This window comes from Lotus japonicus, chromosome 2, assembly GCF_012489685.1.
Source record: "Lotus japonicus ecotype B-129 chromosome 2, LjGifu_v1.2".
NCBI lineage: Eukaryota > Viridiplantae > Streptophyta > Magnoliopsida > Fabales > Fabaceae > Lotus > Lotus japonicus.
The window spans coordinates 68,078,226-68,139,278 of record NC_080042.1 but is presented as its reverse complement, the minus strand read 5'-3'; the positions used below and the strand labels follow the sequence as shown (position 1 = coordinate 68,139,278).

Below are 61,053 nucleotides of genomic sequence, written 5' to 3'. Positions count from 1 at the left end.
ACAAGTTAGCCTCTGCTCAAGAGAAAAAATATATAACAACAAGATTGGAACAAAGGAGGATAGTTTGTCAGTCACAAATAAAACACTTGAAGCTTGACTTTTCTCTTTAAGCCAGTTCCAGAACCTAAATAGTATCAGATCATGAACACTGAATACTTACATATAACAAAAGAAGTTGAAACCCTGAAATCATTTTACTCTTAATGATACAAATTCTATCCCAAAAAAACTTTCACATAAAAAGTACTTAAATAACATAAACTCCAAAGTCAATAAAAACCCAAACACAATACAGCAAAACTATATAACATGTATATGACAAAATAATAACTCGATATTCAAAGAACTATACAAGATCATCAACTTATATATAAACATGGATACATACATTCATTACATAAACAATTTTAGTCATCAAGTAGTTAACAAAACAAGACTACAAATTGCTTAGAGTAAGCCAAAATAAACATTAACCTACAAACAGTACCTAATATTCCAACTGATTAACCTACCAACTTCTTAGTTTCCTTGGATATCAAATAGTGCAACTATGGTCTACAAAAAAACTACCCATAGTTATTAACTTGTTTTCAAAACCAAGGAATAAACACCCCCACTTTCACACAAGTACTAATCTGTTCCATACTTGCACTCCTTAAAACTTCACATTCTGAAATTCTTCCTCCACAACAAATTCATCCTCTAGCTTTCTCTTGAATGATTTTGAGCAACCACCATATTCTGTAGTGCTCCTTTCAATAGCTGGCTTCACAATCACAGGGACCACTAAATCAGGAGGGCTTCCCAATAACTTCATATCTATCTCATAATCATCAAGGTTCAACTCAGAAAATGAACTGGGGAACTTTGCCTACAAGATATCAAATAAACAATTAACTATTTTTACCAAATTGTTGTTTCCAATACTAACCCAGTAGAACAAAATTAAGCACCAAAATAACATAAACAAACCATAATGGGAGTCTCAACAGATGAATTTGCCATAAACACTTCCATAAGATCAAAATCATCACAAACACGTTTCACAGTATATGGATCCTCAAAGTTGTACACATTAACCAAATTCTTCTCAACCTTAAATAGCAAATCCCTTCCAACCAACCCTTCCTGCATAACAGTGGTAGCACGAGTGCAGTTCGGATCCTAAACAATTTAACAATTGATGAATACATATTTAGAGATATTTAAACTCATCAACTAAGGCTAAATTAGACAACAAAATCGAAAATAATCAAATCAAAATCATAAATTCCCCCCCACACACACACACACACACATATATATATATATATATACCTCAACTTCATTTTAGCATCTGACTACATGTTTTCTTTAGCAGATTTTCAGCAATTGGAATCGGGCATCACAAAATCAGCAGAATCTACCCCATCAGAGACTTGTAGCTTAATCCTAAACCTAACAACATCAAGAACACAAGTCATTTAGGTTTTTATAAAAACAACACAACAACTAAGTACAACTTCAAACTCCTGAAAAATAAATATCCCTTGCAGATTTTAAATGTCAAGATTTATAACATATACCTAAGAGCAACATAATTAACAAGTCTAAAGCAGCCAGAACAGTAATAATGCCCATTCTCATTCATAACTGCACGAGAGCACTTGCAAGCTAGGTACCACCAGCTATCATCTTCCAAAAGTGTAACTATCTTCGCTCGAACAACAAAATCTCCATCCTGCATTTATACATCTTAATTCATTCTTTCCACAAACACAAGGTACTAAAGAAATAAAACATCTCTTAATGAAAGAAATTACAAAAACCTCAATCGTTTCATTCAATGATTTCACAGTTTTTCTTGGATGATTCTTAATAAAATCATCATACACTGAAACAACAGAATTTTCAATCATATTAAACCCAGCTTCATCAGCAAACTGAGTATCAGTCACCATAATCCTGAAAAAGAAGAAATAAAAGCACAAGTAGATTATATCCACCTAACTCAAAAAAAAAACCTTACTCTACAAAGAGGTTTCAATTTTGAACAAAAACATACTCATTCCAGAATGATAAAACCTCCGGGATTTGAGCGTTAAAACTTAGCCTCGTTGCACCCACTACACCTTGAAGCACACTTTTCCCTAAAAATACATGTTACATAAATCAAGAAATTACCTACTTATTAAAAAAATACAAACAAAACACATCACCATTTATAGTCAAACAATATATCAAGTTTTATACAAGCTTTATACCTCTGAATTTTTTTATTTTGGCTAACTGGAAAAACCCAAGATTGCTTCTTCAGTAGAATGAATAGACAGATAGTCCGTGACAAATTTGGCATGCTCTTCAAACAAAACACATTGAACTCTCCCCCTAAATATAAAATTAACACAACAAGAATGAAATTATAAAATACAGAGTAGACCAACAACACATGCACTAAATAATAGTTTAGTTCTTAACTAAACAGGATATGAAAAATTACTTGTCATCAGCAAGCTCTATGATCATCATCTTAGACATCTTCCCTTTTTTAACACAAGTCCTTTCTTCAACAATACATGTGAGCAACCCAATAAAATCTGCACAATAACAAATAAATTATAAACTAACATCTATGCATACCATACATTAGTTAATATAACAAGTTAATAACCCTACACAGCTACTGAAATCAACCACAAATTTATGCAAGTTTTCAGAACTGCAATAGCTTAAGGAAACCTATAAAATCCATAAGTGATTCTACATACCACTATGAAGCATAAAACTTATCACACATTTTAATATTCTTACCAACTAAACAATCTGACCGTCCACAAGCCATATTTACTTGTTCTGAATTCTTTAGAGAAAGACCCCACATCGGAATCAAAGTGTTCTCACATGGGACAACAATAGAATCATGATTAAGAAGAATCTTGAAGGGATGTTCAGTTGCACGAAAAGGTCCCAAATTAGGCACCAACCGACCAAAAGTTATCTTATATACATTCCCTTCCATGAATGTTTGTCCCCATTTAACATACATTTCTCTCCTTAGAGAGCATTGAATCTTGCCTCCCTTCAAATGAAACCATATAGCATTTATTATTCACAACAAACAATCATAATCACACTTAATAACTATCCAATAATAACCAAATTAAACTTTGAATGACTTCTGAAATAAAACAATTCTCAGATCATACTACATACATATTGATCCATAAGAATTATCTCCACTGATTTTAGTACTCCATTTCCATTACATGTGTACACAGTCCAAAGCCTGACTACCCTCACTATCACACTCCAAATTTGAGAGGGTGGACACAAGGCATTAACAATACCCAGAGAGAAAGAGTTAGCCATCACAAATTACTCCAAGTTTTGAAACTTTATCTTAAGCAAAGACTGAATACTACTAACACGTTTAGCTTGGACCACAACACATTACTATCTTATATAGGCAATATAGGCGGGCTCTTACAATTTTGTAATTCAAAATTTTTTATTAAACAATTATAAATGATAAAGTTTATCCCTAACTTTTACTGCTTATTACGAAGTTTTATCTAAAACTTGAGTACCTGTCAGTAAAAGCAGCCTATTGCACCCAAGCTTAATAAAATGATATTTTAATCCATCTAACTAAACCTAACTATACATCACAACTGATTACCATCATTTTGACTCATATAAGAGACACCCCTTTAGGACTGTTTCCAAAAAGAACAACTAAGAGAAACTAATTTGTTATTTACTTCAGACACACAGCTCATGTATAATATAATAATTAATTATAAAAGATATCCCTTAGTTTACCAATCGGTTAGACATAATAAAAATCTACAATAGTAACTGAAAAAAATTGGAAACATGCAAGTACCAATCACCTGACACGTACTGAAGAGTCTGATAGATGACATATAAATCACCTTCAACAAGTAGATAATGGACAAAGCGGCAAAAAGACTTTTCGAATTCACCATATCCCTTTTCACGCCCACTTCATGAAAACAACACTTCAAAAGGCAGACACCTTGCCCCTAACCTGTCAATTTACCAAAAAATCAGCAGCACCTTTACAACCTGAAACTTACCCAAAATAGGAAACAGAGGAACACCACATATGCCAGATCCTTCTAAACCTAACAAAATCTTCCCTCATTGACATTCCGAATGCAAACCACACGTGTATATAACAGAAGCCAATGTCAAATCCTTTTCAAAGTTTTTCCACACAAAAAGCCCAATCACTATTATATAAAATAAAAGAAAATAAAACAAGATCACAATTTATTTATATATCAATTAAAAAAAGTTGTCTTAAAATTGGAAAATATCTTTTTATGTAAATACCATTAATTACTAACTAATAAATAATAAACATAAACTTGCACCAGTGGTTTTTACTCCTGCTGCTTCTGCTTCCACTACAGCTCATCAAGCAGCTCAGAATGTTCCTTCCAGCTCCACACCGTCAAGCTCCTCCAGACTCGACCTCATGGAACAACGTCTTGATACTCATGAATCTATGCTACAGGACATGAAGCAAATGATGATGGAACTTCTGCGTCGCACTGATAAACCCTAGTTTTAGGATCTCTCTGTTTTCCCTCTTAACTTACTTTATTTTAACTTCCTTTTATTATCTTCTTTAAGTTACTTTAGCTATTCTGCTTTGTTGGTTACTGTTTCTCTTTGCATATATTTCTCTTTGCATATATATATATATATTTGTCAACTTGTGTTTGCAAAATTTTTTTTATTCATAATCATTTTATTTACATCATACATTTTATTTTTCCTAAAGTCTAGAATGGAGGATCCTTCCTCATTCTTCTGCACTCTTGACGCTGCTCTGACCTCTCCCTCTCCAGACGATCCAGTGAATACTGGATGTTGTTGAGACTGACGTTCAGATCTTCCCTCTCCAAAACCTCTTCTGTTGTCTTGAGCTTCTCCTCTATGGTCTTCCTTTCTTCCAGTAGCCTCAGCTCAAGCTGGCTGAGTTCTTGAACTTCTTCCACGAAGGCAAGAAATTCCTTCAAGTCGTTCTTCAGCTCTGGACGAAGGTCCTCCTCAAGCAGTGTCCTCGTTAGCTCTGATATGGTCGTTGTACCCTCTGGATGCCTTATGTTCAGGAACAAGTCCTCCTCACAGGCCTTCCTTCTGAGCTCTTCAAGTGCTTCCATGTATGATGCCATTTTTTTTAATTGTTCCAGTTGTGAAGCTTACCCTCTTTCTCCATCGCTTTATATAAGCTTCACTTTCTCTCTGAAAGTTAATGCTTCTACAGTTTCTCGAGGTTAAGTTCTTGGTAACTGACACCTTTCATTACTTCCTTGGCCGGTGGTAAACGTTCTTCTTTTGCATTAACTCTTCTATTTATTTCGCCTAACTCTGATTCTTGCATCATTTTATTTTTTCTTCAAACTTAGAAATTCTCTAAGGGGGAGTACCTTGTACTTCAAGCTAAGTTTTTCACACCCCAAGCTTTTTGCTTATGACAAAAAGGGGGAGTACAACCCTTTTTGATGTGTAAGATGTGTTAGTGTGATTTATTTTTCTTTTGGAGAATTTAAGAGTTCCACTTTTATGACCATAGATGTGTCACTGGGCAAATACAAGGAATACATTTCACTTCTTCTGAAGTGATATTAGTTTGACTCCGACCCAAAACTCTGATACCTTGTCCGTTGACTCTGAATACTTATGTGCTCTGATTATTCTATTTCATCTATATCATAAGTTTTTCACTCTGAACTCTTATATTATTTAGCTCAGAATCTAGATTCAGAGGGAGCTAAGCTCAGAATCAAGTGGTGGCTTGAATTCAGAATGAACAAGATAAACTATTCACATCAGGATAAGTCTTATTCTATATCCCTAAACTCTGAGTGAATTCAGTTTATTGTTTAAGAATTGTTCATCAAAAATCTTAGTTTTGTCATCATCAAAAAGGGGAAGATTGTAAGATCAAGTTTTGATCTAGTAGTACAACTCTATGTTTTGATGATTACAAGTTAACCTTTTGATATGAACAATTATGGTACTCTAACGTGTTTTTCTGAGTGTGCTATTTACAGGCTCTGACCTTGATTCTGTCTCACACAAATCACAAGCACTGTGCATAAAGAGTGACCCAAGCAACGCTTTCGCATTCTCCATGTTCACTCTGAACAGTGGAAAAGCTTCAGAAGATCTGAAGTCTTACAAACTCTGATATGGACTCAGTCACCAGAAGTTCTGGAGATCCAGAAGATCTGGCAACCAAAAGACTCTGAAGACTCAGAAGCTCTGATGGTGTAGAAGACTCTGACAATCCAGACTCTGAAGAGTGAAGACTCTGAAATTATAATTTCAATGCGCAAACCATACACAACTTATATAACTTAATTTACTTTATTCCTACTCACCCTCTTTTATTATTTGGACAACAAAATTCCCACAACCATTCCCATAATTCTATAACAGAAAACAGCTGTTTCAACATAACGAAATTATATAATTTTAGAAAACAGAAACATTCATAAATGAACATAGGTCAAGAGAACAAACTCTCCCTTGTGACTAAATAAAAGAACAAGACAACAAAGCAACAATAGGAAATAGACCAAGCAAGACCAAATACCTGACACGTACAGGAGAGTGTGATAGATGACATATAAATCACCTTCAACAAGTAGATAATGGACAAAGCGGCAAAAAGACTTTTCGAATTCACCATATCCCTTTTCACACCCACTTCATGAAAACAACACTTCAAAAGACAGACACCTTGCCCCTAACCTGTCAATTTACCCAAAAATCAGCAGCACCTTTACAACCTGAAACTTACCCAAAATACGAAACAGGGGAACACCACATATGCCAGATCCTTCTAAACCTAACAAAATCTTCCCTTATTGACATTCCGAATGCAAACCACACATGTATATAACAGAAGCCAATGTCAAATCCTTTTCAAAGTTTTTCCACACAAAAAGCCCAATCACTATTATATAAAATAAAAGAAAATAAAACAAGATCACAATTTATTTATATATCAATTAAAAAAAGTTGTCTTAAAATTGGAAAATATCTTTTTATGTAAATACCATTAATTACTAACTAATAAATAATAAACATAAACTTCACTACAAAATAATTTATCAAATATAGTAAAAAATAAAAAAATCTCAAAAAAGGTATTTGATGTTCACTATATCACATGTTTTATTTTAAATATTCTTTAAATATATTGTTTGATCTATAAATATCATATTGAAAATAACTTCAAGAATTATAATAACAAATAATTATAACCAAGGAAAATAAATTTAAATTCTAGTAAATAAAATTTTACAATATACAAGTTCTAACATATTATAATTTTAAAAGTTAAATCGTTTCATTGTTGATAAAAAAATAAATAATGCTATTATAACTTATACTACCAATTTTTTAATTAATATAAAATATTTAAATTTCACTTAATTGTTTCCAAATTATAAAAAAAAGTTAATCACTAATCTTTTAATGCTATTCTAATAATAGTTATTCAAATAACTAAACTAAACTATTAGTATTATTTTTATTAAATATTTTTATATTAACAAATAAATAATTATTAAAAATAATTTCAATATCCTGGATACTTAGATTGCAACAACCATATTTAAAAAAAAAATTGCCTAACTAACAACCCTGGCCAGATGATATATTAATTACACACGATATAACTGAAAAAAACACATATAAATTAAATAAATAAATATATCAAATCTAAATAAAATATCCTTATAACAATTATACACATTCGATCGTTTTTAATCAAATCCCAAACAAAATAAAAAACCATAAAATATATTTTAACCTTATTTGCTTTATCGAACAAATCAAAATATGAACTACTTATAAAACAAAGATATAAATAAAAATTACAAAGGTTAAATAAAAGATAATGGTCCATGACTCAACATATTATCTCCCTTTATTATCTTTATCAGATGACATCTACAAATCCAGATACAATAGTCTTATAATTCTTAAAATGTAGAAAACTAAAAACTTCCAGTCCACATAGAAGGAAAATTACGGCATACAACTTTGATAACAAAATAAATTAGACAACTACAATATACAATAAACACCATACTCCATCTTTCTAAGAAATTTAAATACTAAATAGCTTACATTAGATACTTCCAACATCAACCCCAAAAAAATACAAATCTATAGTACTGAATATTACTCCAACCTAACACTCCAAGTAATTTGATATCACCTAAATCTTCCTTGCCTTCACATCAGCACAATTGTTCTCACAACCTTCATCATCATCCTTAGAAGATCCCTCAACAGACAACCTTTTGCATGGTAACAAAGATTTTCCAATAATAGAATTAGAGGCCTCACTTCCACCTTCTGTGCTTACAAAATGTTGAACAACATCTTCGGTTTTATCAAATTCAAAAGCTAAACCCCCACAAGAAATATTTGCCTGCATTCACCAAAGAATATAAAAACTTAAACTAACATACAGATAATTAAAAACACCAACTGCACTTTAGATTTCATACTAATCAATCAGCATACCACTGCCTTTTTTTCACAAAAAGAAGAAGCTTCATATGCTTCCCATATGTCATAGTAATTAAACACTATGGACCTGCCGAAATCACACACTTCATAAACATTGCAATAGTTTTCATCGACATTAAGACAGAGTCCATTATGTCCCATTGGTTCATAGAAAGAACACACATAATCCAAATCCTTCAAGTCCTAAACATCCAAACACCTCAATCAATTAGTGCATCAAACAAACAAACTTCAAATGACAAGACTATACCCAAATCTAGATTTAACAATCCATTTTCCACCAGCAAAATACCTGAATTGGATATATCACTCTAATTTCATCAATCTTTGGATACGAAGAATTCAGAAAAGATAGATCACCCACAGGTCCACCAACATTTATACCACTTGCAAGAATCCTATAAAAATATGGTTGAATACATTAATCAGTATTTTCAAATAAAATAAAATAAAATTATTTACATTTGATTAATAAAATCAAAAACTTGTTTGCATACCTGTTCTTAAACGATATAACTTCGTCAATATCAACATTTAAGCTAATTTTAGCAGCAGGTATCAATGTCTGAAGCAAATTTGCACCTACAGCGAGTAAAAAATTTATGCACCAATTGACCAACCATCTATATCTCAAAATAAGCATAAATTAAATACAAAGCCATGAAAGAAACTGGTGTTCAAACAATCAACAAACCAGTTAAACTTACGTCTGCATTTCTTAATCTTGGCATATTGGACAACAACCACAGGCTTCTCATTGGTATGAATCAATAAATATTCAGTCACAATCCTCACACAGTCCCCAAGCACAAGAAATACAACTTTACCCCTATTAGAAATGTTATAAATTAGATGATATCAACACTTAACTAAACTAATTTTTAACATACAATTAGAAAGACTCTCTCAATAATCCCAAATATTAGAGAAATTACTTCTCATCAGATAACTCCATCATAATCATCTTCATTTCTTCCAATCCACCTAATTGAATTCTCTGACTAGAAATAGCAGTTAACAACCCCACCATATCTGACATCAATAATCATAAAAATAAAATTACAACCAAAATAAAACAATTCTGCAAGTTATAAACATGAAAATCATGCAAATCAAGTAGTTAACTTACCAACTAAAAAATCAGTTTGAATTTCAGGACAATTAAGATCTTCAGAAGATCTAAGTGACAATCTTGACATTGGAATTAAATTGCAGTCCGACTCAATAACCTTCGTTTTCCCACTAAATAATAACCTATACGCATGCTTAGTAGCACGGAATGATCCTTTAGCAGGCAAAACAATCAAAAAGGATATCTCATACACACTGCCTTCAACAAATTGGTGAGCCCACTTACGGAACATGGCCTTCCCTAAAGATGCTTGTATTTTATCTCCCTAATTAAAATAGAGGTTAGGCAATATTATTCAACTCTAATAGCTGAATAGTAAAATATGAAAAAGCTAAATTATACATACATTTTGGTCCATAAAAACCATCTCCAAAGTAGATGGTGCTTCATTTATAAGAACAGCAGGTAAAAACCACCTACGAATAACTCTCACTTTTATTTTCCATTTGGAGCTCGGTGGGCAGAGGTCAACCACTCTATCAAATGCATTCATAATTCCCAGAAAATTAGACAAAATAGGATTTCAAATGGTAATATGATAAAATGAGGATCTCACTTGTCTGCCATTGACACCAGCTTATAAACGACTTTCTTAAACTCTTTCCATTAAAGTTAAATTGCTAGAAAAAGTAATTTTAAATAGAAAAACAACTTTTTCTGACTAAAAGGAGATACACAATTTCAAATGATCCAATATAGAAAGACCAAAAATAAATTTTGCACTGAGTGTCACTTGACTACTCACCTTTAGCAGTACCAACCTATAAAACAGTTTTCCATACAAGAAAAAGGTAACCCATGGCAGAAATGTCACAGTTAAGTACAATATGATGTGAACAATTATGGTACTCTAACGTGTTTTTCTGAGTGTGCTATTTACAGGCTCTGACCTTGATTCTGTCTCACACAAATCAGAAGGACTGTGCATAAAGAGTGACCCAAGCAACGCTTTTGCATTCGCCATGTTCACTCTGAATAGTGGAAAAGCTTCAGAAAATCTGAAGTCTTACAAACTCTGATATGGACTCAGTCACCAGAAGTTCTGGAGATCCATAAGATCTGGCAACCAAAAGACTCTGAAGACTCAGAAGCTCTGATGGTGTAGAAGACTCTAACAATCCAAACTCTGAAGAGTTCTCTGATGTCCAGAAGCAAGAAACTCTGAAGACCATGTACTTCCCTCTGAGCTCAGAATCAGAAGCTACAACGGTCAGAGGATCTGTGCTTTCCCTCTGACTCTGATCAATCAGCTTCACAACTTCCTATACGAAGCGCTCCCCTGATCAGAAGTCTACAAAATGGGTGTTCAGAAACAAGTTGAATGAGAAAGGAGATGTAGTCAGAAACAAGGCAATGCTAGTTGCTCAAGGCTACAGCCAGCAGGAAGGAATAGACTACACAGAAACATTTGCTCCAGTAGCAAGACTAGAAGCAATCAGACTGTTGATCTCTTTCTCAGTGAATCATAACATAGTTCTTCATCAGATGGATGTGAAGAGTGCCTTCCTATATGGTTATATTTCAGAGGAAGTCTATGTTCATCAACCCCCAGGTTTTGAAGATGAGAAGAAGCCAGACCATGTGTTCAAATTGAAGAAGTCAATCTATGGTCTGAAGCAAGCTCCCAGGGCATGGTATGAGAGACTCAGCTCATTCCTTCTGGACAACGAGTTTGTAAGGGGTAAAGTAGATACAACTCTCTTTTGCAAAACTTATAAAGATGATATCTTAATTGTGCAAATCTATGTTGATGATATTATATTCGGTTTTGCTAATCAATCTCTATGCAAAGAATTTTCTAAGATGATGCAGGCTGAATTTGAGATGAGTACGATGGGAGAACTCAAGTACTTTCTGGGAATACAAGTTGATCAAACACCAGAAGGAACATATATCCATCAGAGCAAGTACACTAAAGAACTTCTGAAGAAGTTCAATATGCTGGAATCTACAATGGCTAAGACTCCAATGCATCCTACATGCATTCTGGAGAAAGAAGATGAAAGTGGTGGTAAAGTATGTCAGAAGCTCTATCGTGGTATGATAGGTTCACTTCTATACTTAACTGCATCTAGGCCAGATATATTATTTAGTGTTCACTTATGTGCTCGTTTCAGGTTATTGTGATGCTGATTATGCAGGAGATAGAACAGAGAGAAAAAGCACTTCTGGAAATTGTCAATTTCTGGGAAGCAATTTAGTCTCATGGGCAAGCAAGAGGCAATCAACAATTGCTCTATCAACTGCAGAGGCAGAATATATCTCAGCAGCAATATGCAGCACCCAGATGCTCTGGATGAAACATCAGCTGGAAGACTATCAGATCCTTGAGAGCAATATCCTAATCTATTGTGATAACACTGCTGCAATATCATTGAGTAAGAATCCTATCTTACATTCAAGGGAAAAGCACATTGAGGTAAAGTATCACTTTATTAGAGATTATGTACAGAAGGGCGTACTTCTTCTGAAGTTTATTGATACTCACCATCAATGGGCATATATCTTTACAAAGCCCTTAGCAGAGGATAGATTTAATTTTATTCTGAAAAATCTGAATATGGACTTTTGTCCAGAGTGAAGATCGATCAGAACCTCTGACTATGATACTTCTTGATCAGAAGATGTCTAGTCCAGAAGGTAACTCCATCAGAGTGTATGTACCCATTGGTGCTGACTCTGAAGCTGAGACAGTAACACGTGTGTCAGTATCTCTGATGCATAGTTCCTTGTGCCCGTGTGACAGTCTGTCATGATGTGTGTACATGTGCTTCTCTCCTGTGTGTGATACTTGTATTTACTGTTACTATCATGTCTTTAATTTTTAACCGTTGATCTTAAAATGCTTTTTCAATCAACAACTGTTATTTGACAAAACCCACTATACACACACGATCTCGTACACTTTCGGTTTTTACTCTCTCTCTTCTGTTTTTTCAAAAACCGCTTACCCACGATCTCTCTCTCGCTCTCTATTCATCTTTAACCTTCATCTTCTACCCAAAACCTTCAACCGCTCCAACAATGGTGAGACAAACCAAAAATGAAGCCGCTGAAGCAACAAGTTTCCCTCACCTGGTTGTGGGTCAAGCTACAGGCCAAATGGGTCCTGAAGCTCTTGATCAAGGTCAAGAGCAAGTAATTCCGATTGCAGAACGGGGCTGTGCCGTTCATTGTGTGTATGCTCCTGAAGAACTTCAAGTACTGGCAGAATGGAGATTCGACCTAGACAATCTTGCTGCAAATGGGTATGACATTCGTCCTGAAGTCCGTGTTCAAGGCTGGGAAAATTACTTCAACAGGCTTCGAGGACCGGTGTATGACAAATTGGTCAAGGAATTCTGGAAACACGCTGACTGCGATGACACTCAGGTGGTATCCCACATTCTTGGAAGGAGGATCATAGTTACAGAGAAATCATTCGTGAACCTACTGGGTGCAGAGTCTGCACATGGGTATCGATTTCAACTCACTGAATCGAAGCTGAAACCCAAAACGAAGGATATGACCAACAAGGCCCTGTACACCACATACAAACCGGGCAAGACTGATTACAAGGTGCTGGACCTTCATCCCAAGCTCAGAATCTGGCACAAGATTCTGCTCAACTGTATCAACCAGAGACCAAAGGGCAGTTCCCCAGATTACATCAACTTCAGCCAGAAGGCGATGTTATTTTTCATTCAAGACAAGCAGAAGATCTGCCTTCCCTTCTTCCTGTTCTCTTACTTGAAGGAGTGTATCAAGAAGTCCAGAACTACTGCCTCCATCAAATCAGCAATCAAGTATATCCCTTTTGGGAGATTGCTATCAGATCTCTTCATTGAGAGCAAGCTTGTGCAAGATCTGGTCAACGCTGGATGCATAGAGGATCTGACCACCATTGTCAGTGATGTCTTCACTGCCAATTTTCTAAGGAAGATGGGTCTGGTCAAGAAGAAAATCGCCCCAGCTCATGAAGACACATCTTCTGAAATCAGAAAGAGAAGGGTGCCTCTGAATGACTACCCTCTGTGGACACAGGCAGACAACCCAGAAGCTATTAGGTGCTATGTTGAAGACCTAAGGGCTCAAGGCTTTGAAATTGATCTAGATGAATTCTTCCGAAGACTGCCGCCAGCTCCAGAGTTTGACTCTTCTCCCAAGAGGAAAGTTCAGAGGAAGATGGTCTTAGAAGAATCCGCTGAGGAATCTGATGGCCCTCAGAAGAAGAAGAATAAGGCTGACCAGCCAAAGAGGAAACATGATGAAACCATCAAGCCTGATGCTGGTGGTGATGATAACGTTGGTCCTAAGAAAAAGAAGAAACAAGTCAGACTTGTGGTGAAGCCTACAAATGTGGAACCTGCTGCTCAAGTCATCAGAAGGATTGAGACTCCTGTCAGAGTGACTCGGTCTTCAGCACGATCATCAAGTAAGTCTGCTATTGCTTCTGATGATGATTTAGATACATTTGATGCACTCCCCATCTCTGCTATGCTGAAACATTCCTCCAACCCACTCACTCCTATCCCAGAGTCCCAACCAGCCACACAAACCACTTCACCACCCAATTCACCAAGGTCTTCATTTTTCCAACCTTCTCCAAATGAAGCACCTCTCTGGAATATGCTTCAGAACCAACCTACTGGACCCTCTGATCCAACCTCACCTATTACCATCCAATACAACCCATTAACTTATGAACCCATCATCCTTGACCAACCAGAACTTAACCAACCAGAACCTGGACCCAGAACTTCTGATCACTCTGTCCCCAGAGCATCAGAACGTCTGGTTGCCAGAACCACTGATACAGATTCATATACTGCCTATACACCTGTATCATTCCCAATCAATGTTGCTGACTCCTCCCCTTCCAACAACTCTGAATCCAATCGTAAATTCATGGAGGTCAGAAAAGAAAAGGTGTCTAGCCTAGAAGAATACTACCTCACCTGTCCAAGCCCTAGGAGATATCCTGGCCCTAGACCTGAACGTCTAGTTGACCCAGATGAACCTATCTTGGCCAATCCTTTACATGAGGCAGACCCTTTAGCTCAACAGGCTCAACCTGACCCTATCCAACAAGAGCCAGTTCAACCAGACCCAGAACAATCTGTGTCTAACCACTCTTCGGTTAGATCACCCAATCCTCTGGTTGAAACCTCTGAACCTCACCTTGATGCCTCTAAACAACATGTTCAAAACTTTAACATTGGCTCTCCTCAAGGTGTTTCTGAGGCACACAGCAGCAATCACCCAACCTCTCCAGACCAATACCTCTCCATAGTTCCCTACACGCACCTCAGACCCACCTCTCTCTCCGAGTGCATCAATGTGTTTAATCAAGAAGCTTCTTTGATGCTACGCAACGTGCAAGGTCACACTGACCTGAGTGAGAATCCTGACTCTGTTGCTGAGGAATGGGATAATCTGAGTACTTGGTTAGTTGCTCAGGTCCCTGCTATGATGAGTCATCTCATTGCTGAAAGGGATCAGAGGATAGCAGCTGCTAAGCAGAGGTTTGCCAGAAGAGTGGCTCTTCATGAACAACAACTGAGACATAAGCTTCTTGAAGCTATTGAAGAGGCCAGAAGAAAGAAAGAACAAGCAGAAGAAGCTGCACGTCAAGCAGCAGCTCAAGCTGAACAAGCTAGGTTAGAGGCAGAAAGACTTGAAGCTGAAGCACTTAGATGCCAAGCACTTGCACCAGTGGTTTTTACTCCTGTTGCTTCTGCTTCAAATCCAGCTCCTCAAGCTGCTCAGAATGTTCCTTCCAGTTCTACACAATCAAGCTCGTCCAGACTCGACATCATGGAACAACGTCTTGATATTCATGAGTCCAAGCTGATTGACATGAAGCAAATGATGATGGAACTTCTACGTCGCACTGATAAACCTTAGCTTTAGGATCTCTTCGTTTTTCCCTCTTAACTTTGTTTGATTTTAACTTCTGTTTAATTTTTAGTTCTTTTTTTATTTTGCTTTGTTCGTTTGTGATTATATATGCATATATATATTTGTCACTCTGTGCTTGCAAAATATTTTCTTTATTCATAATCATCATATGTTTACATCATACATTTTCTTTTTCTAAAGTCTAGAATGGAGGATCCCTCCTCATTCTTCTGCACTCCTGGCGCTGCTCTAACCTCTTCTTCTCCAGACGATCCATTGAATACTAGATGTTGTTGAGACTGTCTTTTAGCTCATCCCTCTCCAGAGTTTCTTATGAAGTCTTGAGCTTCTTTTCTATGATTTCTTTCTCTTCCAGCAGCTTCAGTTCAAACTGGCTGAGCTCTTGTACTTCCTCCACAAAGGCAAGGAATTCCTCTAACGACTCTGACGACTCAGAAGCTCTGATGGTGTAGAAGACTCTGACAATCCAGACTCTGAAGAGTGAAGGCTCTGATGTTCAGAAGCAAGAAACTCGGAAGACCATGTACTTCCCTCTGAGTTCAGAATCAGAAGATACAACGGTCAGAGGATCTGTGCTTTCCCTCTGACTCTGATCAATCAGCTTCACAATGTAAATATATTGTATTTTAACCAATTAAACATTAAACATTATTTCTAATTATAATGTTCTTCTATTGTACACTAACCAAATATAGAAAATATAAAAAGTCACAAAGAATACACAACAACATATTTCATTAATTAACAACTGCAACATAGTTGCAAACCAGTGCAAGTTACATAACCATAGTACTTAGTAACATACTTAGTAACATACTTAACCACAACACCAAACTCCTATTTTACAATAGGCCATAACTCCCAAAATATACCCATGCCATTATCATCACACATACCACAAAAGAGAAACCACCAAACTGCTAGATGACCCATAGATCAAAAGAAGCACACTACGTTGGTTATTATTTCATACTAATATAACTACTTCTTCTCCACTTTGACATTCTTCATCTTCAGTTTAGGAACAGTTGGAGGTTTCTTACAATCTTCATCAGCCTTCCTCTTGAAAATGTTAGCAGAGCTTCCCACATATGAAGGATCACTACCAAGAGAAGGGGTTAGAACCTCAGGGGATAAAACCACACAGGACTCAGAGGGGTCCTCAACTGCTACCTTATCTCCAGCAGAATTAACAACAGTCAAAGGAGTGGGGCATCTAGCCTAAACATCATCAAAATATATCATCAGTCAGAAATCAATTCCAAATTCCAAATAAACACAAGAAAACCCATTGAAAACAAAATTAATCTATTCAATGGTTTACCAAATTTGAAGTCTGGGCAGCAGAAATTGCCTTAAAGGCTTCTATAATAGAAGGATCATCACAAATACGCTTCATACAATAAGAGTCATCAAACTGGAAAAAAGTATTAGATTTCTTCTCCACCTTAAACAACAATTCTTTCCCTACCAATTGTTCTTCCATCAAGGGAGTAATCTCAGCAGATTTAGGATCCTACAATAATAAAATGAAATTCATTCATTATACACAAGAACAAAATATATTAAAATAAGCATTCACATCTGCCACAAATTGTGTTCCATGTTATTATTTACTTGCGGGTTATCTAATCTGACAAAAATAAAATGGATACTGATGACCCGGGTTTATATGATGTTTTTAGGGTTTTTCTTTGTTAGTTTTGAGTCTTTTTCTTATGTCTCATGTAGTGTTTCATGCATTCTCATGCATTTTAACTTTTATTTGTGCATTAGCATTAGTTTAGTAATTTTGTAGTTTTATAAAGGCTTTAGTTGCATTTTAGTATAGTTTGAGTCTTTTGTTAATTGTCATTAGTTTTGAGTCCCTTGTGCAATTAAATGGTTGGAATTCTTGATATTTTTCCTTGAGCTTTGATGAGAGTAATCAGGTCTGAAACTGAAGAAGAAGGAAGGTCAAGAAGCTTGGTGAATTGAAGGGAGGCTTAAAGAGGCATAAAGAAGAGTTAAAATGAAGATCAAGGGACTTTCCAGCGAGTCTGAGCGCCTAGGCATGCTCCATTGGCGCCTAGGCGCCAATTGCCCTGTTCCAGAAATTGGAATTGGCGCCTAGGCGCTCTGAATTGGCGCTCAGGCGCTCTGGAATTGGCGCTCAGGCGCTCTGAATTGGCGCCTAGGCGCCAATTACCTTCCAGAGGCACTTTTTCAGCATGGAATTGGCGCTCAGGCGCTCTGAATTGGCGCCTGAGCGCCCGGAACAACCCAAACTCGTGATTTTTGCCTATAAATAGGATTTTAGTCATTTTCTTTTGTAATCTTGGATACTACTTTCATTTTTACATAAGTTTAGAAGGAGAGGAACATCTAGGAGAGTGAGAGAAGGCTTCCAAGCTTGTAATTCAGGTTTTTAGCCAAGCATGGCTCTTGCCATGCTTGGCTAATCTCTCTTCTTTTGCTTTGGATTTCTTGTAAGACTTTTTATATTTGAGTTATAATCTTAAGTTCTTTCCCACATGTTCTTCTTCTTCCCTTGAATCCCATATTCTGAATTTCAATCTAAGCTTGTATGCATGCTTGCTTTTTGCTATTCTATAATCAGAACGGAAGTTTGTTATAGATTAGGGAACCGATTTGGGATTACCCCTTCTATACTTGCTACTAGGAATAGAGGAAGGGTTGGGGTTTGATGGCCTGAAATTGCATGATCTAAAACCTCATATAAATGACTAAGTACACAAGGAATTGGGCTTAGCTTTTAGTATGAGAGAATTACTTTTGTGAGGAATCAACTAGTAAGTACATAGGCTATATCATCAAGGAGAGATCCATGAGAACATGTGCATAGGATGATGTGCTTAAATTGACTAGTTGAACAAGAACCCAAAGCATGTTCTTTTCTGAGTTTTTGTTTATTTAATCTTTACTACATCGACATATCTCTATTTCAATAAAACAAACCTTCATACTCAAGACTTAAACTGAATATAGTCACTCACAATCCCTGTGGTTCGATATTTAAAACCGGGTGGATTCTGTACACTTGCGGATTTACCAACAGATACCTTCAAATTTCCCAACATATCCTTGCAAGACTTCTTAATGAGATGATGAGCATCAGAGTCAAACAACAGAAAATTTCCAGAATCAGTGCCATCAAACACCTCAAGCTTAATCTTGTATCTACAAAGCAAAAAATTGGTTACTAAAAATATCAAAAATTCAATTAAAGTTAACACTATTCATATTTCAGGTCACAAGAACAGCACCTTGCAGAAACATCCATAACATGCTTACAGCAACCGGGGCAGAAATATAATCCATCATCAAAAGTCACAGCTTTGTGACACTTGCATGCAAAATACCACCATGGATCATCTTGCAACAAACCAACCACAGTTCCATAAACAATAAACAATCCATCCTGCAAACAAACCAGAGAAATAACCCTATTAACTTTGCACAACCAATAACCTTAAATCTGGAAAACAAAAATAGCAAAATACCTCAGTAGTTTCATTCAAAGCACATATAGTTTTCTTAGGATAGTTGTTCATAAAATCTTCAAAAATTGGAACAGAAGGATTAGGATAAATAATATGCCCCACAGGTTGATTGGCCTGCATATTAAGGCCAGATATGCTACAATAAAACAAAAGACAAATCAGAAAATTCAGAAACAAGTCAACCTAAAAATTACAAATAACAAACATCTCAAAACTAACCGGTCCATCAAAGATTCAGCTTCAGCAACCTCAGGATTAAAGATAATCCTCGATGCTTTCATTACATTCTGAAGAACATTCTTACCTATAATAAAAACAACATAAATTAAGTGGAAATCCAATATGATTATCATTCCTTGTATAAATAAAAAAGTACCTCTAAATGACTTAAGCTTTGCAAGCTGGAGAACCACAACAGGCTTTTCCAAAGGATTAGAACTAAGGTAGTCCAATACAATCTGAACATACTCTCCAAAAAGGGCACACTCCAGTTTTCCTCTGTTAAAAAATAAAATATACACACATATAAATACAAAATAGTAACAGGAAATAACTTACAACAGAAGGCTGAAGAAAATATTCAAATCCTTCTTAAATAAAGATAGGCCATACTTGTCATCACTAATTTCAAGCAACATCATCTTTGTAACAATGTCATCCTTGACATAAGTCCTTTCCTCAGAGGTAGCTGTCAACAAACCAATCATATCTACATCGAAATATTTGGATGAGAAAATTTCAAACAAAATCTATAGCCTAGGCTCATTGTTAAAAAACACCCACCAACTAAGTATTCCGTCTGGAAGCCATCATCATTAAGTTGAGCAGAATCCTTCAGAGAAAATCCCCACCTTGGGATAATGCTACTCTCAGCTGGAATGATCTTAGTTTTAGGATTAAAAAGAATCCTAAAAGCATGATCAGTAGGTCGATAGGCACCCAAATTGGGGATTAAGTGAAAAAATGTAATGATATAAACATTTCCTTCCACGAACTGTTCACCCCACTTCCTAAACATGAGCTTCCTCACAGTTGCTTGGATTTTTCCACCCTAAAATGACACATAATATTACATTATTATCTGAAGTACAATCAAATAACAAAATCAATCTAAGGGACATGAAGAAAAATTAACATACATATTCAGCAAAAAAATCACAATATCACAATACTAAAAATAAAAAAAAAACAAAGCGTAAAAGAACATCACACATACATGTTGATCCGGTAAAATCAACTCCATTGAAGCAGGTTTGTTTTCCCCAGCAAACCCATCAGCAATCCATAGTCGAACAACTCTCACTTTGATCCTCCAATTGTGATTTGGAGGGCACAGGGTCACAACGGGATCAATTGCAACAGACGATGCCATCAAAAACCAAAAACGAATTACCAATTTAAAGACACAAATTTTTGTTCTCAGAATAATGTTGAACGTTTATGCCTGATATCCATTCAACATCAGTCCCTTTTATACCCATGATCAAAAGCAAATGAACCCCATAAAAGTTTTTTTCTCACAAAACATTAAAAAAGTTTTCCAAAAAGTTAACACCAACAAAAAGGTAAATGACAAAGATTTCCTCTAAAAGGTTCAGCAAAAAATCACTGATCACTTTTCAACCTTTTGGTTAACACCAACAAAAAGGTAAATGACAAAAATTTCCTCTAAAAGGTTCAGCAAAAAATCACTGATCACTTTTCAACCTTTTGGCCGATTTAAAAGAAAGTCTACAAACACCTAACGAACAAAACAAGTTCAGCCATTTTACGACGTTGTACTGTGAAAGCGACCTGTCCTTTCACCGGTTGACTTGAGATCAAGGAGCTTCAGATGAACGTTGGTGAAGCTTCTGATCATCGTCAGATTGAAGCTTGGATTCTTCTGACCTTGCAACTTCTGCTTCTGAACAAGTTCCTCAGAACTTCTGATCGTCAGAGCTAGAAAAGCTTGGGTCTTCAGAACTTGAGTCTTCTGCTTCTGGACCGTTCCACTGGAACATCTGGTCTTCAGAACTTCTGACTTGAGTTCTTCAGAACTTCTTGAGAGCTTCCATCTTCAGAGCTTCTGAAGTATTTGCCACTGTTCAGAACGAACATGGTGGCTTGAAGAGCTCTCTTTTTAGTAACCCTTGGTTCTTCTTCTTCTGAACGAATAGGCTTGGGTCAGATTCAGAACCTGTTTGTCACAACTTAAAAAGACAAACGTTAGGGTACCACTTTTTTATTTCTAGTATTTAGACACACAATTATTAATTTCGTATCATATATAAAATTAATATTAATCTCAATATTTAATTTCATAATTTTTTATTTCTATAATTTAAGCCCACAATTATCTATACTATCAATATTTTTTTTAAATACTCTACACTATCAATATTAATATCCACATTATAAATATTATATACCAAAAGAATTATTACAAAGAGCTATAAATTAACAATATGAAATTTTTCCATCATACTCAACCAAAGTAAATACAAACAAAAAATAACTTTTGAAGCATAACCTAATAAATTTTAAAACTTCAATTTAAACCAAATAAAAAAACAAAAAGTAACAAAAAGGATCCTTATGGTGCACCTGCGAAGCATTTCTGAAAAACCCTAATGTGAATAGTGGTCAAAAGTTATCCCTTTGTAGTAGTTATAGATTAATATTTTTTTTATAAATTTAAATGATAATATTATTTGAGTTTAATTTATATGCACTAACGGTCTAAAATTTTTTTTACACCGTCAACCAATCAGAGTTCAAGGATGTGAGAAAATTATTTTTTTATTTTAACTTCATTAATTGACATGTCAAACCCTTACAATCTGATTGGTTGACGGTGTAAAAAAACTTTACACCGTTAGTGCATCATTCTTTTTCTCATATTGTTATCATTATTTGCTAAGTAATTCTTCATACAGTTCATGGCCCTTCATCTCCTCTACATCACAAAAAATTTGCTCCAAAGTAACGACGTCGAAATTGCATCATTGTTCTCTTCTTTTGCCGACCACGTTTTGCTCTCCCTGTCGTCAATGAACTTTGACAACGAGAACCCTATCGCTCTTCGTTCAACAACCATAAAATTCTCTATCGCTCTTCGTTCATCAACCATAAAATTCACCGAGTCACTCAATGTAGGTATTACATCCAAAGTAATTTATGGGTCCTACAGAATTCACCTAACTAAAACATTAATATTAAATATTACTTTTAAGATTTATATTTATTCAAATTTAAATATTTTCGCATTACTTTGGGTTAAAAATCATTTTCCAAATACTAATTCTCTTTAAGAAAAACTCTACCAAACTCTAAACTACCCAAACACTGAGCTTCGATGTGGAATAAGAATGCGTGGAAAATTATACAAATTAAAAATTAACTAAAATGAATAATTTTTTGGTGGTGTAAAATTACATCACTTTAAAAGTGGTGCATATTAGGGAGAACCTTTTTTAAATTAAAGAAAATGAGAAAAAGAAATGTCTACGTTGAATTGCTTCGGAAATAACATGATTGACTTAATTGCACTTTTGGTCCCCCACGAATAACAAATGTGCATTTTTGGTCCTAAACGTTTGAGAATAGCAGAATCAGTCTCACACGTTTGTCTCTGTTAGCGTTTTTGGTCCCTCCGTTAAAATTCTAACAGAAGTTACTTATTGCACCCCCATTTTACTATTCTCACCCCTCACTAGGACCAAAAATGCACATTTATCATTCGTGGGGGACCAAAAATGCAATTAAGTTTAAAAAATAAAAAAACCAAGAAACTCGTCAACCACTTCTTCTTATTCTTCTTCTCTCAATTCCCATCTCTCCTTATGCTATATATGTTATCTGTCCATACCCAGGTGTAGGTTCATCATTAACTTCCAATGAGAACCTGTAAGAAAAAATAAGTATAAGTTTGAAAACTAACACTGCGTATCTCACATGTTTGTGCATAATGAGTACTTGCAGGCCCTGGCAATAAAGACTTGCAACCATGTGTGTGAATGGATAAAAGATGTGGAAAATGAAATATTTTTGCTAGGAGCTAGCCCCTTTTCATGGTGATTCCCGTGCAAATACTGTAAACATGTACAATAATTTTAATTTAATACAGTGATGCCAACAAGAAGTGGAAGCCATTGTGGATCATTAAAAGGAAATATTTCTCTAATCATTTAAGAACTTGATGGAGAAGAAGAAGTGGTTGGTGGGTTTCTTGGTTTTTTTATTTTTTAGGCTTAATTGCATTTTTGGTCCCCCACGAATGATAAATGTGCATTTATAGTCCCAGTGAGGTGTGAGAATAGTAAAATGGGGTGCAATAAGTAACTTCTGTTAGAATTTTAACGGAGGGGACCAAAAATACTAACGGAGACAAACGTGTGGGACTGATTCTGCTATTGTCAAACATTTAGGACAAAAAATGCACATTTATCATTCGTGGGGACAAAAAATGCAAAGCCAACATGATTTTAACAACCACAGGACCCACGTTATGGTTTACTTGTCCATCTTCATTCATTTGTGATCCATGTATGAATTATGAAAGCAAACTTTCCTAATCGTTTTCCATTCGGATGACTTCTATCAGTCTACGTTCACACTCAACAATTGAATTGTAATCGAAACTTCTATTGAATTTTTCTAAACATCTGATCTGACCAAGCTCAAAGCGTAAATTAGCTTGAGCAAAGTCAAGTGAGTGGTGTATGGTGCAGGTTCGAATATGTATTAGTTCTCTCAAAATGAGATTCCATAAAACCAATGAAATAAATAATCAAAGGAAAAAATAATTTTTCACAAGCCAATCAAATTCAAAGAAAAGAATGAGTGCTTACGGGCCAATGAAAACATAATTTCAAGTAAACGTACGTATAATATTTCACAAATCTTCGAAAAGAATATAATGATTTTTGAAAAACCAATGCAAAAGAAAAAAAATTCAAGTAAAATAATAAGTTATAGAAAACTAATGAAAAAATATATTTAATGAGAATTCACAAATTAATGCAAAAAAAAAAATTCATGAAAAAATAATGAGTTGTCACAAACCAATGTAAATTCAATAAAAATAAAGACTTTTCAAAAATCTATGTAAAAATATTGTCAAGGTGCCGAAAGTGTTTTAAAAAACCAATGCAAAAATATTTTCAAGAAAAATTAATGAGTTTCACGAACCAATATCAAAACATTTTCAATGATTTTTTTTTGATACATCGGAAAGATAAATAGCTCCTACCACTTAAGCTATCCTACGAGAACATTTTCAATGAAATGAATGAATGTGTTTTCGCAAACCAGTGCAAATTCAATGATAATGCATCACTGTTATCAATCAAACATTAAATAAAATATTTCTAAAAGATAATTCAAATTCTTTGAGTAATTAACTTAGCTATTGTGTGTTTACATACATTTTATTATACTTTTTGAACTATAATAGTTATATTCAATCTCCTATAAAATGCATACGAAAAATATAGAAGATAAATTTGTTGATATAAGAAGTGATAAGTGTGTAGGCAAGGGTACTTATAAGGCTCGAGATTAATTCGAAGCACCTCAAAACACACTTCAAAGTTGTTTTGTACTTTTCAAAAAATAAAGTTGCTTTGTAATATGACTTGTAGTTGGCCATCCAATTGCTCGAAACTGCCTTATCGCTTCTTTTTTAGCTTTTGATTCTTCTATAGATCACGTTCATTCGATTTGAAGACTTGCTTCTTTCAGACGACTGCTTACCATAAATCTTCATTAACCTTCCACTCCAACTTCTCAATTTTAGACATTGATAACGGGGGGATACGATGGCTCCTAAATCATGTAATGTCGGTCATCCTAGTACTATGATGCACGCCTAAATGTCATGATATTTGCCTTGTTTTTACAAGAACTAACGTGACCGGCATTTTACAACATTGAAGACTAAATTCGATATTTTCTTCTTTCATTGACGAACTTGTCAATGCCCTACACTTTTATGGACCAATTTGACCATTCTCTCTAGTAAACCAAAAAATCTTGAAATAAAATAATCTCCTTTTCGCACTTTCAATATAAATTCAAATAATTATGGAATCGTATAACTTTAATTCAAATAATTATGGGATCATATATTTGATTTGCTTCAAATTAAAGAACTTGACAACACAGTTTATTTTATCCATATTTAATTTTTAAAACGATACTAAGCTGGTACAGAACTAGTTTACTTGCTGTTTTTGTAACACAAAAAATAAACTAATGTACAGCATTAGACAAAACTGAAATTTATCATTAAATATCTCATTTCCATACCTTATATAACTATACATTTTGTCCAGGTGCTCGGAAGAGAATGATGTGACAAAATTGCAGACATATACAGCATGCACACCATTTTTGTATATACAACATGTTGGATTCCATTTTCTTCCCTCTACAAACCATGTTTGGCTTGTTCTACATGTTCAATGAGGATGGCGCACCATGGTGGTGGTGCCTTCTATGGAAGAGTTCCACGAATTTGGATTCCCTTTTGTCATGGTCAAGTAATTGAGTCGTTCGATCAAAGAACTAACACCGCAAATTTTGAAGTTATCTAAATCCTTTGATCTTACAAAGACATATGAGTCGTTCGAACGACTCAGATTACTTGAATGTGTGAATTGAAGATTGCAGGGAATCCAAATCCGGAGTTCCACTAGTTCCTTAGTCACTATCACTATCAACAACATGCAACCTACTCTCCCGTTTTGAATTCTTAAGCAATGGAACAGCATCATACCCAAGTCCAAGATTCCTCTCCCCAGAACTAAATCCTTCTTCGCAGCGAAGCAATATGTTTACGACCTCCTTCATGGAAGGCCTGCTTGCAGGAAGTATTGCAGTGCACATGATCCCAAGTTTAAAAACGCAGCACATTTCATCCAAGCAACTAGGTTCCACGAAATCATGGTCTAGCAACTCTTCTATATTGCTTCCTACATGAACATGGCGCCACGCCCATTCTGCAAGAGATGAGTGCTCATCACCATAATTAGCCTCTTTACCAGTTGCAAGTTCCAACAGGACAACCCCAAAGCTATAGACATCAACCTTTACACTGACTCGAGTTGTCTGAACATATTCTGCAATTCAAGTATGAAAAAATGTCAAAAACACATTCAGTTTAAACTTTACCCAATAGAAAAAATACTGAAAATATTAACTAAGGTAGTGCTTTTTACTCATAGTCTCATATTAGAACAGAACACAACGTTAAATCCTGCGTACTAAAAACAGGACAAAAGATGAATGAAGTGTTATATTTTGGTTCTATATAAAAGGGTGGGACCAAAGAGAATAAAATATGGCATGTTGTTCTATTCTGTTCAGTTTGTGTACCATAAGCTACCTAAGAAACACATTTGTGAGTAAGAAAAACAAAAGGATTGGCATGTGATTCAGTATTTGAGTTCACCTGGTGCCATGTAGCCAAATGAGCCAATAACAGCTGACATGGTGTTAAATTGCCCCGACTTCATTAACATCCTAGCCAGACCAAAATCAGCAACTTTTGCATTGAATCCAGTATCCAAAAGGATGTTGCTTGTCTTTATATCTCGATGAACAATAGGGGGTGAACAATCATGGTGCATGTAGCACAAACCATGGGCAACCCCAATGGCTATTCGCAGTCTCTTTGGCCAATCAAGGACAACATGATGGGTTGAACCCGGAAAAACAGCGGATGAATCACTCTTATGCAGCCACCTATCTAGGCTATGGTTTTCCAAATACTCATACACAAGGAGCAAAGAGTCCTCTTTAGAGATACAGCACAGCAACTTCACAATGTTGTTATGCCGAATATTGCTCAATATTTTAACCTCTGCATGAAATGAAGTCTCGAGCTTTCGGTCTAACTTTCTGTCACCCGAGATCTTTTTCACAGCAAGATAGCCTAAACCATCAACAGCAACACGGTATACTGTCCCAAATCCACCACTGCCAATGATATTATGTTCTGTCATTGAGGACACTATGTTTGATTCTGTGAAACTCAACCTTTGAAAGGAAATGAGCTTCCATGAATTCTCCAATCCTTGCTTTCTTTTTCTGTGAAGTTTGATAATCAGGAGGGATGCTGATAAAGCCAGTAAAAATGCTACAACCACCAGGATTGTAACCAAAAAAGGAGACCAAGATGAGCCTTTGGTTGGGTTTTGAAGGCTAGAATTGCACAAGGTAAGGTTTAGCAATGGGGTATCAGAACAGAGGCCAGAATTGTTCAAAAAGCTGGTGGAATCCACAGAATTTTCAAGCTCAATTGGGATCTCCCCAGTCAAAAAATTGGAGGATAGATTGAGCTTGGTGATTCTGGGAAGTATAGCCGGAATTTGGCCAGAGAATTGATTTTCTGACAGGTCAAGCTCACTAAGGACAACTAAAAGACCAATTGAAGCTGGGATTTGTCCAGAGAGTTGGTTATGGCTCAAATTTAGAGTCACTAGTGACTTCCAAGATATTAAATGTGATGGAAGTGGCCCATTGAGCTGGTTCTGATCAAGCAACAGCTTTGTTAGCTTGGGAAGAGCTGTTAGCTCTTGAGGAATACTTCCATTAAGGTAGTTCTTACTGGCTTTAAATTCTACCACATTCTTCCATGAAGATACTTCCCTTGGAATTCTACCATAAAAATTATTGTAGCTTATCTCAACGCGTGAAATACTTGAAGACAGTCTTTCAGGAAGCTCACCAGTGAAATTATTATAGCTTGCCATGAAATTAACCAAATTGGAAGTCCAAAGACCACTAGGAATGTTACCAGAAAACTCATTACTATAAACTTTCAGATCAAGTAGGCTACTGCAATTTCCAAGTGATTCTGGCAACTCCCCAGTGAAATGATTTTCATAAACAGTTAAATTAAACAACTCACCATGATAACACAAGTTCTCTGGCAACCTTCCCTTGAAATTGTTAGATGCAACTTGAAAAGACTCAAGCTTTGAGTACAAGCCAAAGTCAGAAGGTAGAGTACCTGACAAGTTGTTCATGAATACATGAAAGTATATCAGAGATTGAAGACGACCTATGCTTTTCGGTACCTCCCCTGACAAGCTATTCATAGACAAACTCAACCTAGTTAACTTTTGGAGCTTTCCAAAATCTTCTGGTATTTTCCCAGAAAGGTTGTTCTGTAAAATATCAAGGTCAGTCAAATTCAATGCTTCAACCATACCAGGTATTTCCCCAGAAAGATTGTTATTGTAAAGATACAGTATGCTCAGATTCTTCAGCATGAACAAACCACTGGGAATTTTTCCAGTTAAATTGTTTTGAGATATATCCAAATTCTCCAATGCCACCATTCCTCCAATGGCTTCAGGGATTTCCCCTACCAAGTTCGAACCAAACATATGAAAGAATCTCAGCTTGTTCAACCTGGTTAAGCTTGATGGAATCCTTGAAGGGAGCAAAAAATTAGAAGACACGTCCAAGAATTCAAGATTGAGCAAGTTACCAACCTCATCAGGGAAAGTTCCATTAAGCAGACAATACTGAAGTTGGAGGTATCTCAGTTCCTTCAAAGCTCCAACACTCGCGGGAATGTCACCAGTGAAGTTTGTTGAACCGAGATTAAGGTGTTGCAGGTTAACCAAGCGGTGAATGTCATGAGGAATGAAACCAACAAAGTTGTTCATCGAAAGGTCGAGGTACTCCAGCTTGGAGCACTTGTAGAGAGATGTTGGGAAACCACCAGGAATGAAATTCTTGCTGAAGTCAACGTGTGTGAGGTTTGTGAGGTTACATAGGGAAGGTGGTATGGTTTGAGTGATGCTGGCGTTGACCAGAGTCAACCCGGTGACAGAGCCTCTGGTGCAGGTGATCTCTGGCCATAAGCAGTGGGAGGTGTTTGATGAGGTCCAGTGAGTGAGGAATGGTGGATTTTGCAGGTGGAGCTTTATATTCAGTAGGACTGCATGTTCTTGAGCATGAAGCTGAGACTGAGAGACAGAGCCTGCATGGCTCAGGATGAGAAAGGAGGTTAGAAGAGAGTAAATTGTTAATTGAACAAGGGATAGAGGTGCTGGTATTGTCATGTGGATGTTTTTGAGTGTTATTCTGATTCTCCCTCTGTGTGTGTGTTGAAATGGAATTGATTTGTAGAGGAGGAAAAAGGGAGACTTGTATTAATGGATAATGATTGCTTGAGATTAAGGGTTATCAAGTCAAGTAGTTTTGTTTTTTTTACAGCAGCAAGTCAACTCCATCGTTTTAGTGCTGCTGAGTGATTGCCTTCCTCTCTTTTCTGAACAAGCTTGCAATTTTATCAATATCAAATAATTTAAAAGTGTCTTTAGATCTAAATTTTAAGTTTTAGATCCAAAGTTGAATTAAGTATAAATATGATACAATTTTTTGAGAATGATTTCCATTGCCTCGCACTTTTTATTTAACAGTTATGTTGAAAATTTGTAAAATAAACAATCAAATCGTAATAGTTTGACGCAATGGAGTTTATCATCACAAATACGATTTTGACCATTCATTTTAGTGGTCATGTTAGTTTTTTTTAAGATAAGCTAGTGGTCATGTTAGTAATTTCCTAGCCCTGCAGCACGCCTTAGTTGAATGTAGACCTTTGTATAACACTTCACCAAATTAAAAAACAATGTGGTGCCCGACAGCATAAGTGCATCTTCCATAGTCACAATCAAAGAATCACATTATGAAGTTTCAAGTCTCCCACTAACTGGGCTGGAAACAACAGTGAGTCTCGATCTCCAGCATTTTGGAAAAAAATCATTCGCCAAATTAGTAGATAAGAGACCACAACTACACCAACCTATAAGACTAGTGAGTTGTGACCAAAGTCAAGCACTCTTGACTAAGGTCCCAACTTTGGGTAGTTAGTCCGCACAAACATAATGATTTTCCCCTTCTTGCACTGGAATACTACAAGTCTACAAGGAAGCAATGCTCAGATTAAGTGTATTTCACTTCCACTATAAGTCAAATCATAATTAAGTACAAGAAAATAATATACAGACCAATAAAATGATAAAGACTATATCAGTAAAATACATGAATACAGTATGAAGACAACTTCAAGTGCTTGCAAGAATTATTCATGTTTCAAATAAAGAAAATGAAACCAGCAGTAAGAAAGCTCCAATTTCCCAACAGAAGAAGGTCCGAATAAGCAAATAATGTAGTAAATCCCATACCAACACTGTCATACTTCAGAACAAGTTAGTGTTTAACTCAGCTTTCTAAATTTTGGGAGAGCACAGGCGAAAAACACTGTTGAAAGAATCAGTAACCTTGATGATCAAGATATAAAATCAGCAAAGTATTGTTTTCACTTTTCACCCTATAGAAGGATACTTTAATTCCCACACTTTGATCCAATAATACCATCATTCTAACAGAAGTTAATGCTAAACTCGTATACACCTACTGTCCAAATAAACTATTGATTCAGTGAAGTGAAATGAAACCTTAAGTTGTCATGGACTCATGGGGTAAACAGTGAAGACATAGCAGATATGCAGAAATTGAATGAACTTAACATCTGTGCATTATATAGAATTCAGAGATATTCACCTCCACCAGCGTAACTGCATAAATATAAACCAAATCAACTCCCTGATGAATGTTCTGTACATTCAGGTTGGCGTCCAATATCCTCCGACGTGCGTATTTCTGGAATCATATCACTGGTCGAGTGGTCAATTATGAAAAAAACGCACGTCAGGTGGGTGAGGACGCGTACACTAACATACACGTTAGGGGAGGAAATAGTATTCACAGCTACCATAGCCAAATTATAACAAAAACTATAAAAGCCTGAAAGAAATGATGGACTAGATAACAAACATGGGGATCAATAAATTTACAGTACTAAATATTAGGAATCACACATTTTGCGCATTTTCTCACTAAGGCAGATGACATAAGCCCGTTTAGAAGTTAGATACAGACTAAATAGCACTTATTGGAGCTTCTCTACTAAAAAATGCACTAAATAAACCACTATTTGGTCTGTATCCAAACGGGCTCATTCTCATGCGAGCCAAATAAATATAGCAGAACACAACTCTCAGCCATCTTGCATGTCAGGAATCAGGATCACCATATTCCTAGTCATAGTCTCATACACCAACAAGAGAACCACACCTAAAAACAGCATCTGCAGCAGCCGCAAAGAAAGCGACAGAGAAGCAAATGCCGGCAACACATAAAAAACCTAAAACCACTATCAAGAGACGGATAGTCGAGCCTATAGCTGCTAATAGTGTAATAATCACATCTGAAATATGTGCAGTAGGCTAACCTTCAAAGTAAAATTGAATCAATAATTTAAGAACACAAAATATCTGTAATACAAAAGTCTACTACAACTACACATGTATATTATTGTCAAAGAAGATTAGACAACAAGTAATAAATTTCTGCTATGACTATGAGAGATAATCATTCACCAACACAATAAATTTCAATAACATTACAATTTCAACCCACAAAAGAATCACTAGTTCAATTGTACTCAAAATTAGGCACAGGGGGCGCATCAAAACTCTCCAGAATCTTCGTTTGGCTTCCGGCGCTCTCGCGAGGATCCTCTTTCTTCCCTCTGCCGAGCAAACCACCGAGCCACGATGTCCCGACGGAGGCTGAATCCTCTGAAGGAAACCCAGTGGCCACCACTGGCTCCTCCATGAGTTCCGGCATGGGCTGCTGCGTGCTGATGAACTTGTTGAGGGCGATGCCAGCACCCTCGATGAGAGCAAGTACAACTCCCCCGAATGCGGCGGAGCGGGCGGAGGCGCGGAGACCCTGGCGCATGGCGAGGATGCCGCCGGTGGTGGCACCTGCGAGGATGGAGTTCCAGGGGTCCTCCTTCTGGCGGGCATAGACGAGGGTGCAGTCGCAGGCGGAGAAGAGGCCGCCCCAGACGGCGAAGCTGCCACCGACGCGTGGGGCGTTGAGGCGAACGGCTTGGGAGGCGCCGAGGAAGCGTTGGCCGTTAGGGGAGTTGTGTAGGCCCTTGAGGAAGTGGAAGGCGGAGCCACCCACCGCTCCCATTCCGAACGCGCCGCCGATGTCGTCGAGGATCCGATCGGGGCATGGTTCTCGTGATGTCTCCGGCGTTCCCATGGAATGGTCTCTGTTTAGGGTTTAGGGTTTAGGATTCGGGTCGGGAAACAATGGAGAATAGAATTTCTCAGTTTGGGTTTAGGAATGGGAACTTGCTTGGGGAAGGAGTTACGAAGAATAATTAAAACAATAAAAAAAGAAAATCAGTACTACTTTAAGATCCAAAAATCAACATGACCAATGCATAAACAAACTTAGCCTAAGTATTTTATCTAAAAGAAATTGTGGAATAAGAAAAGTAATAAGAAACCATAGCTAACTCTTGCTGGTCTCAGTTGTTGTTGCGGTTCCAGATGTGTTGTAGTCGGTTATGGTGACTTGTTTGTCTGTCGCACAAGTTTAATATGGATGTTGTTGTTTCTTCGATAGAGGAGGTCGGTTTTTGGGATGATTGTGGGGGATAGCTCACGTGAGGTATTGGCGGTGGCTTGTCACTATGGTTTCTGCTATCTTGATGCCTCCTTGTCCGAAGGTTTGGCTTTGGGCAGGCAATCAAGCTTGTACTTTATCTTGAATGTAGTCACGTGCTTTTGGAGACTGATAATTTGATTAGGTCTACTTGTTGGAGTCAACCGAGTTTAGAGTGCTCCTATTCTTCAAAATTTCTAGATGTTGGCTCAATTTTCAAGGGGTGCTCTTTGGGTCTTGTTTGCATAATTGCTAACTTTCTTGCTAATTTTATGTCAAAAATTGTTTTTTGCCTTCATGATTTTGTTTGGCTTGAAGATGCTTATTTCGAAATTGAAATCTATTTTGTGTTCTGATGTCAACTTCATTTAGGTTATTTGAAGTTATTTTGACTTGTAAAAAAGAGATAATAGATACTAAAAAATTATAGAGGTTGGACTATATGATTTGCATAGAAATATTGTTATACGATGTAATTTTTAGAAATATTTATTTTAAATAGAATTTTCCAAATAAAAGGATTCCTTTGATATTTTTAAAAAGTTAATAATTCATTTCTATGATATTCAAGGGATAAGATAAAACAAATTTCTAATGATTTTTACTAACAAAATTAAAACTAAAATAATAAAATTTCATCAAGAAAGAAAAATCAAGTATTATAAATGAGGTATTGCTTTCATTTGATGTATTGGAATGTTGAGATATAAAACATGTGTTTGCGATCAAAATTAACGTATTTCAAGAGTTATTTGCGGAAGAAACGCATGATATATGAAACCACTAAAACACAAATATATTATATATCTAGCTATTCGAGATCAGGGGTTGATGACCTAGATTCTTCTTCCCCCTTTTTTCCAGATTTTCACCTCCCTTAAACCCTTCGCCGCACACCTTCTTTCATTTCTTCAATTTTCTCTAGTGTCGCGGATCTGGCAATCAAATGCCTTGCACCAGCTGATAGAAAAAGTTGGCGGTGAGTTTCGATTCTTAGTCTTTTATTTATTTGTAATGCATGTCATGTTATTCCATACTTTGACATCCATGGATGAAAATTGTTGCATACATTTTCCATCAAATTAGTGTGTAGACATTAAGATTTATGACGATGAGTCCAATACATGGTAATTGAAAACCCTAGTCTAGATCTGTGCACAAGTTACCTGGAAAACCCTAATCATTATGATTTGGGAATATTTTCCAACTTCCTGATTTCTATTCACCGATGCCTAAATTTCCTGTAAGCATAATCAACTTATTTCTCTCGTAGTTGTTAATACTGATCATGCATGCTCTCCATAGATGTGAACAAGGACCAAAGTAGTATTTCAAATATGAACATTTTTGCAATCACATTACATATTTCATGAGAATTATATTCAATTACACATGTTAGGGTCAATAGATCATATGTTTTTTTAGGATCCGAAACCTCTCCAGCCAACTCTCCAACACCTATCACGCAAAATATCAGCCATAGATCTTACAACTAAGGGATAAAAAAACTATAAAACCAATTGGTCATCTTAAACGTGAAATCGGTCGAGGTGAGAGGCTGCACGGCTGGAGGGCCGGAGAGGATCCCAATTCATTTTTTTTCAGGCCATTCTATCACAAGATAGGGCCAACAAGTAAAGCCTAGCCCAATTGAAGAAACCCAAAACCCATGCACCAATAGAAGCAACGTTTGGCTAAATTGGCAAATAGTGCGAAGAGGCGCATTCTTTCAAACTTACAGTGCCTTCTATAAATACCGATTTCTCCTTCTCTTCTCCTAACTACTTTTTCCTCCAATTCGCAGCACCATCCTCCTCTGCAGCAATGCCTAGAAAGCGCAAAATCCGCACACTCTCCTCCTCCGTTGTCGCCACCACAGGTGCTTCCTCCGGCGAGCCTCTGAACAATTCAAGGAGAAAGGCGAATCCGAAGAGTCTTGCAGGTGAAGCAACTTCCTCTTCCGTTGAAAAGAAGCAAGTATGGAAGTCCAACCCTACTGTCATCACTCTTGACGACAGTGAGAGTGAGAGTGAAGGAAGTATCTCTAGGTTCATCGGAGATCCTGTCCCTGATGAGGAAGCAAGACAGCGATGGCCTCAACGATACCGCCAGAAGGTAACTTTGTGTTAATAGTCTCTTTTGATTGATTCATATAATTATAGCTACAACTGATATTTAATATTGATTTATTCTTAGATTTTGAAACAGAAGCAATTTGCTAAGTCAAAGTCAAACAGGTACATTTCAACTTTTGAAAATTATACTTTGATGTTATATTATCAGTAAATATTTGTAATGTTCTATTGACGTTGTTCGTATGCCTTTCATTAGTGATGATGATATTCTCCAAGCTCGTCGGCATTACACTGAGGCAGAAGTAGATGGGTCGATTTACAGTCTTTACTATGATGCCCATGTAAAAGTGAGTTAATAGAGTAATGATTCATTCACATCAACGTTATCTTTCATCTCATTTCCCCTCACTTTTTTCCTCTCTCTCTCTTTGCATTTTTATCACATCACCAATCATATCACTTATATTTTCCTATCTTCTCTTCTTATCTCACTCTAGGAATGAGTGTAATTAAAATGTCAATGTGTTGGAGTATATTGATATTATACTCCTAATGTACAAGTTTGGGTTTTGGGGTTCTGTTAGGTTGTTGTTGTAACAGTTTGTAAGTGCACATGGGTAGTTAGGATTGTGTTACTTATATATAGTTAGCTTTGTTATACATTCTTTAGGTTAATGATAATTCTGATTCAATTCATGACCTCAAAATCTCAATCTCTCTCTCTCTCTCTCTATATATATATATATATATATATATATATATTTTGAATTTATCATAATGAAGTATTTGAGTTCATATATGTTTACTACTTGATTTGATTAACACTCAAAGCATACCCCTTTTATGTATATGCTTGAAATTTGTTTTGTGCTCCCCGTTAATGTATTTTGTTTGCTAACTCCAAGGATGTGTTTGGTTCCCTTTTTATATTCAGGCAGAGGAAGGAGCTGACAACTACATTTGTAAAATTGTTGAGATGTTTGAGGCATTTGATGGGACCTTACATTTCACCGCACAATGGTATTATAGAGCAAGGGATACTGTAAGTTTTATTATGTTACTTTGTTTGTAAATGTTATATGTAATTCAACAAAAGTAATTATCAGGCAGAAGTTTGAATAGTTTAATGCTTTGTCTACTTTTCAGGTCATTAAAAACCTTGCGTACTTGATTGAAGAACCAAAGCGGGTTTTTTATTCAGAAGTTCAAAATGACAATCCATTGGATTGTCTTGTTGAAAAGCTGAACATTTCCAGAGTGTCACTAAATGTATGTTAGCATGTTAAGTCTTTAGTTTTCTATTATAATTAATGTTGTTGTATTTCTTTAATTTGTAATAATTAAGTTTTATTCCAGTTGGATTTGGCTGCGAAGGAAAAAACAATTCCACCATGTGATTACTATTGTGATGCACAATATGACTTGGTGTACACTTCATTTATTAAATTTCCAACAGGTTTTATTTTATTTTTGGTCTTTTTTTTGTTCTCTATTTTTTTTAATTGAGTCTCATACAAACTTGTAATTCAGAAAGCAACGAAACTGGTAGTGATATTTCATCAACAATATCTTCTGAAACTGATGTAACTAGAAGATCTGATGCGAACTCTCAACATAAGGATGCTGTCAATTGTGAAGAAAATAAAAGTTCTGAGCTGAAGTTGCTTGACTTGTACTCTGGTTGTGGAGCAATGTCAACTGGTTTATGCCTCGGTGGAACCTTGTCCGGTTCAAACATTGTCACTGTGAGTTCTGCGCTTCTTTGACATGTAGGAATGTAACCCATTGATTCTGTTTTGCTTTGGTGTTTTGTTAACCATTTTTTTATTTGAATAGAGATGGGCAGTAGACTTGAATGAACATGCTTGTGCAAGTCTTAAATTAAACCATCCTGAAACTGAGGTAATTGTCTGTGCCTTTGTTTATGATTTTTTTTTGAAGCATTAGCATTTATTTGAAATAATATTGTATGTAAATGTTGAATTCCTCTACTTTTTACACTTCTGATCAGGTTAGAAATGAACCTGCAAAAAGTTTCCTCGCATTATTAAAGGAATGGGAGAAGCTATGTAGTTACTTCTCTTTAGTCCAAAACAAGGTGCCACATGAGCAGTATGTGGATCTTTTTAGGGCAGCAGAGGATGATGACACTGGAAGTGTAGAAAGTAGTGAGGAAGAGGACGATGAACTGTTTGAAGTTTCAGAATTGCTTGCCATACGCTATGGTGATCCAAATGGGAAAAAAGAGCAAGGTTTATACTTTAAGGTAGTCAATGTTCGACTTCTGTCTATTTTTTCCACTGAATGCTACCTTTATTAGTTATTTCTCAACCTTGTGTTTTACTTTTTGCTTAATACAATTATTTTCATTGTTTTTGCTTTCTTTATATTCATTTTAGGTTCGTTGGAAGGGTTATGGATCTGATGCAGACTCTTGGGAGCCAATTAATGGTTTAAGGTAAGCTACAATCATTGTTGCAAATGACTATTCATTGCAGCAAGTGAAAAACGTAATTAGTAATGTATTCTTTATGCTTCCCCATGGTTAAATTTTTTCCACATGACAACATCGACTAATTTGTAGTGTAGTTACATTTGATTGAAATTCTCTTACATGATTAGTAGTGGCGTCTTTTGTTTGTTTAATCTTTTACTGATTAAATATTCTCTTCTCAATAGTAATTGCAAGGAAACAATAAAGAATTTTGTCATTCAAGGCTTCAAGTTGAATACCTTGCCTTTGCCTGTAAGTTGCTATTGATTTTGATATAATGTCCTTGAAATTATATCATGTGGTTAACTATTCTAACACCCAATGAATTCAGGGTGATGTTGATGTAATATGTGGTGGACCTCCTTGCCAAGGTATTAGTGGTTTCAACCGCTTCCGAAACAAAGATCACCCATTGGAGGATGAGAAGAACCAACAACTAGTGGTTTACATGGATATTGTTCAATATCTTAAGCCCAAATTTGTTTTGATGGAAAATGTAGTTGATATTGTAAAATTCGCAAATGGTTTTCTTGGAAGATATGCTTTGGGCCGTCTTCTTCAAATGAATTATCAAAGTAGCTTGGGAATTATGGCCGCTGGAGCTTATGGGCTTCCTCAGTTTCGCTTGCGTGTCTTCATTTGGGGGGCAGCACCTTCAGAGGTATTTGATTAATTTTATCTGTGGCAATTGTTTCTGCCTAAACTTCTTGAAGTATTTGTTTGTCTTTTAGCTTGCATCTTATCAAATTTATTATTATTCAGTTTTTTCTCTTAGCTATTCATCTTTTTTGTGAAGTGTATTTGGTTTAATGTTGGTGTTGGATTGCATGTTGATTTAGAAAGTGTATAGTTAATGATTTAGTAAAGATGTTAGCAAGTTCATCCCTGGAGCAAACATGACACATTTTGATATTCTCTATGTTCCGAGAAATGACATAATTGATACCTCAATTAGTTTTTGGCAGTACTAACTAGTTGCTTTGTGTAGTTGGTAGTTGCATTAAATAGCTCACTTAGGGCTGAATTGATCAAGCAGTTGATTGGTTTATTTACATTTTATGCTAATTCAGTTAAACAAAATAGTTTTGTTGAATATTTTTAGTTTTAAATTAAATTGTATTTCTTTATGAACTGCAGAAGCTTCCTCAATTTCCACTTCCAACACATGATGTTATAGTAAGAGGTGTCATTCCTGTGGAGTTTGAGGTATGAGTAAATGAATATAATGTCTTCAACCTGATATTTTTATTGGAGTACTACTAGATGAGTTGTAATAGAAAAGCATGTCATTTTACATCTGTGTATGTTGACATAAAAGTAGTGTGGGTGGCATGGAATCTGAATGATAAAGTGTGAAATTAAAACTGTTAAAATTTTAACTTCATAGTATGTTATACTTGCATATATATATCTTGAATTTTTTTCTTTAAAGTGCACTCTTCTCCTCTGATGAGATAAATCTAGATGGCATAATTTGAGAGTGGATGCACCTGAAATGAAGCTTATAAATTATAGACTTAGAATCTAGTAGTTAAAATTATATTTTAGTTGTGAGGTCCCACTCTTGTTCTATGATTGATTCTTTCAATTCATTGTTAACAGTTATTGATTATGTAATGTATATTTGTAATTTTAGTACACCTCAATTGTTTGTTTACCTTTAAATGTAATGGTTAATTGTTGGGTTAAACAACTATATCCCTTCAACATCCTTCAAAATCTTAATTAGTTGTACTTTTTAAGAAATAGTTCTTTTAAACCTAACTTGAAGCCATGATCCCTAGGGACATTCATTGTTTGTCTATTAAAGATTTTGGTCCAAGATTGGATATAAAGGGTATAAAAAATGCATGCAGATAAACACAGTTGCATTTAATGAAGGGCATAATGAGCCGTTGCAAAGAATACTTTTGTTGGAAGACGCTATTTCTGACCTTCCTCCGGTATTTGTTCATTTTGTTATGACTGTTGTGGCTATTTCTTTTTTTTTCTTTCTTCCTCTTTAGATTTTTTTTGGTCAGCTTACCATGATAAATTTTATTTTGTGAATGTATTCAGATTGAGAATGATGAAAGACGGGATGAGATGCAATATGACAAACCTCCCCAGACTGAGTTTCAGAAATTTATTAGATTGAGCAAAAATGGTAACATATTATTAAAGTTTATGCTTTTTGGATGTAAATCATTTGTGTGCTTGTGATTGAAAAGTTATATTTTTGGAAGAATTGTTTAAATTGAGACTTATCAACAATTTGATAAATTGTGTGGTTAAGCTTGTTGGTTTGATATGCTTTTTAATTTTTTAACCTATGTTTGTTTCATACACATCAATATTAATGCTAACAATCTTCCTCTACTAACATTTCATTGGGACCTGCCAAACTAAGTGGTTTGTAATTTGGTTAATAAATCTGCAGAAATGTTAGGTATTTCGTCTGGAAAAAGTTCAAAGTCCATACTTCATGATCACCGTCCACTAAAATTAAATGTGGATGATTATCAACGTGTGTGTCGAATCCCTAAAAAGAAGGTTTTTGTTGATCATTTTTGCTTTTATTTGCTGCAAAATAAGGTTCTTATCTCATGGTTTTAAATTTATTTGTTATTAATGATTTTTTTTGTTGTTCTTAGGGTGGATGCTTCAGAGATTTACCTGGTGTTCGTGTGCGACCAGATAATAAGGTTGAATGGGATCCTAATGTAGGACGAGTTTATTTGGATTCAGGAAAACCATTGGTAATAAGTCTTTTCAACATATATTTCTTCTAGTTTCTCTTTTTGTAACTATATTTTTAAGTGGATGAAGAGTATCCTAGAAATTTAGGTGTAGTCTACGGTGATAATGAGTGATTTGGCTTCTTTAAATTGAATGTTTTGTAGACTGAATTACATAACTGAAATTCGGAAATATCTCAATGTTATGTTTGGAATAACTTTGGTTATTACATGGCCTTAAAAGAAATTGTGGCCTCAGGCTCAGCACCATACATATTAAAATAAACTACCACATGACCCCTTAACTCATACACTAAATGAAACTCTAAAAATCAACCTCAGATCCCCTGCCTTAATTTCATGTTTTTAAGTGTTCAATTTTTTAATAAACTTACTAATTATCACCTTACACTTCTTTTTTGATTGTTGGCTTAGGTTCCTAATTATGCCATGTCTTTTGTGGACGGAACGTCATCAAAGTAAGCAATTCACCAAGAATGAAAATTATAGCTTAATATTCTAATTTTGTAATGGATGCTTGTATTTATGTTCTTCCATTAAGTTACTTTGGTAATGCTTTACGCTCATATTTCCAGACCTTTTGCTCGGTTATGGTGGGATGAAACTGTTCCAACTGTTGTGACTAGAGCAGAACCTCATCATCAGGTACACTTTTCGTAATTTAAAATCTTTGGTAGGGTTCTATGGAGAATGATCTATCGCATGTTATTTTGTTTGTAGAATTTTAAGAGAATGTAAATGATGTCGATTCAGCATAATACACATTCTGTATTAAGAGAACATATAATAGGTATGTTTGGTTTGTTAGAATATAATATAAAACTATTCATGTGGCCCTTACCCAACAACTTAAGATTTTGAGATATGTGTTTACTTGACATGATATCAGAGTTTCTATGGCCGAGAGGTCTAGAGTTCGATCCTTGCTTCGCTCACTTTTTAATTAAAAATGGAATTTAATTAAGCACATGTTAGGTGGACCCAATGACGGATCCAGAAATTTTATGTTGTGGGGGCAATATGCGCATAAAATTTTCAAGCAGAAAAAATATAACATATAACTATTAAAAAGTTTGATAGAATAAAAGATAAACGCCCCAATAAAATTTTAAATATTCACTATTCAATTAGTTTCAGAATATTAGAAATATAAATATGTGAATATTATTAATTTATTTTATTATATGTTTACGAACATTCTTCGCATGAGTAATTTTTAAGCATGTATCACTTTAACTAACCACCTATTGATATTATCAATTTATAAAACACTATAGCACTTAAGAAAATCACCAAAAGACAATAAAAAACAAACTAGAAACCAGTACCCATTTTTAAAGTGTAACCAAACAAAAAAAACTCAGGACCCATTGACCATTGTCATTTGTCATGGTTTATTCACATTAATTGGCAATTCCAGCCTCTTCTATACAGTGGACAAGCAAAATGTAGTGGATCAACACAACAAAAGTTGATATTTCAATGGCACTAGAGGTAAAATTGACAAGGTACGGGGGCATTCATTAAATACGTGGGGGCATTTTAATGTTTTAATCATATTTTATGTTATAGTATCAAGTACATGTAAAAAAGACGTGGGGTCATTTGCCCCATTTGCTAGCAACGTGGGTCCGTCCCTGGGTGGACCTGTGCATTTATCCACGCTTCAAGCCCAGAGGGCTCTTGCGTGAGAGGTTAAGCTTTTGAGTTAAGTGGTTACTGGACATGTTCCACAATAAGATCCATGGGTAGATCAGTAGATGATATGAAGGATGCTTGCTTTCATTTGGATCCATTAGACTTTCAACATAACATTTGTCTCCACATAACTTTCTATATTTTTTTAGTGGAGAACGCGTCCTATTGAGTTAAGTGAAGTATGAAAAACCAATTTTAAATGTATATGTAACCTATCAGATATGTATGTTTTATCAGGCAATTATGCATCCAGAGCAAGATCGGGTTTTGTCAATTCGTGAAAATGCAAGACTTCAAGGTTTTCCTGACTACTATAAGCTATGTGGGCCGGTTAAAGAAAGGTAACTCTAGTGTTTCTTATCTTCTATTCATACAATTTATATTCATGAAAATCATTTTCTTATGACCGTTTGATATGGGTTTAGGTACATTCAAGTTGGGAATGCAGTTGCAGTTCCAGTGGCTCGAGCCTTAGGATTTACTTTAGGACTTGCCTTTCAAGGTTTAGTTGGTGAAGGACCACTCTATAAATTGGATGAGAAATTTCCCATGCTTAGGGAAGCTTCTTCCGAGTTAGAAGACAATTCGTAATGTAACATGAATTTTCATTTGTGTATGGACAAGTACAATTTATTATGTTTCGTCATGTATTCGTAAGTTGTATGATCATTGATTGAAAACATTGTGATGTATTATTACATTTATTGTTTGGGATGCAGATGTTCTGGCTCTGTCTCAACTTGAAATTAAACATTATTGATAAAAAACTTTGGGATGTGGATGTTTCCGGCTCGGTCTCAAATTGCCTTCTAAAGAATACTTATTTTACACAACAAATGTTTATAAAAATAATAGCATAATTTCTTTTTTTACGTTAAGTTTTATTTTAACTTCTTCAAATAATTTGTACCCAAAAACTTATTCAAATATTCAAATAAAGATAAAATTATTGATATTTTTATGTATGCAGTTTGTATGTGAAGATAAACTTTTACCTTAGCGCCTTACCGGTTTTAATTCTCAATTTATATTAATGAAAAGATCTAATTGGTCAATATGCTTAGCACGTTTGTTGTAAAGTGAGAGATCAGTTTCACACCTACTGACTATAGTAGGGATTACAATTTTCACCTACATATTATGGGGATTCCTGCGAGGATTGTCCCATTTGGGGACCCGATCTTGGAAAAAAAATTCCCGTGGAGATAGGGGTAGAGACGAAAATCCCCACGAGACACATTTGAGGATGGGGTAGAGATCACCCTTCCCGCCCCGTGTACATAGGTAAAAATTCAATATTACTATTAGTAATAAAGTCAAGTAGCTAATAGAAAAATATAAAGATCATAAACGTAACCGATTAGGTACTTCAAAATTTCAGTTTGAACAACATATATTTGATGAAGATAAAGATTTTGATTGAGGTAAGGAAATATATAGTTTCTATATTTAAACATTTGTGTTTTAGGTAGAAATTTATATTTTTTATTTTATTTTTAATGATGTATTAGTGATCCCTATCGAAACCCGTGGGAACATGTGGGGAGGTGGGGATTGGGGATGAGGTGAAAATTCACCCCGTCATAAGGATGGGGAGTGGGGATGGGAACATAAAAGGGATGCGAGGATAGAGAGTGGGGAGGCACTCCTGCCACCACCCCAGGCAGGTGACGTCCTAGACTTTAGAAATGACGTCTAAGAAAAAGAATTGAAGCGTAAAAAAAAATTCCAATTTAAAATCAAACTTAATTCTAATATTTAATTGAGCACATATAAAATGTACTAGTTTTTAAGTATTTTAATAATTATGCATCCTTTTAAAAAAAGTAGCATTTAAAAAGAATGCAATATGTAAAGAATATGTGTAGTGTGCAATGTGGGCTTTTTTTTTCTGAATAATGCGAAAAATAAATTTAATTTGAAAAAGGGAGTGAAAAAAAATCTATTTAGCTGTCTGGGGTAGTTTTGAACTTGGACTTTATGGCATTCGGGAGATTCCTTGCGAATGGTAATAGGACAAATGAGAATCCAGTTGCTTTTTCAGTGTTCAGAAGTGAGTTGACAGAGAATAGTAGTCATTCACAATAAATATTGCGAATGCTAATAAGACGAAAATGAATCTCAAAGCTTTTCTGACGTGCATGTGGGAATAGGACAACCAGATTGTTTTTTGTCCTATACCCATTCGCAAGATTTCTTGTGAATGACTACTGTTCATGTCATTCAGCACTGAAAAAGCAACCAGATTCTTTTTTGTCTTATACCCATTCGCGAGATTCCTTGTGAATGCCTGAAAGTCCAACGCCACCTGTCCAAAACTACCCCAGACAGCTAAATAATTTTTTTTTCACTCCCTTTTTCAAATTAAATTTATTTTTCGCACCATTCAGAAAAAAAGCCCAATGTGTATAATGCGTGAAGCCATTGGCGAAAACAACAGAATTTGAAAAAGTTGTAAGCTGAGAGCTGGTAGATAACTGAAATCTTTAAGTAATTTGGTTCCTTAACGATGTCTATAAAAATATGAATAATGATTTGTTGAATGAGACCTACCCATTTAACATTATTTCAGAGATTTGCTTATTAGTCTAATAATTGTCGGCAATGAGATACGATACATTAAGAAAACAAAGAAGATTCGGAAGCATCTTACAATGACTTGGATTTATAACGAGCACGTGACACTTGCATGAAGCCATTGTCATTGTTTGTGTTGTGTCCCTCACCTAACTATAAATAACTACCAATCCAACGGTCACTTCCCGCTGTTCTCTATTTTAAGGCTTGTGTTTTAACACTCACCTTCTCTCTCATTCTCTCATAATCAGAGGCAGATATAGAGAATAGAGAGAGTGGTGGTGTTGTGTTGTGTTGTGCGGTGAAAATGACATAGAAAAAATAGGCTCAGTTCAATGAAGATGAACCATTCTCGCTTGTGTTTGTGTTGGGAGAATCAGAGAGTTTCAAAGAAACAAACAGAACAGAGGAAGAAGGGTAGTCGCAATAGCAATGGCTTCCTTTGACTCTCTCGATTCCTTCCTCTTTTCTCTCTGCACAAGCTTCTCCTCTCCTTTGGGCGTTTTTATTCAGACCCAGGTTTTCCATTTCTCTCCTTTTTGCTCTTTCTTTCTGTATGACAAGTTTCCATTTCCATTTTTCAACCCCCATGAATAAGCAAAAAAGTAACAAAAAATTATACTTATTAGCAAGAATAATTGCAGTTGGATAATGGCTAGGAGGATTTGAAAGGCAGTAGGGATGACAAGATTTGAACCCGTGAAATTTTGTACCCAAAACAAACGCGATGTCATTTTGTTCCTTGAGATTGTCTACGTTTGGATCGATTATACAAAATAATGAGGAAATTGATAAAGATGTTACATAAAACTCAAGCTGGGCGGTTAAACTCAATCGGAAGTTTTACCAAACCGCTATAACACATGCTATACCTTTTGGTAGTGAATGTTTGGACTTTAACGAGATAACATGAGAAAAAAAAAGTTGGAGTAGCAGAAATGAGAATGTTAAGATGGATGAGTGACCACATTAGAAATGATAAGATACGCAATGAGCGGATAATAGAAGATATTGGGGTTACACCTGTCATGAGAACTTGAACGGAAAATCAGCTAATGTAATATGGAAATGTACAAAGAAGACCTATGGAGACACCCCAAAGAAGAGTTGATAACATGATATTTAGTACGAAGAAGAGAGTAGAAGGAAGAAAAAAAGAATTTGGGAAAATATTGTTAAAAATGATCCATTATCAATATTATCTCTCATAATTTGGTTTTTGATCGAACTCAATGGCTTAGTGTGATCCATATAGCTGATGTCACTTAATAGGATAAGGTTTTTGTTGTTGTTCCTATCTTATGACTTGTGTGTTCATGTTCTTTTGTTAAGTTTAATTTATTTTTGATTTTGGAGGTTTAATGTGAACATGTTGCTCTTACTTAGCTATTTTACAATTCCAACTGGTTTCTTATGGTCCTGAATTTGATATTGAATATGCAGGGATGTCTAATTTGCTTAATCCTTGCTATTGGTTGGTCTGGGGCTGCTTATGTCAGGTACACATTGATGTTAAACAGAGTTAGGAAACCTAATAATTATGGTGTCAGTAAGAGCTAAGAAATTTACACAAGTTTTTTGTGTAACAGGAACAGAGAGATAAATAGCATAAAGAGTAGTATGAAGAAGGGCAATAGTTTTGCTTTCCTATGTCAAGATATTTATGAACTTGAGCACTCCAATCAGGTCAATCTTCCAAGAGTAACAGTAATTATGCCCCTTAAAGGATTTGGAGAACACAATCTCCATAACTGGAGGACTCAGGTAAATAACTCACATCATTAGAACTTTTGATAATGCTTGAATTCTTGAAAAAAATGTGTTATTTTTTTTGTTTATTATGATTCTGTTCTTTTTTCTAATGCAGTTAACATCTCTTTATGGTGGCCCTCTAGAATTTCTTTTAGTGGTAGAAAGTACAGAGGATCCAGCTTACCATCCTGTATCAAGACTAATATCAGAATTTAAAGAGCAAGTAAAGCTCATTTTGAGGCTTGATTCTATTGTTTTGGTGCCCTTGCATGCCTCTATTGCAGTTTTGGGCGTCTCTTACTTAGATGCCTATTTAATGCATGCAGGGTGTTGATGCTAGGGTTATTGTAGCTGGTTTGTCAACAACTTGTAGTCAAAAAATTCACAATCAATTGGTATGTTTTTTTTTCTACATGTATTTTTCACCAGTATTTTTCAAATGCAAAGTAGGGGCATGCTATATTTGAAACTTGGTCATTTCATCCTGACATTTGATTGAAGTCAGTAAAATGGTGATTCATCTTAGTTGTTTCCTTGACTAGTTATTGGAAAAGCAAAGCATATACAGAACACTTGCTAGGCAAATATATATCAATGAAAAACGGAAATGAATTCATTGCAGTCACGAGTTTCTAAATTCACGCGGTTAGCAAATCCTGAGCCGAGCGATGCCGTTCGATCCTGATCAAGCGGCTCAGATGTTAAAACATGTTTGATTGTGATGAAAAATCTGAGCCGACCAATCTTAATCGGACGGCTCAGATCTCTTGAATGCGTGCGGGAACCCAACCGAATCCGTTGCTTGATGCATTTTACCACCTAACCATATATATTGTATTACCACTTGGGCAGGTTGGAGTGGAGGCAATGCACAAAGACAGCAAGTATGTATTATTTCTGGATGATGATATTAAGTTACATCCTGGATCAATTGGAACACTCGCTCGTGAGATGGAAAAGAATCCAGAGGTATACCTTAAAAAAATTTGTTTCTTGTGGTGGTGGTTGTTTTTAGGTGTTTAGTTGAAATATTTACTTTTCCACTTCCTTGAGATTTTTTGGTTAAACTCTTCTGTTTTGATGCTTAACAGATATTTATTCAAACTGGATATCCTCTTGATTTACCATCAGGAAGTCTAGGGAGTTATTGCATCTATGAATACCATATGGTACACTACTACCTGTAAATTTATACATGTCTCGAATCTTTGCAAAGAATTTCTGTATATAAGATTGTGTTTTCTTCTGTTTTACATTTGTTTTAGACCTATTGGTAGCTGAATCACCATAAATGAAACTTACTAACTGAATTTTGACTTTGGTCTCTGAGTGTGTGTTGGGTAAAGTTGATTAGGGTAAGAGTGAGTTGAAAGTGATTTATATGTAGATACATTTATGAGAAAAATTATTTTGTAGGGTAATCTTGTGAAATCCAATTGTAAAATCCTGAAATTGATTATGTCTGCCGTAGAAGCTAGGATACAGCTTCATTCCACAATTGATTTTGGAGCTATAATCAATTGTGAGAATAAGGACCTGTTTTGAAGAGCTTGTTTGAGCTTATCTTATAGTTGGGAGAACTTAAGTAAATAGCTTATGACTTACTTATAAGCTGTTTTAAACTTATTTTCCTAAGCTATTAAGATTTGCTCATATGCTTCCATGTAACCTATTTTCGCTTATTTCAATAAGCTTATCAAATTAGCTTATGAATAAATGTTTATGCGATAAATGCTCATTGCCATAAGAGCTTAATTAAACTGTTTACCCAAACACACCCTAAATAGCCAAACACTTGAAAATTGATTCTGAGGGTGGAAAATCAATTTCAACACATGCAAACGTGGAACCAAACATACTATAACTTGTTCATTGTCTCATCTGTTTGCTAGGAGGATTGTAATTGTAACATGTTAATAATGAAACTTTTTTTTGGACAAAATGTTAATAATGAACCTGATGGCTTTTATTTAAGCTTCTGATAATATATCACTATTTTAATTACAACCATTTGTTTCCATGTTTTTTTGTCCAACAGCCTTGTTCAATGGGATTTGCCACTGGTGGAAAGACATTCTTTTTGTGGGGAGGGTGCATGATGGCAAGTAGCTTCTACCTTTTTTCACATTGGTGCATAAATATACTTATATTCTAACTGCTAAGTTTTTCTCCAGATGCATGCTGAAGACTTCAGGCAAGATAATTGTGGTGTAGTATCAGAACTTCGAAATGGTGGATATTCTGATGATATGACTCTTGCAGCCATAGCTGGTACTCATTGATACTATAATCAAACTTTTAAATTGAACATTTTAAGCATCACTAATACTGTCACTTTCAGGGGCTCACAAAAAGCTCATTACTTCTCCTCCTGTTGCTGTCTTTCCTCACCCCCTTGCAACTGATCTTAATTTCGGAAGGTTTGTGATCAACACTCACCTGAAACTAAATTTTCTGATAGATGGCTACAGTTAGTTAGTTAGTTGTTTAGTTAGCTTCAGTTAGTCTGAGAGTTAGTTAGAGGGTGTTAGGTACCAGAAAATAACACTGAACTGAGAATGCAAATGTATTAGATAGCACTGAATCCTCTGGAGAAATTCCAGAAGCAGTGTTTAGGGAATTTGCAAATAACAGAGGAAATGAAAAGACAAAGATGAGCAAATTCGAGAGTGCTCCTTCTCTCCTAGTCCTAGCCAATTCCAGCCTAAAACAATACTCTCTCCATAACTAACTTAAATTCTCTCAGCTGGTACAATGGTCCCCCCTTCCCCTCTTGATTGCTGCCACCTCACCAGGAGGTTATTTAGGAATACTACATTCTAGAAGAGTGATCATTAGGTGATTCTGCTGGCATCATCTTGGGCCTCCTATTGTAGACGTTGCCAAACCTGGGCCTGGTTCTTGGGTTTGCAACATCTCTCCCTCCTTGAAGAATCAGCTTGTCCTCAAGCTGATGATCTGGGAATTGTTCCAGTAGTTTGTTGAAATCTTCCCAGGAATCCTCAAATTCTGGCAAGTCCTTCCACCTCACTAATACCTCTAGGTCTCCATCAGTTTTTGCTCTAGAGTCTTGAATTGATTCTGGTTCAACCTTGAGCTCCCAGTCTTCAGTGAGAGAGACAGGTAGTGGTTGGCTGGTGGCTCCTGCATTCAAAGCCTTCTTGAGCAGGGAAATGTGGAAAACTGGATGCGCTTGACTGTCCTCTGGTAGCTTCAACTTGTAAGCTGCAGGATTAATTTTTTCTATGATTGGAAAGGGTCCATAATATCTAGGGCTCAGTTTCTGGTTCTTCCTCCTGGCTAAACTCTTGAGTTTGTAAGGTTGTATTTTAAGATACACCAAATCCCCAACCTCATACTGCACATCCCTCCTATGTTTGTTGGCCTGCTGTTTCATCCTATTCTGTGCCTTCTCTAAGTTTTCCTTCAATTCATCAATTATCAAATTCCTTTCAGCAGTCATTTTCTCTACTTCATCCACTGAAGTCAAGGAATCATTTCCCCTGATGATTACAGGAGGCTCCCTCCCATATAAAGCCTTGAAAGGAGTGGTTTTGATTGCTGAATGATAGTTTGTATTATACCAGAATTCTGCCCAGCATAACCACTTGGGCCACTGCTTGGGTTTTAGCCCTGTCACACATCTCAGATAGGTCTCCACACAACGATTGACCACTTCAGTTTTCCCATCTGTTTGGGGATGGTAAGCTGAGCTAAATTTCAGCTTTGTTCCTGCTAGTTTGAACATTTCTGACCAGAAGGTGCTAAGGAAAACTCTGTCCCTATCAGAGACAATAGAAGTGGGGAATCCATGTAATTTCACCACTTCTCTTACAAATAACTCAGCTACTTCCTTTGCATTGTAAGGGTGAGCAAGTGCAAAGAAGTGTGCATATTTTGTGAATCTGTCTACCACAACTAAGATAGTATCCTTTCCCATAGCCTTAGGTAACCCTCCAATAAAGTCCATAGAGATATCTGACCACCCTTGAGAAGGAATAGGTAATGGCTGAAGGTAACCAGCTGGTTTTAGAGCCTCATATTTGTTCCTCTGGCACACTTCACACTTTTGGACATAGTTTTGAATATCCAACTTCATTCCTTCCCAGAAGAAAAGGGCTGAAATCCTCTTGTATGTTCTGAATATACCTGCATGGCCTCCAATAGCAGAATCATGAAATTCCTGGAGAATTGTGAGAATTTTCCCAGATCCTTTAGGGATGACTATTATGTCTTTGTATAACAGCCTTCCTCTGTGCAATTTATAACCAGCTGTAGTGTGACCTTGGGTGGCCAACTCTTGCATGATCATTTTGTACTTGTCATCTCCTAAGATTTCAGCTTCCAAATCTTCCCATTCTGCACACTGTACTGATGAAATTGCTGAGAATTGCATCTTTCTTGATAAAGCATCAGCTGCCTTATTTTCAATTCCTGGTTTGTATTTTATCTCAAAATCAAACCCCATCAATTTGGATACCCATTTCTGTTGTTCCTCCCCCATTAGCCTTTGCTCTGCTAAAAACCTCAGGCTCTTTTGGTCAGTGTGTATGATGAACTTGCTGCCCAGCAGATAGTGCCTCCATTTTTGAACAGCAAATACTACAGCCATCAGCTCTCTCTCATAGACTGATTTGGCTTGGGCTCTGTCTGATAAGGTTTTGCTCATGTAGGCTACAGGCTTTCCCTCTTGCATGAGGATAGCTCCTAATCCTTTCCCAGAGGCATCAGTTTCCAAGATGAATGTTTCATCAAAATTGGGAACAGCAAGCACTGGTACTGTTGTCATGACCTCTTTAAGCTTCTCAAAAGCTTTGGTTGCTTCCATACTCCAGCTGAAACTATTTTTCTTTAGTAACTGGTTTAGGGGATGAGCCAATTTACTATAGTTCTTCACAAACTTCCTATAGTATCCAGTCAATCCCAGAAATCCCCTCAACCCTTTTACCTCTTTAGGGATTGGCCAATTTAGCATATCTTTGATCTTACTTGGATCAGCTGCAACTCCTTCTTTAGAGATAATATGTCCCAAGTAAGCAATCTCACACTGCCCAAAAGAACACTTCTTCCTGTTTGCCACTAGGTGATTGTCTTTCAGTACTTGCAATACTACCCTCAGATGTTTTGTATGCAACTCTTCAGTCTTGCTATAGATTAATATGTCATCGAAGAATACCAGAACAAATTTCCTCAAATAAGGTTTCAAAACTTGATTCATGAGGGCTTGGAAAGTAGATGGTGCATTAGACAGCCCAAATGGAAGAACCAAATACTCATAATGCCCTTCATGGGTTCTAAAAGCTGTTTTTGGTATGTCTTCTTCCCTCATCCTTATTTGATGATACCCTGATTTTAAATCTAATTTAGAAAAGACCATGGCTGACCCTATCTCATCTAACAATTCATCAATAATAGGTATTGGGAATTTATCAGGAATTGTTAACTTGTTTAGGGCTCTATAGTCTACACAGAATCGCCATCCACCATCCTTTTTCTTTACTAAAATTGCAGGACTGCTAAAAGGGCTAGTGCTAGGTCTAATAATCCCTGATTTCAGCATGTCTTTAACTAACTTCTCAATTTCATTCTTTTGGTAGAAAGGATACCTGTAAGGTCTGCTGTTTGGAATAGTGGCTCCTTCTTGTAGTAAAATGGCATGGTCAGTGTCTCTCTTTGGGGGCAATCCTTGTGGTTCTTGGAACACAACAGGGAACTCAGCTAACACTCTCTTTAACGCACCTGATGTCTCAACTTCTGCTCTTGGTTCTTCACTCAAACAGCCATAAGAGTAAAAATACCCCTCAGCCTCTCTCTGTTCTGTCATTTTAATTGATTTCCAGTCAGCTGCAACCCCACACCAGGATGGTTCTCCTTGTAGTGCCAACTTCTGTCCATTTGACTCCCACTGAATTATGAGTTCCTGGAAGTTTGCCCTGATGTTCCCCAAGCTTGCTAGCCAGTCCATTCCCAAAACTAACTCAGTTCCCCCCAATCCGAGAATGAAGAAATGTTGGGTGATTTGTATGCCCTGAACTTCCAGTTTCAAGTTCTTGCACACCCCAGAGTTTCTCTCCTTGGCACCATTTCCCACTTCCACCACATACTCAGAAGTTTCTATGACTGGAATTTCTAGCTCTGCTACTAGTTCCTGGGAAATAAAATTACTTGTGGCTCCACAGTCAATAAGGATCAGAATTTCCCTGTCTTTAATCCTTCCTTTCACCTTGAAGGATCTGTTTGAAGTCAGTCCTTCCTTACTGTTCAGTGACAGCTGTAGGACCTTGCCTTCCAGCACAAATTCTCCATCTTCAGCTTCCTCAAACACCTCTTCTTCTTCTTCTTCATCTTCTACTTCCACCAAAATCAACTGGTAATTTTTCTTTGCACAGATGTGCTCTTTTCCCCATTTTTCCCCACATTTAAAGCACAACCCCCTCCTGCTTCTCTCCTGCAACTCAGATTGGGAAAGTCTCTGCCCCCCATTCCATCTTCTCTCTGGTGGTTTTCCCTCCTGCACCTGATTCCCAGTATTCCCCTTGTTCATAGGATTTTTCCCTTCATTATCCTGATTTCCAGCTCCTTCTTTACCCTGGTAGCCCACTGCAGTACTAGGAAATCTTCCCCTGTTTTCCCCATAACTAGAGAGATTTCTCCCTCCCCCACCCCCTTTTTCCTTCCATCCCCTTTTGTCATCCTCTCTACTTTTACCCCCTTTTACTGCCAGATTTTTCTCTTCCAACAGAAGAGCTCTGTCCATTAGCTCTGCCAAATCCTCTGCAGGATACAACTTCATCTCTGCCTTAATCTCTTCTTGCAACCCGTTCAGGAAAACGCCTTTCAACACCTCTCTATCAGCATTCCTCATCGGTGCTGCCAATAGCTCAAAGCTCTCCCTGTATTCCATCACGCTTCCCTTCTGTTTTACACTAAGCAAAGGTCCAAAGGGATTTTGAACCAAAGCAGGTTGGAAACGACGAATCAGAGCTTCCTTGAAGGGTTCCCAAGCGCGCACAGGAGCTTGTTCCTCCCACCATTGGAACCAACTCAGAGCTCGCTCCTCCATAGCAATCATCACGAGTTCGATTTTTTCTCCCTCCTCGATTCTGCTGAGGCGGAAAAATCTCTCAACCTTGGTGAGCCACCCGTAAGCGTCTTCACCATTGAACATCGGAATGTCTACCCTCCTTCCAGTCACCGCTCTCAAATGACTACGATGATGGTGGGGTTCGAAACGCTCGCGACTCCGTGTTGTAGAACGCGACCCGGTTCGCGACCCGGTTCGTGACCCACCGTGTGTTCTTACGGCAGAAACGGAACCCAGATCTCGCGAAGTCCTCCTATGACGAGGGGTGTTGGAGCGTCCTCTGGTTCTCCTCTGGTCGCGGCTCATGAAGAGTCGCCGGAGTTCCTCAAACTGCTCGTGAGCCACCTCCTTCATCTCAGTGATGGTGCGTTCAAGACTGTCAACTCGAGATTCCATGGCGCTGCGGGTAAGCACCATACAAAGCTCCCTCTGGATCGGGAGCTCTGATACCAATGTTAGGTACCAGAAAATAACACTGAACTGAGAATGCAAATGTATTAGATAGCACTGAATCCTCTGGAGAAATTCCAGAAGCAGTGTTTAGGGAATTTGCAAATAACAGAGGAAATGAAAAGACAAAGATGAGCAAATTCGAGAGTGCTCCTTCTCTCCTAGTCCTAGCCAATTCCAGCCTAAAACAATACTCTCTCCATAACTAACTTATATTCTCTCAGCTGGTACAATGGTCCCCCCCTTCCCCTCTTGATTGATGCCACCTCACCAGGAGGTTATTTAGGAATACTACATTCTAGAAGAGTGATCATTAGGTGATTCTGCTGGCATCATCTTGGGCCTCCTATTGTAGACGTTGCCAAACCTGGGCCTGGTTCTTGGGTTTGCAACAGAGGGTGAGTGAGGAAATGTTATAAATAACCTTTGGGATCATTGTAATGGAAGATGGGAGAGACCAGGTTCTCTCAAATAACCTGGAAGTTCAATATTATCAGTTTCCTATCTTCTTCTTGACTGGTTTCTATCAGTTTCAACCTACATTCTCTATTAATTATTTTACTTATGCAGATACTGGAATTATTTGAGGAAACAAACTTTTGTTTTGGAGTCATACACAACCAAAGTAAACCAAGTAATGAACCGTGCATTGTTTGCTGTCCACTGTTATTTGTCATGGGGGTTTGTGGCACCATACTTCATGGCAATGATTCAAGTCGCGGCGACACTAAGATTTCACCTTAAGGGGTATTCCCTTGAAGACATGACCTACACTTCTGGTGGTGAGAATACTTTTCCTTTTTAGGTAGGTTGTTAGTATTGGTTCATGTGTAAGGACTATGGTAATGAATAAGGGATCTGTTCAATTATTTGAAGTGTTAGGAAATTCATGATGAGGCAAACAGGCTTTATATGCAGTTAATAATAAGTTTATTATGTTAGTATTGGTTCATGTGTAAGAAAGAGAAATAAGGTATGGAGTATGGACTATGGTAGTTTGATCTGATCTTGTGTTGTGGCCTTGTGGTTAATTTTGTTCAAGTAATATGTCCTGAACCAACTGTCCCAAAGGCTTAAGTTAATTGGGATCGAACTCTAGAACACTTAGTCATATAGACTCTGATACCATGTCATGATGGGCCAACTATTCCAAAAGCTAAAGCTGTAGGGTGAAAATGTATGAATGATTTTATATTATAGCCTAACATAATCTAAGAGGTACCTCTATTCTTCCCCATTATTATAAATTGGATTTCAATTACTGAGATTTAAGCATTCATGATGACTAGGCAAAGTTTGTGGAAAAAGAAAAGAAAAATGGAAGAAATGCATTTTTGAGATGAACTTTCCATTAGGATTCACAGTTTTTCTTCTCTCAGGGTTATCACTAGTGTACTTCCTTGCCACATGCACTCTTGTCGAGCTTTTTTCAATGTGGAACTTGACAAGGATAGAAGTTCTACTTTGCAATATCCTGTCCCCAGAGGCAACCCCACTTTCTCTTGCTACCTACAACTGGTTTCTTGTAAGTAAATCTCCAAGTTTATTATCCAAAACAAATTGCTTCTCTAAGCAGGTAAGGTAATATTTTTTTCTATTTCTTTTGAGCAGGTATTCATTGCTATGTTGGTGGATAACTTTCTATACCCTTTATCTGCAATTCGTTCTCATTTCTCTCAATCCATCAATTGGTCTGGTATTCGATACTATTTGAAAGAAGGAAAAGTCAGCAAGGTAAGTTGGTCAAGATTTTATGTCAACTTCAAGAAGTATTATTTCTAGCTGTAACAGTTCAAGCAGATTGAAGTTAGAACTTAGAAGTTCTCAAACCTTCTCTTCCAAGTGCCACTACACTTACAAATATGCATTCAGTGTAGCACATGAGAGGAGGAAGGTTGGGACCATGTGTTATAGCAATTCTTTTTAATAAACAACTTTTTTCCATTTATTTTATATATTGTTCAGATAGAAAGAACTCCAAGAAGAGAGGATGTGGAGCCAGTTTACACAGACTTGAGTGGAAAACATTTATATGGAATGAAAGGATTGAATACCAAAGGCTCAATCATCCGTTCTTTATCCAGAAGTTTTGTACGGCGTCAACCCAAGAAATCTGAGTAACTCGGAAGCGACTTTATTCATCACACGAAGAGCTCGTGTGGATACGAGTTCACCGGAGCTTATCTACTATAAGATACACTACATAAGTTCCAATAAGTGCTCTTTGGTTTACATCGTGTCTCTGAGACAAGATGGGGAAGTAATGGTGTTGGTAGATCAGTTGGTCTTATTGTTTGGTGATTCATGATTGATTGGTTGATCAGTATGGTAGATTCCATATTCCATATTTCATTTTACTACAAATTCAATGCATATGATTTCTAGCCCAAGCCCTTCCCAGTTGGAGCTAATTTTGTAATTATAACAGTTCAGTTCTGCATTGAATGTTCAACAATCAGGAATCCCTAAAATGTATATCCAGCCAGTGATTCACATTTATTTTTGTACTATTCTATTTATTGACAAAAAACAAGACTTGGTTCTGTTTTCTTAGGATGTGATAGGTAGAGACAAGGGTGGTGGTAGTTGGAATATGAAAGGAGTTTTACCCTTTCTGGGAATGCCTACATGAGAGAATAACTTATTTCATGGATATCATTTCATATCCAGTTTATCACATCTGACACATTTTATCAAAAGTCATGCAATGGGTTATGGTCTGATTTCAAACAGTGACGCCTGAATTACTGTCTAATGAAGATAAATGATCAGAATAGGAGTGCAAAAAGTGTGGGGCAACAACCAATTGAATATTGTACTTCTCAAATCACATATCTCTTGAACATTACAAACCAACCAGAAACCACTGACTTGGCTAGAGTTTTTTGAATTTCGTTAAACAGAACGTAAACGGAGCTTGGAGGCTGCATCCACGTTTTAGAACGTTAAACTTGACTTTCCGAGACAGTGAAAACACCAGTTAGGTCGTTATCCAAACACTCTCTTAGCTATTGCTCCAAGTCCCCAATGTAGAAGTCATCAATCATGTCAAAGACTCGAGTTGCATGCTGTGGCCTGCAATGAACAGGTAAAAGGTGACACAAGCGGTCGAGGAGACAAAGATAATAAAGTTTATGGACTTTACTGCCAAAACAAGGACAGAGAACTAATACAAATAGACAAATTATCAAGCAGGGGATTAAGCTTGGATTAAACGGCACAATTGCCTAGTTTTTAAACTGACATATGATATGTTGGAAGAACGACTCAATAAAAGTCCTCTATTATATATGTAGCATATTGCACAATATGCTAGGAACCTTAGCTGGAATAGAAAATTCAACTGATAGCAAGATATTGGGCTGTCAGAAGCCTTTTACGAGCTTGGCTGGGAGAGCATGTGAAAGGTGAACATGTAAAGTACTTGTTTTGGATGACAAGGAACAAATTACTTTTGAATTTAATATCTCATGTAAGGAGGTACTCTGCTCAAACGGTGAAAGCCAATATCTTATGCATGGCTAATTTGATGAAGATCATAGTAATGTTTTGAAATAATAAGACAACATGATGAACTTAGAAGCTAAAGTTATTAATTATATACACAACATTGGATATAAAACTACCCATGTACTTGTACCTAAGGGCTTAAGCTATTGGGATAACTGGTCTAGCAAACTTAGGAATCTCATTCTTCCAGTTTAACCAAAAACATTTGTGACAAGCTAGAAACTTCAGGCTTCTCGCTTTTCCATCCAGGCTCCCACAAACTCTTACCCATCTCTAGAGAGGAGGGCAACATCAGCAGTTCATGGGAAAATAATCACGGAATTTCTACTCAAATCTTCGTTGATCAAGTCTACGAGCATGTTTGGAAATCCATCATGTTTCCGTTTTCACATATTCCCAAAGCAAAACAACGGAAAAAACACTATTTTCAAAATGAAATCATGAAAGGATCTCAGGAGATGGATTAGTGTGACGTATTTTTACGTTTTTAAAAAAGTTTATATATGCACACCCTAAGCAGTTAACCGATAAGTCATAAGAACAATGAGGGGCATGCTTAGACCAGGTACACACCTATAAGAAAGCAAAAAATATTTTATTGGGAAAAACGAGACAAAATTTTGACAACAAAACAAATACATTCCAAAAAATGGAAAATCAAGAAAGCATCTTCATTACAGACAAGTCATGCGTGAAAACTGAAAGGGAACAGATGCATACCCAAAAAATCCTTCAGTTGAATCATCTCCAGCATGTGCTAGAATGGCATCACCACCTGGATGTTCCTCTACATATGAGGTAACATCATATACCTACAGTTAGATGAAACCCCAAGAAATGTAACAAATAGATCAGTTACAGTAGTGTCATGCAAAATCATAGCATCAGCAAAAAAATGTAGCCTAAATAAGATTGAATGGAGAACAAAAGATTTGATATGAGGAAATATTTGGTTTTAAACCAAAGGAGTAGCACATTCATAACGTGCATAATATAACATACAGCAATAGATCATACCTTGTTCTTGATGATTATCCAGCAATCTGTCCTTTTGTTATGCAGTGAAACATCAGTTTTACTGTAGGATTTTGATGCCTGCGGGAAAAATACAGTGAGCATACACAACATGATACCGACTGGATAAAAAATTATCACACAACTACTAAATTAAAGACAAAATTATGCATAAACATCCTTCACTACGTAAAATTACATTCAAGAAAAAGAACCGGTCAGCATATTTTGTTCACAAGTAATCTTAAGCCCCACTCAAACATTTACTTTCAGTCAAATCAAACTATTTCACAAGTACCCCTGTCCGAAATGAAGCTTAAAGTAAGTGTATCTCCATCTTACCAGACTAACATCAGGCTCATAATAAGTAGGAGTGATATTTTGTCTTCTAAATGCTAAGTAGATTCTATCTTTCATTAAGCAAGTGTAGTTGAAAAAACATGGTACTTCCATTCAATAAGTGAGATTCTAAAGATAATCACCCCAACGTTCATTCCTCCTTCATGGCAAACTAGAATTTCAAAATGGTAGAACTCTGATCCTTACTCATACATTCACACTATGATAAAGCTGATTTAAAGGCCTCCTAATTCCTAAATGTCATGTTTTTGCTTTACACTGTGCTCCACTCAATATAGAAGAAGTGTTCAAAAAAGATCAAGCCATATCATTGAGGAAGAATGCTAGCAGCATACAATCTCTATTATTGGGTTGAAATATCACGTGTACAAAACACGTATAATACAATACATGGATACAATACGATACAATACAGACATGACAAATTAAAAAATTACAGACTCAACAAAGCTGTAAGTCTGTAACACTATAAATTTAGTAAAAAATTAATACAAAAACACAAATCCTAAACCAAAAGTGAGAAATAACATTTTACGAGCTAGTATGAATCACTGTAGAAATGATAAAATGGATCATTGCGATATTATCATCTAGCATACAAGTTAAAAAAAATAGAAGTAAGAAACTACAAAATACAACAAGTATTCAAAGTACAGACATGAATAGTGTTCAACATGGAGACAGACTACTATTTTGAAGTAAACGGCCACTAAATAACCTGAGCCCACTATGTATTAGTAAAAAAGAGACTGTTAAAGATAAGATGCTACTAACAATTCTCTGTGACTAACATAAATTTTCCTTCTTATGAGCAACACACTCAGATGACACCACACCAACAATGATACGTCCACACCTCATTTTTATACACCTCATTTTCAACCATTTTTTATTTCTATCTCTCTCCTCTTATCATTTATCACATCTCATACTTTTTCTTTTCTTCATATATCTCTCCTCCTTCCACCTCTTTCCACCCAAAAAGATGTGTGAAAGCAACATTATTCGACACTAAACCTTAGGAGACTTAGCTGACTAATTGCTTGAAGAATTGAAACATCAACAATACAATAACTACTTTGCTGGTTTGACCAAGATCCAAAATGTACTTTAACAGAATGAAAAAAAGGGCACAAATAGAAACCACTCTAGCTAACTGCACAGTACTATCATCATCTATGAAATAGCAGAAGTCAAACTCAAAGTTAAAAGCTGTTCAATGAATATTCACCTTAGTATTGTTAAAGGTGGTCTGAGTTTTCCCCTTATTCCCTGAGAACAATGGAAAGAAAAAATCACATTATCACACAAAAAAGCTTCCCCAGAAGCTAAAATCACAGCACAAATCACATTACATAACAAAATCAGAAGAGCAGAAAGTACCAGATTTTGGTTTGAAAAGAAGAACAGCAAGGAAGCCACCAAGAAGCAATGCGAGCGCGACCAGCAATATCATTTTGCAAAAGTTGGAAACTTTGGAGCTTAATTCAATCTGAAACAGCGAAAAAATCAAAAGGGTATGCAAGCATGTGAAGATATTGACATATCCATGTGCAGAAGCAGAACAAGTTAAACACGAAATCGAAGTTGAACTCACCAGTGACCAATGGAGTTAGAAGGTTCCAATGGAAACAACGTGGGTAAATGTCAGCAGTAACCAATGGAATGGTGAATGAGGTGCTGAAAGAGAAGAAGACAAGTGAGAACAGGAACAATCAATCACGTTCCGAACACACTCGGTGGGAATTGCCGGCGTTTGTGACAGCTAATAGCAGCGGTGTGAAATGTTGAAATTGATTTGGGCTAATATGGGCCTCTATTAAATTGGGCCAGCAGTAAAATTATGTTTATTGGACTTCTCTAAGTGATTTTTTTGTCAAGATCAAAATATAATTTAGCTTTTTAGTTGATTGATATATCAGATAAGTAGGTCAAAGTATATATTAATAAAAGCTAAAGGCTTTTGTCAAAAAAAATATATTCCATTAAAAGTTAAGGGTTTCCATATTTGCCAACTTTTGAAGTAAAGTATTCTTCATAAATGTACCCAAGAAAAAGATATTCTCAAGCAAAGAAAATTATATATAACAAAAACTCATTAGCATGACATAAACTAGGGGTGAGAGTGGCCAACAAGGTGTTATTCGTCTACTAAATTAGATTATTGTAAGGATGATAACATAGGATCCAAATAAAGTAATTTATCGAGAGAGGTATTTACAATTTTTTGAACGGTTGGTTGGAGACCTTTTCAAAAACCGAAAAAATTAGTGATGAGTGGTGATCATAGGTCATATTTTGTAATTAACTTCATTCATGCTTATTTTTTTATTCATTCAATTTTCATCAATTTTTTTCTTTTTAATTCACTTTTGCTCCTATCGCATCACATGCATGCATATCTCATTCCACTCTCTTTCTTCTCTCATATATCTTAGTATGAGGAGAATTTAAAATGTAAATTGATTCTTTTTCCTCATATGATTAGTCCGACTCGTGAATACTCGTGTAAGTAACAAGTTAACTGTTGGTAACATATACAAGGAGCTCCGCTAGGAGCTGGGTCCACCTCTAATCTTTAATATGCATGCACACAAAAGAAAAAGAAAAATGATTATTAGTCATAATAGATTTTGATAACTATGGACACCAATGTTAATAGTATTTTTA

The 61,053-nt window shown here is 36.2% G+C and overlaps 7 protein-coding genes across 7 annotated transcripts; 2 read left to right on the top strand and 5 right to left on the bottom strand.

Moving 5' to 3' along the window:
• Positions 1-655: 655 nt before the first annotated feature.
• Positions 656-3,348, bottom strand: LOC130736917 (replication protein A 70 kDa DNA-binding subunit C-like). The gene is made up of 10 exons (XM_057588689.1): positions 3,193-3,348; positions 2,791-3,058; positions 2,480-2,576; positions 2,270-2,367; positions 2,045-2,129; positions 1,809-1,944; positions 1,566-1,720; positions 1,407-1,437; positions 973-1,164; positions 656-871 (listed from the first exon to the last, which is right to left on the bottom strand). Exons 1-10 carry the CDS (start codon positions 3,346-3,348, stop codon positions 656-658), a joined length of 1,434 nt encoding a protein of 477 aa, XP_057444672.1.
• A 15,807-nt stretch (positions 3,349-19,155) lies between these two features.
• Positions 19,156-20,259, bottom strand: LOC130736916 (uncharacterized; the record flags this gene model as incomplete). The annotated part of the gene is made up of 5 exons (XM_057588688.1): positions 19,885-20,259; positions 19,714-19,810; positions 19,478-19,599; positions 19,321-19,405; positions 19,156-19,237 (listed from the first exon to the last, which is right to left on the bottom strand). Coding segments are annotated over exons 1-5 (621 nt in total), but the record flags the coding sequence as incomplete, so codon positions are not given.
• A 5,089-nt stretch (positions 20,260-25,348) lies between these two features.
• Positions 25,349-29,381, bottom strand: LOC130739030 (receptor-like protein kinase HSL1). The gene is made up of 2 exons (XM_057591244.1): positions 26,537-29,381; positions 25,349-26,204 (listed from the first exon to the last, which is right to left on the bottom strand). Exons 1-2 carry the CDS (start codon positions 29,160-29,162, stop codon positions 25,786-25,788), a joined length of 3,045 nt encoding a protein of 1,014 aa, XP_057447227.1. The 5' UTR covers positions 29,163-29,381; the 3' UTR covers positions 25,349-25,785.
• A 2,019-nt stretch (positions 29,382-31,400) lies between these two features.
• On the bottom strand, positions 31,401-32,750 carry LOC130739031 (mitochondrial import inner membrane translocase subunit TIM17-2-like). The gene has a single exon (XM_057591245.1). The coding sequence runs from the start codon at positions 32,221-32,223 to the stop codon at positions 31,603-31,605; it is 621 nt and encodes a 206-aa protein (XP_057447228.1). The 5' UTR covers positions 32,224-32,750; the 3' UTR covers positions 31,401-31,602.
• A 2,221-nt stretch (positions 32,751-34,971) lies between these two features.
• On the top strand, positions 34,972-42,406 carry LOC130739029 (DNA (cytosine-5)-methyltransferase CMT3-like). Its single transcript, XM_057591243.1, has 18 exons — positions 34,972-35,053; positions 35,641-35,748; positions 35,853-35,975; positions 36,063-36,162; positions 36,237-36,451; positions 36,543-36,608; positions 36,718-36,972; positions 37,106-37,164; positions 37,386-37,452; positions 37,532-37,861; positions 38,338-38,406; positions 39,259-39,346; positions 39,620-39,732; positions 39,834-39,938; positions 40,353-40,396; positions 40,514-40,583; positions 41,874-41,977; positions 42,062-42,406. Exons 2-18 carry the CDS (start codon positions 35,683-35,685, stop codon positions 42,225-42,227), a joined length of 2,040 nt encoding a protein of 679 aa, XP_057447226.1. The 5' UTR covers positions 34,972-35,053; positions 35,641-35,682; the 3' UTR covers positions 42,228-42,406.
• A 2,048-nt stretch (positions 42,407-44,454) lies between these two features.
• Positions 44,455-56,003, top strand: LOC130739027 (uncharacterized). The gene is made up of 14 exons (XM_057591241.1): positions 44,455-44,732; positions 45,657-45,712; positions 45,803-45,977; positions 46,081-46,188; positions 46,292-46,360; positions 46,818-46,934; positions 47,057-47,134; positions 48,004-48,066; positions 48,140-48,236; positions 48,307-48,385; positions 54,070-54,281; positions 54,879-55,024; positions 55,111-55,233; positions 55,465-56,003. Exons 1-14 carry the CDS (start codon positions 44,646-44,648, stop codon positions 55,618-55,620), a joined length of 1,566 nt encoding a protein of 521 aa, XP_057447224.1. The 5' UTR covers positions 44,455-44,645; the 3' UTR covers positions 55,621-56,003.
• On the bottom strand, positions 55,822-60,151 carry LOC130739028 (cytochrome B5-like protein). The gene is made up of 6 exons (XM_057591242.1): positions 59,981-60,151; positions 59,767-59,875; positions 59,615-59,655; positions 58,027-58,104; positions 57,730-57,821; positions 55,822-56,574 (listed from the first exon to the last, which is right to left on the bottom strand). Exons 2-6 carry the CDS (start codon positions 59,837-59,839, stop codon positions 56,508-56,510), a joined length of 351 nt encoding a protein of 116 aa, XP_057447225.1. The 5' UTR covers positions 59,840-59,875; positions 59,981-60,151; the 3' UTR covers positions 55,822-56,507.
• Positions 60,152-61,053: the final 902 nt, after the last annotated feature.

Coding starts and splice junctions, on each gene's coding strand:
- LOC130736917 (XM_057588689.1), bottom strand. CDS start 3,348: ATGGCTAACTCTTTCTCTCTGGGTATTGTTAATGCCTTGTGTCCACCC. Junction 3,059..3,192: donor TAATTCTTATGGATCAATAT/GTATGTAGTATG, acceptor TTTCATTTGAAG/GGAGGCAAGATTCAATGCTC. Junction 1,165..1,406: donor AGCTACAAGTCTCTGATGGG/GTAGATTCTGCT, acceptor TAAATTGTTTAG/GATCCGAACTGCACTCGTGC.
- LOC130739030 (XM_057591244.1), bottom strand. CDS start 29,162: ATGACAATACCAGCACCTCTATCCCTTGTTCAATTAACAATTTACTCT. Junction 26,205..26,536: donor ATTTGGCTACATGGCACCAG/GTGAACTCAAAT, acceptor CTTGAATTGCAG/AATATGTTCAGACAACTCGA.
- LOC130739031 (XM_057591245.1), bottom strand. CDS start 32,223: ATGGGAACGCCGGAGACATCACGAGAACCATGCCCCGATCGGATCCTC.
- LOC130739029 (XM_057591243.1), top strand. CDS start 35,683: ATGTTTGAGGCATTTGATGGGACCTTACATTTCACCGCACAATGGTAT. Junction 36,609..36,717: donor TAAACCATCCTGAAACTGAG/GTAATTGTCTGT, acceptor ACTTCTGATCAG/GTTAGAAATGAACCTGCAAA. Junction 39,939..40,352: donor TGGATTCAGGAAAACCATTG/GTAATAAGTCTT, acceptor TTGTTGGCTTAG/GTTCCTAATTATGCCATGTC.
- LOC130739027 (XM_057591241.1), top strand. CDS start 44,646: ATGGCTTCCTTTGACTCTCTCGATTCCTTCCTCTTTTCTCTCTGCACA. Junction 48,067..48,139: donor TGTGGGGAGGGTGCATGATG/GCAAGTAGCTTC, acceptor GTTTTTCTCCAG/ATGCATGCTGAAGACTTCAG. Junction 55,234..55,464: donor AAGAAGGAAAAGTCAGCAAG/GTAAGTTGGTCA, acceptor TATATTGTTCAG/ATAGAAAGAACTCCAAGAAG.
- LOC130739028 (XM_057591242.1), bottom strand. CDS start 59,839: ATGATATTGCTGGTCGCGCTCGCATTGCTTCTTGGTGGCTTCCTTGCT. Junction 59,656..59,766: donor TCTTTTCAAACCAAAATCTG/GTACTTTCTGCT, acceptor CATTGTTCTCAG/GGAATAAGGGGAAAACTCAG. Junction 56,575..57,729: donor TCAACTGAAGGATTTTTTGG/GTATGCATCTGT, acceptor TGTTCATTGCAG/GCCACAGCATGCAACTCGAG.